Source organism: Mytilus californianus, unplaced genomic scaffold (genome assembly GCF_021869535.1).
Source record: "Mytilus californianus isolate M0D057914Y unplaced genomic scaffold, xbMytCali1.0.p SCAF_9, whole genome shotgun sequence".
Classification (NCBI taxonomy): Eukaryota; Metazoa; Mollusca; class Bivalvia; order Mytilida; family Mytilidae; genus Mytilus; species Mytilus californianus.
Genome location: NW_026262745.1, coordinates 56,699,257 through 56,771,345, shown reverse-complemented (window position 1 = coordinate 56,771,345; position 72,089 = coordinate 56,699,257). Strand labels below are relative to the sequence as shown.

General features: G+C 31.7%; 2 protein-coding genes across 4 annotated transcripts; one reads left to right on the top strand and one right to left on the bottom strand.

Moving 5' to 3' along the window:
• Window positions 1–14,705: 14,705 nt before the first annotated feature.
• Window positions 14,706–36,640, bottom strand: LOC127715409 (cell death abnormality protein 1-like). Of its 2 annotated transcripts, none has more exons than XR_007988401.1 (5): window positions 36,539–36,640; window positions 17,672–17,760; window positions 16,782–16,887; window positions 16,020–16,072; window positions 14,706–14,887 (listed from the first exon to the last, which is right to left on the bottom strand). XR_007988401.1 is itself a non-coding variant. In XM_052221441.1 (5 exons), the coding sequence occupies exons 1-5, from the start codon at window positions 22,959–22,961 to the stop codon at window positions 14,832–14,834; spliced, it is 405 nt and encodes a 134-aa protein (XP_052077401.1). In that variant the 5' UTR covers window positions 22,962–22,976; the 3' UTR covers window positions 14,706–14,831. The 2 variants fall into 2 exon arrangements, 1 of the variants encoding a protein (XP_052077401.1); XM_052221441.1 differs by lacking the exon at window positions 36,539–36,640 and adding an exon at window positions 22,861–22,976.
• Window positions 36,641–41,443: 4,803 nt separating this feature from the next.
• Window positions 41,444–62,690, top strand: LOC127714495 (uncharacterized). Of its 2 annotated transcripts, XM_052220566.1 has the most exons (12): window positions 41,444–41,860; window positions 42,174–42,384; window positions 42,491–43,382; window positions 45,883–45,916; window positions 46,823–46,997; window positions 47,250–47,552; window positions 49,005–49,074; window positions 50,051–50,109; window positions 54,372–54,419; window positions 55,227–55,271; window positions 58,061–58,105; window positions 59,262–62,690. In XM_052220566.1, exons 4-12 carry the CDS (start codon window positions 45,884–45,886, stop codon window positions 61,151–61,153), a joined length of 2,670 nt encoding a protein of 889 aa, XP_052076526.1. In that variant the 5' UTR covers window positions 41,444–41,860; window positions 42,174–42,384; window positions 42,491–43,382; window position 45,883; the 3' UTR covers window positions 61,154–62,690. The 2 variants fall into 2 exon arrangements, with proteins under 2 accessions (XP_052076526.1, XP_052076525.1); XM_052220565.1 differs by having other exon boundaries at window positions 42,491–45,916.
• Window positions 62,691–72,089: the final 9,399 nt, after the last annotated feature.

Sequence of the window (72,089 nt, the reverse complement as noted above, 5' to 3'; positions counted from 1 at the left end):
TTTCAAAATAACAAGCTTTTTAAAAGACTGTAATAAATTGATAGTGTATAAATGAAGGAACTAAAAAAGCAGAAAAAAATGAAGGGTCCGTGTGCTTGTTTTCGAGATATAAGCCATTGAAAATTTAGCGGGAAATGATTCTCTCTAGATTTTTCATACACTTTACATTGGCACCTTTTTTCTGTCAAAAAGTATGAAAAAATAACAAGGATTTAATAAGATTTTCAAAGATGCCATTTTAAACTATATGGAATCAAATTATGAAAAGAAAAGTAGGGGTTAGTGGGCAAAATTTTTGTATGGGACTACATGGATAAAAGCAGAGGATTCCGAATATCTGGCAAAAATTCAAAAACAAGAGGAGCGAACATCCTTAATGTATAAAATAAGTGCATTTCTCGTTTATTTGTAATGGCCGTTATTGCCTGTTTATTCTTTATCATTTTTTTAAGGCATTCGAACTGTGGAGAAAAAAGGCGGTGGTTAATAGCTAACCTTACCTTACAATTATGATCATGATTCAACTTTATTCTAGTAAGGCGATACTGTTTGCCTCTAGCCGACGTTTCGTCTTATTCAAGTGTCACTCTATAAAGATTAACATTTATTTCAGGTCGACCCACTTTGCATCTTGTCATGAATATGCATGGCAAATTTGCCACTGGACGTTAAGAGAGCAATCAATAAATCAGCCCCATTAACGTAAAGTTTTCAGTGGATAATTGCCTCAATCAGATATCCAATTTTTAGACATTTGAGCTTACATTTACATGGATAGGTTTAGGGAACTATAAAAGGTGATCCTACATATGAACAATACGATGAATATTTTTTTTGTAAATTAAAATAAAAACCGGTTTTTTTTCCTGAAATAAGAAATATATAAGGGTAACTTAATTTTCACCCGAATATTACATCCAACTCAATTAAACGGTAACATTATTTCGGATTTTCAATTGTACAAATGCTGAAATAAAAATGTCAAAGCGTAAAAGGGCGACAGACAATGGGTTTAATTTATAATATTGTGTTTGAAGTTTAAGAATGTAATCATAATTAAATTGATTTTTAGATTTCAGCCTGTTTTCCTCATTTGTCTCAGGAAGATGCTAATGATTGATGTATGCTCAACGGGTCCAGCTGCAAATCAAATACATATTCAGGATGAGAACATGTTAATGTAATATGAATATAAACTCGGATTTGTATCAGACCTACATATTGTTTTTGAAATTTATGTGTTCTCATCAAGAACATACATGAAATATTTGCCACTGCACGTAAAGCAAACAATCAAAACGCAAACGAAGACAAGATCTTGAACAATGCTATAATGTAAAATGTCCATTGAATCACTCGATAATTATGCAAACTTGATTTTCTTGTTTTGTTATTTCTTTGCAAACCATTGATTGAACACTTATATATATTTTGTTATGCCCCTTTCCTCGCCGCTAAGCGAAGGGGGCTTTATGTGTGACCCTTGACCGTCCGTCCGTCCCTCCTTCGCTCTTCAGTCCGTCCCATTTTCGTTTCCGCACTCTAATTTAAGTTTTGCTCGTTCAAATTTTATGAAACTCACGCACAATGCGAAGAACCAACACTGGCAGAGTTTGAATTTAGGCAGTGAGTCACTAACCGCTCTAGAGCTATATTCCTGTATAACTTGGGAAATTGCAGTTTGTTTCGTTTTAGGGTCTGCAAGTGCTTGTTTGTGTACGTTTCTTACGTTTTTTACGGTTTGTAAGTCAGTAAAAGTTCAATGACAAGTTAATATTGACATTCAAAGACCTCCTTTTAAAAAGGGCATCGGGTTTGGGGATATCTCAACACCCCTTTTTGTTCAGTGGTCTTTTAGTCTTTGGCATTGCACTTTTACTATTACTTAAACACTTTTTTGACAAGACTCCTTGTTTTTTTGTCACTTTGCTTCTCCATCATAAACTACTGTCTCTGATGAGAAGTTCCAGATTCATGAAATAAAATTATTGCACATGTGTTGCTGACATTCTAGACGATGTTTACCTTTCTTCTTAATTATTTCCTCCAAACAACTTTTGTTTAAAGAACCATTTAAATAAGTATGACAGTTGTTCTTTTATTAAGTGAGAAAAAGACATTCAGCTATTTATTGATCTAGCTGCTTATTTTCCATATCTCTGTAATGGCTGAATAACTTTTATTATTGTAAAGAACAAAGGAAATCAAACGATACATCAAGAAAAATCAACTGAACAAAAGAGCGCATATGACGTTATTAAACAAAATACAGTTATAAAGAGTCAAGTCTGCAAATTTGTTTAGACAATTGCTTGTTATTAGATATCATAAGTTAAAGACAACAACAACGACACTAATTGATATTCCTAATTAGTAATGGTTTTCTAATAAAAAAAAAAATTACAACATTGGCAAATATCACGTGGCCCGAGAACACAGTTATTTCGTTGTGCATTTCTTTTAGACAATAAATGAAAATTAAAAAAATCCCACCTACGCTTTCTCAATAATATTTTTACAGTGTGGTGCACTACCTTTGGGACAAATTATATCAAAATTATAGAAAACTTCATCAGCTCTAACTCAAAATATGGACAATTTTATGTTAAGGGTGTCTTGAAAACTTTTGACAGCTTCGGACTACTAATTTTTAACCTTTTTCAGCTGGTCAAAATCACTACTTTTCTTTAAAATTCATGACCCAAATTTTTTACAGTATAATTCCATCCCCCTATTTGCTTTTTGAGTCATAAAACACGAGGAAATAAGTTTGAAAGCGATATGGGAAAAAAATGCATCCAATACACTATCCCTAGTAGGAACTATATTTAGACAACGAAAATCAAAGGACAATAACTGTGTTCCAGAACCACTTGTTACACAAAAAATGTTAAATTGTACCAAGCTGTCATACAAGTGAACGATATGATTGTATTTCAATAATACCAGTTAACAAATTTATGTATATCTTGAAAGGCATACGATACAAAATATTAAACTAGTTCCACTCTCATTAGAACTGTTAGTTTATGATCAATTGCAAACCTTTCCGTGTATTTTGTATAGTGTCATGGTTTCATGGGTTTGTCTATGAAAATATCTGTTCTACAAATCGTAAATATGTTTAAGGGGAGGAGCCATCTTGTACTACAAATTCCACTTGTTATTCAACGCAAAATAATTATCTAAGATACTTACTGTGGATTCATTATTATTCGTTGGATACCAATTTTCGTGTATTTCGTGGGTACAGGTGAACCACGAAATTAAATGTTCAGCGAATAACAAATTTTCCATAGGCTTGTATGCAGACTTCGTCAAAACCACGAAATTAAATATCAACGAAAATGTAAGTTTTCCTTAATCCACGAAATTTGGTACCCACGAAAATAAATGAATCCACAGTAAGACGATCTCATTTCATAAAGAATCTCTTTTGATTACTTATTGTACCTCGAACTTATTAACCAGGTGTAGGTCTGAAAGTTACTGGGGCATTAATAATTAGACCGTCCCCTTAGAATCCGGGGTTCAAAATTGCATCGGAAAAAATGGCCTGCGAAATACCTTAATTTACAATTTCAAGGATTAAAGTTCATTTAGTTGATTAATTCCGGTTAATATTCAGACAATATTAGAGTGGAAATCAAAATCTCTCCTAAACCGGAAAATTTTCCTGTAAAGGGAATTAAGGATGTTTGTTACACTGTTTCAAAATAACAAGCTTTTTAAAAGACTGTAATAAATTGATAGTGTATAAATGAAGGAACTAAAAAAGCAGAAAAAAATGAAGGGTCCGTGTGCTTGTTTTCGAGATATAAGCCATTGAAAATTTAGCGGGAAATGATTCTCTCTAGATTTTTCATACACTTTACATTGGCACCTTTTTTCTGTCAAAAAGTATGAAAAAATAACAAGGATTTAATAAGATTTTCAAAGATGCCATTTTAAACTATATGGAATCAAATTATGAAAAGAAAAGTAGGGGTTAGTGGGCAAAATTTTTTTATGGGACTACATGGATAAAAGCAGAGGATTCCGAATATCTGGCAAAAATTCAAAAACAAGAGGAGCGAACATCCTTAATGTATAAAATAAGTGCATTTCTCGTTTATTTGTAATGGCCGTTATTGCCTGTTTATTCTTTATCATTTTTTTAAGGCATTCGAACTGTGGAGAAAAAAGGCGGTGGTTAATAGCTAACCTTACCTTACAATTATGATCATGATTCAACTTTATTCTAGTAAGGCGATACTGTTTGCCTCTAGCCGACGTTTCGTCTTATTCAAGTGTCACTCTATAAAGATTAACATTTATTTCAGGTCGACCCACTTTGCATCTTGTCATGAATATGCATGGCAAATTTGCCACTGGACGTTAAGAGAGCAATCAATAAATCAGCCCCATTAACGTAAAGTTTTCAGTGGATAATTGCCTCAATCAGATATCCAATTTTTAGACATTTGAGCTTACATTTACATGGATAGGTTTAGGTAACTATAAAAGGTGATCCTACATATGAACAATACGATGAATATTTTTTTTGTAAATTAAAATAAAAACCGGTTTTTTTTTCCTGAAATAAGAGATATATAAGGGTAACTTAATTTTCACCCGAATATTACATCCAACTCAATTAAACGGTAACATTATTTCGGATTTTCAATTGTACAAATGCTGAAATAAAAATGTCAAAGCGTAAAAGGGCGACAGACAATGGGTTTAATTTATAATATTGTGTTTGAAGTTTAAGAATGTAATCATAATTAAATTGATTTTTAGATTTCAGCCTGTTTTCCTCATTTGTCTCAGGAAGATGCTAATGATTGATGTCTGCTCAACGGGTCCAGCTGCAAATCAAATACATATTCAGGATGAGAACATGTTAATGTAATATGAATATAAACTCGGATTTGTATCAGACCTACATATTGTTTTTGAAATTTATGTGTTCTCATCAAGAACATACATGAAATATTTGCCACTGCACGTAAAGCAAACAATCAAAACGCAAACGAAGACAAGATCTTGAACAATGCTATAATGTAAAATGTCCATTGAATCACTCGATAATTATGCAAACTTGATTTTCTTGTTTTGTTATTTCTTTGCAAACCATTGATTGAACACTTATATATATTTTGTTATGGCCCTTTCCTCGCCGCTAAGCGAAGGGGGCTTTATGTGTGACCCTTGACCGTCCGTCCGTCCCTCCTTCGCTCTTCAGTCCGTCCCATTTTCGTTTCCGCACTCTAATTTAAGTTTTGCTCGTTCAAATTTTATGAAACTCACGCACAATGCGAAGAACCAACACTGGCAGAGTTTGAATTTGGGCAGTGAGTCACTAACCGCTCTAGAGCTATATTCCTGTATAACTTGGGAAATTGCAGTTTGTTTCGTTTTAGGGTCTGCAAGTGCTTGTTTGTGTACGTTTCTTACGTTTTTTACGGTTTGTAAGTCAGTAAAAGTTCAATGACAAGTTAATATTGACATTCAAAGACCTCCTTTTAAAAAGGGCATCGGGTTTGGGGATATCTCAACACCCCTTTTTGTTCAGTGGTCTTTTAGTCTTTGGCATTGCACTTTTACTATTACTTAAACACTTTTTTGACAAGACTCCTTGTTTTTTTGTCACTTTGCTTCTCCATCATAAACTACTGTCTCTGATGAGAAGTTCCAGATTCATGAAATAAAATTATTGCACATGTGTTGCTGACATTCTAGACGATGTTTACCTTTCTTCTTAATTATTTCCTCCAAACAACTTTTGTTTAAAGAACCATTTAAATAAGTATGACAGTTGTTCTTTTATTAAGTGAGAAAAAGACATTCAGCTATTTATTGATCTAGCTGCTTATTTTCCATATCTCTGTAATGGCTGAATAACTTTTATTATTGTAAAGAACAAAGGAAATCAAACGATACACTAAGAAAAATCAACTGAACAAAAGAGCGCATATGACGTTATTAAACAAAATACAGTTATAAAGAGTCAAGTCTGCAAATTTGTTTAGACAATTGCTTGTTATTAGATATCATAAGTTAAAGACAACAACAACGACACTAATTGATATTCCTAATTAGTAATGGTTTTCTAATAAAAAAAAAATTACAACATTGGCAAATATCACGTGGCCCGAGAACACAGTTATTTCGTTGTGCATTTCTTTTAGACAATAAATGCAAATTAAAAAAATCCCACCTACGCTTTCTCAATAATATTTTTACAGTGTGGTGCACTACCTTTGGGACAAATTATATCAAAATTATAGAAAACTTCATCAGCTCTAACTCAAAATATGGACAATTTTATGTTAAGGGTGTCTTGAAAACTTTTGACAGCTTCGGACTACTAATTTTTAACCTTTTTCAGCTGGTCAAAATCACTACTTTTCTTTAAAATTCATGACCCAAATTGTTTACAGTATAATTCCATCCCCCTTTTTGCTTTTTGAGTCATAAAACACGAGGAAATAAGTTTGAAAGCGATATGGAAAAAAAATGCATCCAATACACTATCCCTAGTAGGAACTATATTTAGACAACGAAAATCAAAGGACAATTACTGTGTTCCAGAACCACTTGTTACACAAAAAATGGTTAAATTGTACCAAGCTGTCATACAAGTGAACGATATGATTGTATTTCAATAATACCAGTTAACAAATTTATGTATATCTTGAAAGGCATACGATACAAAATATTAAACTAGTTCCACTCTCATTAGAACTGTTAGTTTATGATCAATTGCAAACCTTTCCGTGTATTTTGTATAGTGTCATGGTTTCATGGGTTTGTCTATGAAAATATCTGTTCTACAAATCGTAAATAGGTTTAAGGGGAGGAGCCATCTTGTACTACAAATTCCACTTGTTATTCAACGCAAAATAATTATCTAAGATACTTAAGACGATCTCATTTCATAAAGAATCTCTTTTGATTACTTATTGTACCTCGAACTTATTAACCAGGTGTAGGTCTGAAAGTTACTGGGGCATTAATAATTAGACCGTCCCCTTAGAATCCGGGGTTCAAAATTGCATCGGGAAAAATGGCCTGCGAAATACCTTAATTTACAATTTCAAGGATTAAAGTTCATTTAGTTGATTAATTCCGGTTAATATTCAGACAATATTAGAGTGGAAATCAAAATCTCTCCTAAACCGGAAAATTTTCCTGTAAAGGGAATTAAGGATGTTTGTTACACTGTTTCAAAATAACAAGCTTTTTAAAAGACTATAATAAATTGATAGTGTATAAATGAAGGAACTAAAAAAGCAGAAAAAAATGAAGGGTCCGTGTGCTTGTTTTCGAGATATAAGCCATTGAAAATTTAGCGGGAAATGATTCTCTCTAGATTTTTCATACACTTTACATTGGCACCTTTTTTCTGTCAAAAAGTATGAAAAAATAACAAGGATTTAATAAGATTTTCAAAGATGCCATTTAAAACTATATGGAATCAAATTATGAAAAGAAAAGTAGGGGTTAGTGGGCAAAATTTTTTTATGGGACTACATGGATAAAAGCAGAGGATTCCGAATATCTGGCAAAAATTCAAAAACAAGAGGAGCGAACATCCTTAATGTATAAAATAAGTGCATTTCTCGTTTATTTGTAATGGCCGTTATTGCCTGTTTATTCTTTATCATTTTTTTAAGGCATTCGAACTGTGGAGAAAAAAGGCGGTGGTTAATAGCTAACCTTACCTTACAATTATGATCATGATTCAACTTTATTCTAGTAAGGCGATACTGTTTGCCTCTAGCCAACGTTTCGTCTCATTCAAGTGTCACTCTATAAAGATTAACATTTATTTCAGGTCGACCCACTTTGCATCTCGTCATGAATATGCATGGCAAATTTGCCACTGGACGTTAAGAGAGCAATCAATAAATCAGCCCCATTAACGTAAAGTTTTCAGTGGATAATTGCGTCAATCAGATATCCAATTTTTAGACATTATAGCTTACATTTACAGGGATAGGTTTAGGGAACTATAAAAGGTGATCGTACATATGAAAAATACAATGAATATTTTTTTTGTAAATTAAGATAAAAACCATCGATTCTGGGTTTTTTTCTGAAATAAGAGATATATAAGGGTAACTTAATTTTCACCCGTTTATTACATACAACTCAATTAAACGGCAACATTATTTCGGATTTTCAATTGTACAAATGCTAAAATAAAAATGTCAAAGAGTAAAAGGGCGACAGACAATGGGTTTAATTTATAATATTGTGTTTGAAGTTTAAGAATGTAATCATAATTAAATTGTGTAAGGACTTTGGCTTTTTATGATTTTATTTTAGATTTTTAGATTTCAGCCTGTTTTCCTCATTTGTCTCAGGAAGATGCTAATGATTGATGTCTGCTCAACGGGTCCAGCTGCAAATCAAATGCATATTCAGGATGAGAACATGATATTGTAATACAGGCGCGGATCCAGAGCTTAAAGCGGGGGGGTTTTTGAGAAGCATTTTTGAACATTATAGAAGTGTTCTTAATTGTTATACAAAACCTTAATATGTTTTTTCAATAATTGGCACACTTTTTGTTCATCCGTCATATGGTTACTCAAAATTGAATTTTTAGATTAGTTTAATTATTTTAATTCCAGATAAAAATACTTCAATAAACATGATAAATGAAAATTGGCAAACATTGAATGTACAAAGTTATCCTAAAAAGTCTATTGTTGATAATTTCATCCTGATGTTATGGGCTCTAGCATACAGATCGATCACTGCACTTTTGACAATTTCCGTGCTGATATGAATATTCATTAAAGCAAGGCCATTGAGTCTCTCGCTTGTCATGGTTGATCGCAAATAGGTCTTTATGAATTTGAAAGAGCTGAAAGTCTTGTAATTCTCTTAATAAGGCTGTTTGGTGGTATTCTGTGTTTCCGTGAAATTTACATTCACCATTTACCTTTACCAAATTCTGAAAATGTCCGAGGTTGTGGGCAGTAGCGCACAAAACGCAAAATTTGCAGTAAATTCCGTCGGTGAAGTTAAATAGACAATCCATGGGTAATAGAGCATCTTTTAAACCCGTACATTTCTCGTTTAGGAAAAGGAAAAAAAAACTATGATAAGTGGTTTACAGTTTTCAATTAGAATGCTATACATATTAGCACTAGGTACAGATGTGGAAATAAAGTTTGCAATATCCTTATATTCAGCAGGTGTCGCAGCAGTTGCAGAATTTAAAAAAAATAATAACCCGAACCCCCCAAACCCCCCTAAATCCGCTAGTATGTAATATGAATATAAACTCGGATTTGTATCAGACCTACGTATTGTTTTTAAAAATTATGTGTTCTCATCATGAAAATACATGAAGTATTTGCCACTGCACATAAAGCAAACAATCAAAACGCAAACGAAGACAAGATCTTGTACAATGCTATAAATGTAAAATTTCCATTGAATCCCTCGCTAATTATGCAAACTTGATTTTCTTGTTTAGTTATTTCTTTTCAAACCATTGATTGAACACTTATATATTTTTTGTTATGCCCTTTCCCTCGCCGCTAAGCGAAGGGGGATTTATGTGTGACCCTTGACCGTCCGTCCGTCTTTCCGTCCGTCCGTCTTTCCGTCCGTCCGTCTTTCCGTCCGTCCCTTCTTCCGTCCTTCAGTCCGTCCTTTTTTCGTTTCCGCACTCTAATTTAAGTTTTTGTCGTTCAAATTTATGAAACTCACACACAATGCTAAGAACCAACTCTCGCAGAGTTTGAATTTGGGCAGTAAGTCACTAACCTTTATATTCCCGTATAACTTGGGAAATTGCAATTTGTTTCGTTTTAGGCTTCTGCAAGTGCTTGTTTGTGTACGTTTCTTACGTTTTTTACGGTTTGTAAGTCAGTAAAAGTTCAATGACAAGTTAATATTGACATTCAAAGACCTCCTTTTAAAAAGGGCATCAGGTTTGGGGATCTCAACATCCCTTTTTGTTCAGTGGTCTTTTAATCTCTAGCATTGAACTTTTACTATTACTTAAACACTTTTTTGACAAGACTCCTTGTTTTTCTTGAGATAAAATAATGTCTCCCTAATGAATTTAGATAAACAATTGGATGTAAGAGTAAAATGAATGGTTTTCTTCCTGTGTGTCAAATCGGAGCGGTTTATTTACATAGAAGAGTGGTTATACGTCAGTGAGACAACAACTTAACAGAAAATATGCTCAAAAGATATCTAGAAGGCAATGTTCCGACTTCAACAATAGACAGATGTATACACATACAAAGCTTTTAATCGTCCTGAGCTGTGAAGAAATTCAACAGAAATAATTAAAGAACTGCCACTTAAAACATTATTCTCCTCATAACGAAAAAGTATAAAGCATGATTGTAATTTTTCTATTCTTTTATACACTTGTTTTCAATACACCAATAAGTATGTACATTTGTAATTATTTATATGAACAAATAAACGGTAATTTTGGAATTATTACCAATAAGACAGCTGGTTAATAATATTTATAAATGATTTTAAAAGTAAAAATACCCAGTCATTGTCTACTACTCTTATTCCTATCTCCAAATAAAAAAAAGATATTCGTTTTTAAATTCGACACTGCTTGTAAAAACACGAGTAAACATGTTGTTCAAGCTAAAATTAGGGCAATATAAATATGTCCTAAGTCAGGAACCTGATGTTCAGTGGTTGTCGGTTGTTGATGTGGTTCATAAGTGTTTCTCGTTTTTATATAGATTAGACCGTTGTTTTTTCAGTTTGAATGGTTTTACACTAGTCATTTGTGGGGCCCTTTATAGCTTGCTGTTCGGTGTGAGCCAAGGCTCTGCGTTGAAGGCCGTACTTTGACCTATAATGGTTTACTTTTACAAATGGTGACCTGGATGGAGAGTTGTCTCATTGGCACTCATACCACATCTTCTTATATCTATATAAATAAATACACACATAAGGGCATCTTCAGATTAGAAATAAGGTCACTAAATGGTCATCTTCAAACCAGCAGTTAAACCCTTGCCAAAGTGTGGCGTCTGTTTTGCTGTGGTCGGAATGGAGCTTATAATGATTTTAGTAAGTGCATGTTGATAAAAGTATTCATTGACATGTTTGTTTATGAACTACTTACATTACAATATTTTCATGAGATACCATAATATTCATTTGACAGACGTGATTATATTTATTTAAACGGGATTACTATTTATTTTAGAACTACATGTAATACATTTAAAATATTTTATTGTTTTGCTATAATACTCATTAACAGTTGGATAAAGCATGTTTGTACAAGGTCTTTTAGAAAACATTTTGACCAATGTCTATTAAGTTTTTATTCAACCTTATTTCAATTAGAAAGTATACACATTTGTCATTCAGTATATCGCGAATATGATACTGAAAGAATAAGTAATGATCAGTGGCGTAGCTTCTAATGAGTCAGAGAGGCGACTGAGTTGCCTCAAGGCAGTTGCTTCACTGACGTTTAGGGCAAGAACAAAATGAGAGAAAGGAAGATAAATTGTACAACGTGTATTCCGTCCAGGACGTATTATAATATATATATAAACATTTTTATTTTCTCTTCCCTTTACATAAGTTTTTCACATCGTAGGCCTAAAGACAAATTGAAAGCATTACTCCAACTTTGTTATATGAAAAGACAAACGAAAGTACAAATTTCTTGCTTCAGGAACAGACATCCCATACTTCGTAAATAAACTGCACGATTCAAATAAGAAGTTCTGCGAAACTAACATGCATATACTCAATTTATTTTATTGAAAACGGAGCCACGTCCGGTCAGAATGGAAACGTTAAATCCGATGCCTCGTGTAAAGAGAATGTCACGCTCCTTGCACGTTAAGGACCCATTCAATAATTCTTTCAGGGGTCCGTAGGTGGCCTGTTGCAAGTCAAAATTTCCAAAATACTCTCATTTTCCAGTGGCAGTCCAAACATCCCCAACCTCAATCCCGGACGGCCTCTATTACAGGACCTACCTATTGTATTTTGTGTTAATATGTTCTCGTCCTGATCATGCATGAAATATTTGCCACTGGACATTTAGCATCCAACAATCAATCAATCAATTAGGCAATATAAGATCTGCATTACAAAAAAAGTAAAATCACAAAAAAACTGAACTCCGAGGAAAATTCAAAAAGGAAAGTCCCCAATCAAATGGCAAAATCAAAAAAACAAACACATCAAACGAATGGATAACAACTGTCATATTCCTGACTTGGTACAAGCATCTTCTTATGTAGAAAATGGTGGAATGAACCTGGTTTTATAGCTAGATAAACCTCTCACTTGTATGACAGTCGCATCAAATTCCATTATATTGACAACGATGCGTGAACAAAACAAACAGACACAATAGGTAAAAATTTCAAAAATAGGGGTACAGCAGTCAACATTGTGTTATCATCTTAATCACTATAAAAACAAACAAATGTAACGAAGAAGCACAAAAAGGCATACATCAAATTTAACATCCTCAATTTGCTTATATTATACGATTTTATTTATCTATGTAAAATCCACCCATAAAGGATGGAAGGTTTTAAGTACTGGCGTAAAATCGCGCGTTTGAAATTCGCACAGGTAGACATAAAATAATTTTGTCGTTCAAAGTATGACAGGATACATAAATACAGAGTCACGTAAAATGGATATAACAAAAAAAGACTTACAAAAAATGTAACAGTAAAAGTAATATTAATAAATAAAATAAAATAATACATTACAAGTATGCATTTACAAGACATGCGCATTATTTAGTTAATATGAAAAAAGACTTAAAATGGTTATAACTAAAAAAATAGATTGCTTCGTTTGACCCAAAACTACTAAAAACTTTTGTTATTGAAAAAAATTAGAAAAAAAGGCTGTTGATTCTCATCACAGTAAAACAAAACCTACTGTATAAATGTATGCTTATGTCATCGAAACTGTTAAATAATACTGGTTCATGGTGTTCTCTCATTATTTATTTTTAATAAACATATACTGTAACAGTTTAATTTAAGCCCTGGGTTTTCGATAGGTCTTGATTAATTGATTGCGGTTTGTTGTACGTCCAGTGGAAAATAGCTCATGCACATTCAGGATGATTTTAACCTTAAATTTCACAATAATCACATATTGTTTACATAAATAAACACTGTAAATTAATTTTAATTTGCATCATGAATAAGTCATTCATCAATATTCTAAAATTGTACCATGTTTCTTTCGTTTATAACAGCATAAGAAGTATTTCGGTCATTTTCTTCCATATTAACTTCTGTTTCAATTTGTAAACCGTTGGACACGTTATTTTTTCTCACAATCAATTTTCTCCTACGTTGTAATTTTTTAAAGTGTAGAAGTTTGAATCTACATCTCCATACTGTCCAAATGATAATAACTATAATCCCTATGACAGCAATGGAAATCATGAATATGATTACACTGTTGAACTCAGTACCTAAAAGGAAAAACACAGAGTAGAGGCAACACGATTGTATGCTTTTGTTTTAGATGTACGTCCTTTCGATTTTTGAAGTAATTTGTGTGAGATGTGCATACAAATAGATAAAGATGAAATAAAAATATGATACACGGATTGAACATGCCCATGATATCAATATCAAAATAAGAAGATGTGGTATAATTGCCAGTGAGACAACTCTCCACAAGAGACCAAATGACACAGAAATTAACAACTATAGGTCATCGTACGGTCTTCAAAAAAGAGTAAAACCCATACCGCGTAGTCACCTATAAAAGGCTCCGAAATGACAAATGTAAAACAATTCAAACGAGAAAACTAACGGCCTGATTTATGTACAAAATAATGAACGAAAAACAAATATGATATATAGCAACAAACGACAACCACTGAATTACAGGCTCCTGACTTGGGACAGGCTCATACAGAATGTGGCGGGGTTAAACATGTTAGCGGACACCCAACCCTCCCCTAACCTGGGACAGTGGTGTAACAGTACATGTGAACAAACTATAAAACTCAGTTGAAAAGGGCTTATAAAAAAGAAGATGTGGTATGATTTCCAATGAGTCAACTCTCCACAAGAGACCAAATGACACAGAATTTAACAACTATAGGTTAACTCATCAAGTTTTATATTAAACATTGTTAAAAGTTATATTGATACGCTATATTTGCACACTTCACGTAGATGGGTCGTAGATAACCTTACGTTTCCTTTCCATACTGTATCCATACTACCAGGAAAACAAAAGATTCTTTATAGGGGTTAAACAGTCTATGTTTGTTTTAATGACTTAATTCGACGTTTTACAGTCCTTTAATCATAGAATGTTTATATTTAATTGTTTTTTTAGTTGACGGATTAAATGCTTTATTGGTAATTTCATTAGGGGTTTGAATCATTGATCGAAGCTAATGTCGCGCTTAATACTAAATATGTGCGTACGTTCAACGACTTGACAACTCTAAACAATTACAAAAACAAGCTTTCAATTTTTGTAATCAAATTTTTAATGCTTTTACAACCCTGACATTAAGAGTAAAGTTTAGCCTTTCGTTAAAAAAATATGAATTATTTACGTCGTCAAGGAGAGCATATACAAATGTATATGACAAATACAGAATTGTATCAAACTTATACATGTATGTAATTCAGTTATTGAATAGTTTGGCTCTGCTTTTGATACTTTTCTTTACTTTTGGTTTTTAACGTCTACATGTAACTATAAAAAGACCTGTCTGTTACTGGTACAAATGCCATGTAGATATTTAGTTTTTTTAATATTAAAACTTTTAAAAGATATTAATTTTGCTATTGTCATGTTACTAAAGTAATATTGTATTAAAACTTGCCGTCGTTTGCCAAATTGTGAACGGTAGTCAAAGTAGTACTACTTCCTGAAATTGGAGAAGGAAATACAGTTTAATTAATAATAAAAAAAAGGAATATTTAGTAAAAATAAAGTAACAATTAAAAAAAAAAACAACAAATAAAATTCATTCAATTGTAGTGTTATTTCAGAATGATGATCAAGGCATTTTAGTTAACAAAAGATTTGTTAGCAAAACAAAGGAGAAGGTCTGGTAAGGGCTAAATTTGGCCTAAAATTTGAGGTACATCTGGTGAAAGATTTTTTAAACTCTTAAGTATCAACTTCAGTCGATTTGGTCATTAAAGACGCACAAATTCAAGTTTAAATATGAAAAATCTATCAAATATGCCATAAAACGTCACTTTTCAGATGGTTTTTGTCTAAAATGTAAGTGGCCGCATTCGTGTTCAGTCTCAAACTTTATATATGTTATGTATTATCATCAAATACAACATATATTTAAATATGAGACTTTATAAAAGTGCGGTCACTTCTATTTTAGACCAAAACCGTCTAAAAATTAGTACAAATGCTAAAATTGTGAGGAATTCAGTTATTTTGCCTGAATTATTGATGCTAGTACCTGATACATGTGCATTGTATTGTAAAAAATCAGCCCATATCTATCTAACAAAAGTAGTCTACTTTCCTATAAATAGCTAAAAGTTTAAATGTTTAACAAATATGTAAAAATGATGTATTTTGGGGTCAAAAAGGGGTCTTACCGAGCCTACTCCTTTAATTTACTACTTCACTATTGACTCTTTATTTTGTGCAAAATAACCATATAATTATAACTTTTAATCCAGATAAAACGACATGACATGTCTTATGGACCATGAATTATACTTGATAATTTTCAACAACGTGTAAATTTAATAAAAAAACGACTTTCAATCGCATATGCAACGACATGTCTGGTTTTCGTATAATAATTATATATTTTTAAAATCAGAAATGCCTTTTTGTAATGGTTCCGTTTTAGTTCCAACAATAATGGTTACCCTTGGCAGTTGTTTAAACATTGCGACTAGGTCATGTTTGAGTATTTCGAAAGAATAAATAAAGTATCTGCATGCAGGAAAATGCAAATACATATAGTATTTGTTGCTTTGGGTAACTTATTACACAATTACAACTAATACATGTATGCTTACCAAACACAAGTTTTCCTTTTTTATTAGGGACGCAACCTGTTTTATGATGACACCTGCAAGAGAAAAAACATGTATATAATTAAGCATTATTAAATCACAGTTATATAAACTTATGTATTCCATCAAATCAATGGTCGCATCACGTTTTGCAGAAGTTAGCGATGCTTTTCATGTTAAAACAATCGCTAATGCAGTTGGTGTGTAGTTTGATTCTTTGATTTTTTGGCGTACTTGGTGAGGCTTGCTCTATACTAAATGCCATGTGTTCTAAAGTCAGTATCATACACTTATATTATTGCAATTTTGTCGTCGCCAATGTCAGTGTTTTTTTTTCATTTTAGCATCTATGATCTTGTCTAGCATTTTGTCGTCCAGGGCGATTCTTCCGTTCCGCACAACTTTCCATACAATTCTATGGATGTCGATTAGTTAAATCTTATAGTTGGTAAAGTGTTCGACATATCTTAGAGTTGGATTAGTTAAGATGATATTTTATTGATAACTGGTGAAAGAGAATATGTTCCCGTTACATTGAGTTGATTGCTTATATAACGACAAATTTTTTCATTTCCAAGTTTACGTTTATCAGTTCCAAGTTTACAAATTGGAGCAAAACACGTCAAAATAGAAATGAGAAATATTAAGTTGAATGGAACAAATGTAAACTTGGTAATTTAAAAAATAGAATGTCCAAATCAAATTGGATATAAAAGATGTTTTTTTCTTTTTGTTTGTTTTGAAGATAGATACAGACAGACTTACCTTTCACTATCGTTACAGGAACATGACCCTCCACATTTTGCACCATATTTGCCCCTAGGACAAGGTTCACATTTTAAGCCATCGGATGTAAATCCTAACTCACACCCTGAAAACATGTTGTTTTATATATGAAAAAAAAAAACCAATTGTTTATTTACGCGTTGTTGCCCTTTTAACAATTTGAAGATAAGAAAAGTCTAATATCTAAAGAGAATAGTCCATATATGCATACAAGCAAAGTTGAGGCGTGATCGTTAGTTTACACGGAATCCCGCCCAAACCGGTTCTAGGGCCGTCTTAAACTTGCAGTTAGGCGAGAGTTTTTGCTCCTTGTTGAAGGCCTCAATGTGACTTTGAGATGAAAAATAACAATAAAAGCGCTGTTCCCTTGGTTTTTTGTATTTTTTGCAGAGCATGTACTGATTTGGTGTCAAGGATCATGGATACCCCATATCCTTTCTTTTATATAACAGATAATTCAATAAGGAATACTACCGGATCAGTGACTGGAAACTGCATAAAGTCATTATTTGCTGAAAAAAATATAAGCCTTACTTAACTATTTTGTCGCTGTAGATGTAGATGTCAATCAACCGCTTTATGAACAGAACAGAAAACATAATAAGTTGCTGAATCCAAAGAAAATGTGTAATCAGAGGGTTTGGGAAATATTTAGTTTAATGTCATTGATGACTTGTAAGTATTAAAAGACATTTTTCAACAACATCTTAGACAATTGAAATTTGAGAACAAACATAAACTGAATAAATCATTACGAGTAAAGCAACTTTGTTGCAGCTATGCTTCAATATCCCGTTCTATGGTGATGTTTACACATTTTGGTGATATGTGATTTCTAACTCGTTCGTGTTAGAGAATAATTAACCTACCTTTGCATGTGTTATTTGTTCCTATGGGTTCAAAGTTGCGGCAACAGAAAATTGTTTTGACGGCAATGCTCACTCCATTAGAAGACGTACTGGAGGAAAAATAACAATTTATTCGACAAAACAATTTAATTAAAACATGCCTTAAATAACTACACACTTACAGTATAGTTATAAGTAATAAAACTACTAATTCATAGTCGTATGCTTTCTATATTAAATTCTGCAAATTTATGCATTCGTAGCACGTTTGTCCTTAGTTAAAATAAAGTGAAAATTATTCCATGTTAAAACAATATACATGTATAATTTTGGTTTGTGCTGTCAAATGGGACATATCTGTTATGAGCTCACTGGTTCCTGGAAGTTTGGTAGTACAAAAACAGGTACTGCTGAGCCGCACAACAGGCAAAAAGTCAGATTTATCTACCTGTTCATAAGGAATGTGGTCGTTCAAATGATCCATGGCTAATTTGTTATATTTATCTCTGTCAAGTATCACTGTTGATGAATTCTTGTCTTCTTTTTTAATTATGATATTCTTGTTATTCCTCAAAGTCGATAGTGCTATTTTTGTCATTGATGGACATGTTTGATTTGATTTTTTTAGTATTTAATTTTCCAATTTCAATCTTAGTAGCAAAAATGTAGTCTTCAATTGCATTATAAGGAAGAGTTGAATTATATCCTGTTTTCTGTTGAAATGGAGGAGGGACAACATTACTTGTTCCGTCGTCAAACTGATATTTGCATCTCATTTTTCGCGCTAGTTCTTAAAAATCAATGAAAAGATTTGCCTTTGCATTTTTTTATGCTTGGACTAGGAACGAATTTTAACCCCTTAGCAAGAACTGATATTTCGTTTTCGTTTAATTTTTGTTTGGTATACATATCAATATATTATAAGTTATTTATGCTTTTAGCAGTTTCTTTCAGTTTTCTTTTGTAAGATTTCCTACGTTTGTTGTTTCTGTTTTTCCTTTGTTTGTTTTTCAAAAGTTTACGGTTCTTATCCTGATTTCACAGGCGTCTTCTTTTATTATTAGGCATACGATTCTATTCTGTCTAACTGTGTATAATATAGCACAGATACACACAAGCCTTTCCCTTTTCAATCCCTTTTATTATGTATTTATCTATATGTACCATATCTGTATATTCAGTATATGTATTAGAATTGATAGTTAAAGGAAGGTTTATTCCTAAAATCACCGTTGTATTTTTTCTAATATTTCTTCTTATATATTGCTTTGGAAAACTTCTACAACTAGCTATTTATTTTGATAGATTATAGTGATTGTTTTCCTTTTAAAACACCTCTGTATACAATTTTTAGTCTTGGAATATGTTTACTGTAGCTCTATATCTTAGAAGATTAATGATTGTTTGAGGTGTTTTTCCTTTTAAAACATCTTTGTATGTATACAATTTATAGCTATGATGACAATCGAAGTGAGTTTTATCTATAGGGATTAGTAAAGACCGCTGTGCACGTGTTTTCCATTTATTGTGTATAGTTTTGATAGGTTGAAGTTAATTGATAGTACTTTGCTATTTGACTGGCTAAAAGCATTGAATGTTCCTATTGCGTAGTAGTAAGTGTACATATGCATCATATCAGTTGTGACGTTGTGCAATTAGTCGGCTACAAAGCGATTATTTTTCGTAGCAGGTGACAATTTTTTTTTATTATGTGATCGAACGTGTGTTATTTTTTCGTTTTGATTATTTGACTAAAAACATGTAAATATAGTTTTGCTCCTAAACTTCTGAGAATGTAATTTTTTGTAATATGTTTCATTTGTTTTTAGCAGACGATGCTTTTAGGTTACAAGGAAGTAATTATTTACATAGGCGACAATGGTAGCCTTTTTTGGTCCTGCGTTTTCACTATCAAAGATCCATAGAAAAAAATGTCGAATTCTGAATTATCAACACCTTTGGGTGTAATTGAAACTGCAAAACACATATGGTGCCGCAGCTTTTTTGATAGAAAAATTGCATTTTTTAAGGGTACTCAACGGTTCCGGAATTTTCGAAATAGTATAAACGAAGAACACCCCTTGCTAAATTTGGTACAGAAAATGTTGCTCGTCACAGAGAGTTTTCTCTAAATTTCTCGCTATTTCTACACCAATGGCCAACACTCATTTCTCACTATTTCAATTTTGATTTCTAATTACAAGGGCAGCAGAAAATAAATTTACTTCTACCTATTATCTTGGATGTAAAATCTAGGTGGCGCCAGTCATCTTTATTTACTTCCTTTTAACCTATACTGACATATATTGAAATAAAATCGGACAATCTTTACATTAAACGATTACTATATACTCCTGCTGCTAAAGTTCAAATTTTTGGATTAAAGGTACAATTTTTCACCTTTAAAAATGACTTTCTTTACAGGTGCCCCCCCCCCCCCCCCCCCCTTTGCAGAAAACGTTTTACAGACTTGGGGCCATTGGCCAGCTTATTTTGACTGTTTGGCTATGTTTAAAACAAGGTGTTTGATTAATGAAGTTCGATTTAGGCCTATTAAAGACTTTAGGCTGATGATTTGATAACTGTGTCCAACTTATATGTCTTTATCACGAATATATGAACACCGTTGCATAAGAGTCAAAGTATTTTATGAAATAGACTATAAAAGTGCTGAAACTAAGAATTTATCATTGCTGTTATGTGTTTTATATGAATCGTGTGCAGAATATTCAATTCGACGATACTAAGGAGAAACATGTATTGCCTTTGATTTTTTACCTAATTTTAATATTTTAGGGGCATTTTGGCACATTTTGGCCATTAAAAATACAAACATTTCGCTAACGTCAGCAAAAATAAGCCCCCCTTTTTTTAAATATGCATAAATGCATGCAGTGTTATCGAGGATGAGGAGAAATGATTAAAGACAGAGTCATTGACAGAAGTCTCGTTCTTACAGTAGGTTAATGAACCCTACCCCTTAGGCAGAAGAATAAAAAAACAGTAAAAATTTGATATAGACTATAGTTTCTTGGCGATCAGCAATTTTCTTCTGATACAGTTTATCACTTAGTACCTTATTAATTTTTCCGATCCAATTTCTAAAATATCTCGAAAAATACAGTGATGCGCCAGAAATCGTTATTTCGCTTTAGGTTACAAGGAAGTAATTATTTACATAGGCGACAATGGTAGCCTTTTTTGGTCCTGCGTTTTCACTATCAAAGATCCATAGAAAAAAATGTCGAATTCTGAATTATCAACACCTTTGGGTGTAATTGAAACTGCAAAACACATATGGTGCCGCAGCTTTTTTGATAGAAAAATTGCATTTTTTAAGGGTACTCAACGGTTCCGGAATTTTCGAAATGGTATAAACGAAGAACACCCCTTGCTAAATTTGGCACAGAAAATGTTGCTCGTCACAGAGAGTTTTCTCTAAATTTCTCGCTATTTCTACACCAATGGCCAACACTCATTTCTCACTATTTCAATTTTGATTTCTAATTACAAGGGCAGCAGAAAATAAATTTACTTCTACCTATTATCTTGGATGTAAAATCTAGGTGGCGCCAGTCATCTTTATTTACTTCCTTTTAACCTCTATTCTAACTAGCAGGAAATCTAGCCTTAACTTATTACAAAGATGTGTTCGCCCTTTGAATAGGTTTAAGATTATCAGACGATATCATTAAGTATGTGTAGATAATCACCGAACAGTGTTTGTTGACCTAAAATCATGGTATGATTTTATCTCGCTTGATTAGAGTGAGACCTATAATAAGATTGTGTATCATTTATAATATCTATTCCCATAAATTCATTTTACAAATATTAAATATGATTTATTTATTTAATAACAATCAGTAATATAAACAAACTTTACCTCGAATCTGCAAATAAAAAATAAATGTGTTTGCCAAGTAAGAATAATCCATTATTTATGTAGAGTCCTGTATAGATTTTAATTATGCCTCCGCTTTGAAAAAGTGGGGGTATACTGTTTTACCTCTGTCTGTCCTTCCGTCAGTCCATCCGCCCGTCCCATGAATATTTTCGTCGCATTTTTCTCAGGAACTACTTTACAAGGATTTCTGAAATTTGGTTTCAGGGTTTATATAAGTATGTTACACAATGTGATGCGTTTTCAGATTCATCACTCAACAACTTCCTGTTTACCGAACACTTGTATTATTTTACACATGATAGCCAAGTTGAAAATTTTCGTCACATTTTTCTCAGGAACTACTTGACAAGGATTTCTGAAATTTGGTTTCAGGGTTTATATAAGTCAGCTATACCGTGTGATGCGTTTTTTCAGATTCATCACTCAACAACTTCCTGTTTACCGAAATATTTCGGCGGGGGTATCATCAGTAAGCAGTAGCTCACAGTTTTACTTGTTTGAATTGTTTAACTGATGTTTGATCTGAGTTCATTATAAAAATTATTTATTGTAGCATTTCAGTTCACATATTTAAATTTTATCTTTGTCTTTAATAAGACGAGTGTCTGTATTGATGGTTGAACCGACGTCCTCTGTGTCCTCCTCTGTAGTTTTGATATCCTCTGTTTCTGTCCAGTTCTTTTCTTAGATCATCCAGTTCTCTTCTTAGTTCAGAGATTTAAGATTTATCCTTAGTTCCAGCTTTATGTTCTTGTCTTCTTAATCAAATTATTGCGCGTGTCTAAACCAATCCAAGGAGTAATCAAGCATTTCTATAATGTCTTTGTTTTTTTTTGAAAGACACTTTACAGTTTTCTGATTATAATAAGTTGTAATGAGGGTTTAATTTTGACACTCGTAGTTTGTTCCCTAGTGTATTAATGTCATACAATTATTTTAGTATTTTTTCTATTGTTTTGGATTAATTGTTCTATTATTTTTATTCCGCATGGTGTTTCGGATATCAATTTAGGTCACACTCGGACCAAGGACTCGCGTCTCGTTTATTTATTTATTTTTTCATTTAAAAGAAACTTTCAGTAAGAGTCCAACAATAGTCCCTAGTCCTTAGGCTTTTATTGGATACGAAAATTACCCAAACACTTTTTTTCACAAAATTAAAGCTATGCGTAGGAACTATTTTATATGTTCGTTAGATCGGGCCTGAATTAGTGGTTATATACTTAAAGCAGTTAGTGTAATAATTTCAATGTGTCATGCACATCGTACTACAATTAGAATAACATAGACAATATGACCTTACCTTTTGTTTCGGATGCATTGTCCGTCTGATGACAACTGACAATTGCAGATTCTGAAAAAAGAAACTAAAATCAAGCAAATGACGACTTTAGAATTTTCCATTACACATGTTAGAGATACCGAATATCCTGTTGTAATTGAATAAGGACGGAAGTGATTGAAGGCAAAATGTGAATGTTTTATTAAATCAATACGAAATAGTTAAAAATCCACTTTTGAATTAGATCATTAAAATCATTTATTCGTTTCCATATAAAGGCAAAAATATAGTGATGAACAATATACATGTCAACTAACAAGCCAAAATAAATGTGCATATAGTTTAAACAATATTCGGTGTATGGGTGGTGGCAAGTTTGGTGCACACAAATACATGGTAGACGTTTGCGTTGTTGGGTAAACTCAATTTGCGAAAAATAAAGTCATTGGAAATACATTTACGTATTTGGAATAATTTGTCCATTTGACCGTGCTTTATGTAATTAATGTAATTTTCCTTATTACTTCTAATGATATTGTCTGAAGTTATCGTATCTACACATGCATAAGTATTGTTAGTTTGATACATTTGGCACAAGGATTTGTCGGCTGGGAGTAAAAAAAAAATATGTTCGAGAAGCCATGTCTTCCTGCTGCCTTGTGAACTAACTGGTTAAAATACGTTTCGATATACAAAGCAAGGTTCATATTCATATAGCCTTAAAATAGTCTTCTCCTCAACATGCATTTAATTTGCCGCTTTATGTTTTACAGTCATCCATCATCATAATTATCAGCTTGATACTTTAAAACACATTTTATTTCGCACAGGCTTTCAACAAGAAACGCTCTTGCTTTCAACAGAGCTTTCTATTTGACCAAACGGCATTTGGGTCTGTATATGTATTTGAAAGTAGGTTGGAATAAAGGATGTGACAGGAGTAAACCTCAATGAGACAGTAAGTGGACAAACGTTATTAAAATACATGAAGAAGGCAGCATGCAGCATGCAGTCTACAACAAATAAATTAAATTGAAACTTTATTTAAAAACAGGATTTTTTAAAAAAGATTTCTTAATCATATGTTTTCGAATATTTAATAATTAGATGTTTAAACATGTGTATGCATTGAGATTAATTGTTCAAGGAGATTTTCGTATAAATAAAGGAACATGTTCGTCTAATTGATTCCCTTCTTCAGTGTATCATTAATTTGTATTTGTATTCATCGGATTATGCTTATAGACCTTCATTGCTACAAACAACGTAATGAAGAATTTGATCTCTTTTTTGTGCATGTTCAGTATTTATCTAGCTTAAATTTACTTAATCATTGGATGTCTCTACATGTATGCACTACATTATATTTATTATTTTTTTTTGTCATTTGTCTGTCATTTGTTTTGTTCTTAGTATTGATCTGATGAGTCAAGCCATTCCAAATAATTGATTCAACAGTTTGCTCTTATGTTGAATTGTTGCCCGCTATTTCAGCTTAGGGAAGTGTTGATCGCTCATAAACCTGGTGAACCTTGTCAAAATCTAAATGTGCGTGTTCCAAGACAGAAACCTCTTATCTATGGTTATCGATGGTTGAAGTCTGCCATACTTGTTTTGGTCCATTGTTGTATAAATCAGGTCGTCGTTGTTTCGCATTTAAATTGTTTCGTTTTTGGTCATTACGGTATTTGTATTTATTTACATCTTTGTCGTTTTGTCTATCTGGATAATTGTCTAATTGGTAATTATACCACATTTCCTTGTTTTATATACCATCTATTCATTGCCAGTCAATTAAGTTTGAATACTTACCAATACTGAATCAATTTATTTTTAAGAAATGACGCGGTACCAATAGTAACATGATACAGCTTAATTTGGATTTTTTGTGCCACTGTTACACTTTGTGTTTATTTAACTAGCCCATATCAAACACCGCTAAATTACAGGCTTACGACTTGAGACATTAACATACCTTTTAAATTTGCCAGCCGTCTCCTCCGCAGCTGGGCATGTGCAAGGTCTGCATGGGATAGACAATGTAGTTTTAAAGTAGAAGGTGTCTTCAAGTAACATAAGCGCTTGAATAAAGAACAGGTTGAGATGAGGCCCTAATTTGGCCTAACTTATTTTGGAATTTGAAAGTTGCATGTCCTAAATATCCCCCTCCCCAAAAAAATAATATTTGGAAAAATATACAAATTGTGTATTTTTTTGTTACAAAATGTGAATTTTGCTTTCTGAGTACTTTAAAATCTATATACATTCATGATATTTCAAAGATATAGCACCTTAAATTTTTGTCGTACCTAAAGGTACTAAATGTACCTAGTTTTGTAATACTTTATTTTTGTGTTCCGAAAAGGCCCTTAACGCACCTCCCCCATGATAATATTGTCACCGAAATGCTAGCGGATGCTTAAAATTTTAGAAAAGACCAATGATAATAGTCTACCATTGATCCTAAACTTACACGGAAGAGCTGAGTGCCTTAAATAATAATATGGCAGTTTCTGCATGTTCTAGTTGCAACTTTATTTTGATTTCTGCTACATGTAATATGGTAGGGTTCAGCGTTTGCAATATCGTCCAAAGCAATTATTCAAATCCTTTGGAAACATAATCAACCGATAAAGATGACTGCAACTAAAAGCTACCATTTCATGAACGATTAGGGAAGACTTATTTGAATTGTATTTTGTCTGATACCCAGTATTAAAGTTCACTGAAAGGACATGTATGGTTTTACAGAAGGCGTGTACCGAAAACTACAAACTCAAATATAATCAGGTATGTGTTAATTGATTTATTTTAAATGCATGTGTTATGTTGATCGACATCATAATCATAATGAATTGAGCTATTGTTTATGAGGTTTCACAAATAATAAAATTTCACATAATTAATAATAATGTAGTTGTACTTGTTGAATAAATTTCGCTTATACATTACTTAAATTTATATAGTCTTGTCTAGGAGTCATATATTCCCGCTCTGGTGTTTTTATAAACTATTAGTACATTAAGTAACTATATTGTCATAAAACATAACCTGGTTTTCTCTTAATTGAAATTGCTTCGATTTCTCTAAACGTACAGTAAGAGCATTACGATGATCTTTGTTTTATGTGGGGAAAATCCTCATTGATAAAAAATTGTTATGAACTTAACCGTCAATAAGCCAAAAAAATAGATGAGAAATTAAATACAAAACAACTACTTATCAAATAGAGGGCTTCATAACAAAATGTACATATCGTTTGCCAAAATATATACATGTACATACGGTCTGTGATTTTGTAAGATGTTTTTCTGCTTTGTATCGATCTGGTGAGTCAAGCCTTTTTCAACGGATTTTTATATGTCATATTTGTTTTTCGTAAATTGTTTTGTTATAAATAAGACCGTTATTTTTCTTAATTGAATTGTTTCATATTTTTCATATCGGGGGCCTTTTATAGCCGACTATTCGGTATGGGTTTTTCTCATTGTTGAAGGCTGTACAGTTGCCTATAACTGCTTACATCCACTTCATTTGAACTTTAATCGTCTTATTGGCAATCAAACCAGATCTCCTTATTTTTACATCACTGATTTTATATCAAAATCACAAATGTGATAAACCGTTCAATGTAAGGTCTACTAGACTACAGCTCTTTATCAATGCATCATGTGAATTCTTTTGTTCTCTTAAAAACATATGTTAATCATATATTGTCATTTATTCACAAAAGCGTAACGAGATGAACAGTGTTATTTTCCATGAGCAATACTCGTGGAATCTGATTGGTTAATTACCTAGGTGTTTACAACCATCCCCAGCTAAACTATTTATACCTGGGTATCAATTAAAAAATCATATATCAAAATTGATAAAAAATAACTGTTAAAGTTCCCCAAAATTAAATTTTGTCAAGAACCAAGAAATGAAAAAATAAAAAAGTTTTTACAAAATACAAAAAAAAATTCTCATGAAATTTACATGATTTACCCACCAAAATATACTAAATTTCAAACATAATCGTTTGCCTCTTAAAATTTCGCCCCCCCCCCCCCCCCCCCCCCCAAAAAAAATAAAAAAAAATGAATTATTTAATGAAAAAATTAAAATCATCAGTCCATTTATACAAACAAAAAACGATGTGATCGTTGTTTTTATTAGACGATTGATAATAATATTAACTGACGATTTAAATATATCCCAAAATTTGAAGGAGTTATAGCGTTTTTTCAAGAAATAGAAATTTCAATCATATCAAGTTTTTCACCTGTCCGACATGGGAAAGAATATAATTGATAAAACTAAAAAATCATAGTGTTTATTTTACATTTGTTATCTGAGCTAATCAGCATCATGATAATAAACCCAAATGCATATCGAAAAATACACAGGACACTATCTTAAAAACTGTAATGCAATTGTATAATATCAAATAATGCACGATTGAAATATAAATAATAAGCATTGTTAATTATATATGAAGACTGACTGTGTGTTTTAAAATTATATAGTTTTTCTCTTTGAAAACCATGTCGCGAATTTGGGATGCCGATTCACTGTTTCAAGGTAAATCGGATTATCTACAACATTGATTCTTCTTGTTTGATTTCTAACATCTTTCAACGTTAGTTTGTTATAGCTCATTGATCTACCGAAACCAATATAGGTAGATTCTTTGGAAATAGAAGACTCATTCTGTTTACCTGTAACAGTGTTATCGTTTGGTGACGAGATTCCTCGGTGTTCAAACATTATTTCAATTGACCGATGTTGTACAAAAGACGTTGGACGTATGTGTTCATCTGAATATTCACTTCCTACTGGACTGTGTTGGTCATTGGTGCGTTTTTTCAATTTATTTCGTTGTCTACGTAGAGTTTTTTGTTGCAGGGGTTGTGATTTAGAGCATACATGTGTGGAACAACTAATGTTTGGTGTGCTACTACCTTTTGTGTGCAGGTTGCTACTAAGACTATTTGTTATTTCTAAGTACGAGTGATGAAATGATCTTCTTGAAGTTAAAGTGTTCATTGCTAATTCGTCTATTTCGTTATACACACTTTCGATTCTCTCTTCATCTTGGGGTTGCCCATGTCTAATCTCATTTGTGTTTCTGTCATTGTCTTTAAACGGATTGATTGAGGTATTCCAACACTTATGCAACAAACCAAATAAAATAAAAAAAACTGAGAAGTATGATGATGACAGTTAGCGTCTGTTCCCGCGATGTTGTTGCTGAAAATTGATAAAAATATACATGTTATAATTCCTAAGGGAACCATACTTACAGTTATTGTTTTATTTGTTCAAATATAAAATGATATTCCATGCAGTCAGATTTTGTTTTTATTCTAAACTAGTTAAATATTCAGAGTTCCTATTGCTGCAAATTCTTAATATCAAAATTTAGTACTTCACATTAAAAGCGAACCATATTTATATTTTAGTCTAAAATGAAACGATACTTCATGACTTTTTTTGGCATATTCCTTTGTGATGAATTACCCTTAATTAGAATAAAGTTACTAGAAAATTTATAAGTATTCAAAAAGATTAAAATTGATATGAACTAAATTGGCCGAATAACCCCATTGCATTTAAATTAAGGCATTTGTTTTTTTTTTTTTGCATTTTATTAAAAAAGGCTAGTGTAAGATGTGTATGATAGTATGACAGGGTCTTTGTGTACATCTACGATGAATCAAATGCTTGTCGGCATACTATCAAATATGATACAATAAAGCTGATACCTCGAGACATGTTTTCCTACATGTTATATATACAGGAAACTGAGCGTGCAATGTGTTCAGCTGAATGTAACTGCGAGTATTCTCAGATCTGTACTTTGTGTCTTTTTTGTTGTTAGAGATTTATAAATACCCTGCCACGTCCGGTCTGTGTTTTTGTTAGATGTTTTTCTGCTTTGTATCAATCTGATGAGGTACGCCATTTTCAACGGATTTTTATAATTTGTTCTTATTTTGTGCTGAAATACCAGTGTCCAGGTTAGAGGGAGGGATGAGCGCTCACAAAAATGTTTAATCCCGCCACATTCTTTATGTGCCTGTCCAATGTCAGGAACCTGTTGTTCAGTGTTTCTCGTTGATTCATGTCTGTCATATTTGTTATTCGTAAATTGTCTTGTAATAAATTAGGCCGTTAGTTTCCACAAATGAATTATTTCATATTTTTCATGTCGGGGCCTTTTATAGCCGACTATACGGTATTGGTTTTACTCATTGTTGAAGGCCGTACGATTGCCTATAATTGCTTAAATCAACATATATATTTAGGTAGATAGTTGTCTTATTGGCAATCTAACCACATCTCCTTGTTTTTATATAGGAGCCTGTTGTTCAGTAGTTGTCGTTTGTTGGTGTGGTTCATAGGTGTTTCTCGTTTCTCGTTTTTTATATAGATTAGACTGTTGGTTTCCTGTTTGCATTTATTTACACTAGTCATTTTGGGGCCCTTTATAGCTTGCTGTTCGGTGTAAGCCAAGGCTCCGTGTTGAAGGCCGTACTTTGACCTATAATTGTTAACTTTTTATACATTGTGACTTGGATGGAGAGTTGTCTCATTGGCACCCATACCACATCTTCTTATTTATATAAGAATAGTATGTTCTATTTAATATTGTTCTGTATACTTGTAAAGATTTTTAGCTATTTCCCTCTCATATATAATCATTTTTCGTAAAGTAGCTATGCATCTGTTACAATTAATTTTTTTGTCCATTTAGTTTTTTAACATTTTCATTAGATCATACAATCAACGACCGTACATAAGTATCTTTACATGCGTCAAGCTCTGAAGCAAGGCTTTCGAGTTGACAAAAAAAAAAACATCATTAACAAAAACTATCAAAACAAAAGATCTATCATTACACCAATGTTGCCAACAGCATTAAATAAATACGATATGGTTTTCTACTGACGATCTTCCTAACTAAGGACAGACAAATGAACATGTTGTAACCAGATAACACTTTTTATAGGTGTCTGTTATCTCAACACTTTTTGAATGTACATCAATTGATGAATAGAAGGTACACAAAATGAAATACACTAAGATTCAATATAAAACAACATTCAATTCTAAAAAAATGGTATCATAAAAAACTAAAACAGAAGTTTACACAAAACATTGAGGCACACATTATGATACCCTAGCACAAAAAAAAAATGTCAAATCTACTGACAGCACGCTCAAAGTACTTGTTGAAATAGAAATTATATTTTTCGTCGTTTTACTATCGATAGCTAAACGTGAAAACAATGCAGAAGATACCAAAGAGCTATTAGGCATATAAGTCGAAGGAAATTTACAACACCATGGCAAAAAATGACAACGACAAAAGACAAACAACAGTATACAAAGCACAACATAAAAATTACAGATTTAGCACGAAAAAACGAATCGTAATCCGAGGGTGACCACAGGACCGACCAATAGTTGACAAGTTGATGTTAAGTGCATGTACCTTAATTGTTTTATTACAGTTGTGCCGGAATCTAATATACAATATGGTGTTACCATATTCTCCATTTTATATTCAATTGCAAAATATAGACTTTTAAATTAGTACTTTGCTTATCGATGATTTTTACTGTACTTTATAGATTTATTTCGCCTTTTCACTATGGGGGCGATTTAGTATAAAAGTGTCAAAACAAGTATAAAAGTATGAAAAAAAATACCGACTACAAGGTAAATTAAAAAAGTGGGAAGTCTTTACAAACTGAAAAATTAAACGCTCGACTATACCCACCAACAGCACGAATGAAAAACAGCTATCATATTTCTGACATAAAGAATGTAGAAACTATTATTTCTTACATTCACGTCATTTGAACCCTGGTGGATAGTGCCTGATTTACAATCATACCACATCTCCTTATTCTAAATATTATTTAAACAAAACTTATTTGTTAATAAATTTTACTGTTTACCATTATTATAACTCGTTGATAATCATTCGGTGTGTAGACATTTTCAAATTAAACTGTTCAGTTGTGTTGTCTTTTGGTGGTGTAAAATAAACTGATATTCCATTTTGAAAAAATACGATTTACAAATTTATACATCATTTATTTATTATTCAAGAATGTATTATACAAAATTTAAATTGATATCAAATCGACCTATCTGTTACTGGTACACACGTCGTTTATCTGTTTATTATGTTGATATTAAAACTTGTAAAAGATATTCATTTTGCTATAGCCATAATACTAAATAAATATTGTGTAAAAACTTGCCTTCTTTTGCCAAATTGTGAATGGTAGTCATAGTAGTGCTACTTCCTGAAATTGGAGAAAAACAATACAGTTAGAATAATAAAGATAAAGGAATGTTAAGTACAAATAAAGTAACAATTAAAAAAAAACAACAAAAAATAAAATCCATTTAATTGCTGTACTGTTATTTCAGTAAATGATCAACGCATTTTAGTGAACTAAAGTTTTTTCAACAAAACAAATTTAATTTACAACTTCATTATTGACGCTTTATTTTGTGCACAAAAACCATATAATCATAATTTTGAATCCAGATAAAATTACATGACATGTCTACTGGACCATGAATTATACTGAACAATTTTCAGCAACGTGTAAATTTAAATTGAAAGCCACTTTAAATCGCAAATGGAACGATATGTCCGGTTTTTGTATTATAACTTTATTTTGTTAAACCAAAAAATGCCTTTTTGTAATGGTTGCGTTTTAGTCCCAACAATAATGGTTACCCTTGGCAGTTGTTTAAACATTGCGACAAGGTCATACTTGAGTCTTTCGAAAGAATAAATAAAGTATTTATATGCAGGAAAATGCAAATACATGTAGTGTTTGCTGCTTTGGGTAGCCTATTACACAATTCCGACTAATATGCTTACCAAACACAAGTTTTCTTTTTTTTATCAGGGACGCAACCGTTTTTATGATGACACCTGCAAGAGAAAAAAAACATATAACAATGTAGATAATTAAACATTATTAAACTTATGTATTCCATCAAATCAAAGATCGCATCAAGTTTTGCAAAAGTTAGCGATGTTTTTGATGCTATAACAATCGCTAATGTAGTTGGCGTGTAGTTTTATTCTTTGGCGAACTTGGTGAGGCTTGCTCTGCACCAAATGGCATGTGTGCTTAAGTCAGCATCATACGTTTATATTATTGCAATTTTGTCGTCGCACATGCTTAAGTCAGCATCATACGCTTATAGTATTGCAATTTTGTCGTCGGCAATGTCAATAGGTTTTCTTTGTTTTCTTTTTTCTTTTTATTTAAGCATCTATTACTTTGTCTAGCATTTTGTCGTCTAGGGCGACTCTTCCGTTCTGCACAACTTGCCATACATTAGACCACTTTCGATTTATGTCTTTCACTGGAAAAGTTCGTCAATTATGCGGGCCTTGATGACGTCATTTACCAGATAGTGGAGACTGCATGTAAACCTATACTATTTAAGTTCACCAAGCGTCTTTGTGATCGTCAGTATGCAGAATAAACTAGAATTCCCTAATGACAGAAGTGCTGATTATCAATTATAAGAACTTAATTTGCCGAATAATTCGTGCAATATAGCATCATCTTTTTTCAATCGCTCGCTCCACATGGGAAGGAATTGGCAATGCCCCTAAAAACACGAATGATGTTCACTAAAACCAAAGTTTTTGACGGAAATGCAACGAACTCGAAACTGGTGTATTCTATGGATGATGTCCAAATTATACACTTTAGATTTGATTCTGTTATTTAAAGAATATTGGAAACTGCTGCCAGACAACCTTTTAGATACAATATAAGACAATATAAAACACTTTAAATCAATAGCTTACCATAAAAATCTTAATGATATATACAAAAGATTTAAAAAAGTATTTAAGATTGTGGAGTTATAGTTGTATATACTTTTGAACATTAAACCTGCCATTTACAGTAGAAAGCAACACCACTGACACCCATAGATGGTTGTTTGTGTCATGGTAAAATATTCGACATATGTTAAGAGTTCGATCATGTCGATTAGTTAAATCTTATGGATGGTAAAGTATTCGACATATGTTAGAGTTCGATCATGTCGATTAGTTAAATCTTATTGATAGTAAAGTATTCGACATATGTTAGAGTGATCATGCCGATTAGTTTCATCTTATAGATAGTAAAGTATTCGACATAGGTTAGAGTGATCATGACGATTAGTTAAATCTTATTGATAGTAAAGTATTCGACATATGTTGGGGTTTGATCATGCCGATTTGTTAAATCTTATTGATAGTAAAGTATTCGACATATGTTAGAGTTCGATTAGTTAAGATGATATCTTATTGATCATCGGTGAACTAGAATATGTTCCTGTTTCATTGAGTTGATTGCTTATTTAACGACAAACTTCTCATTTCCAAGTTTACATTTATCAGTTCTAAGTTTACAAAACAAACTGTCAAAATTAAAAATGAAAAATGTTAAGTTGAATGGAAGAAATGTAAACTTGGAATTGTTTTGTTTTTGTTTTTTTTTTTTTTTTGTTTGTTTCAAAAGATACAGGCAAACTTACCTTTCACTATCGTGCCAGAAACATGTCCCTCCACATTTTTCACCATATTTGCCGCTAGGACAAGGTTCACATTTTAAGCCATCGGATGTAAATCCTACCTCACACCCTGAAAACATGTATTTTATATATGAAAAAAAAAACAATTGTTTTATTTACTCCTTGTTGCCCTTTTTACAATTTAAAAATAAGAAAAGTCTAATATCTAAAGAGAATAGTCCATATATGTAGAAAAGCAAAGTTGTGGCGTGATCGTTAGTTTGCACAGAAGTCCGGCCTAACCGGTTCTAGGGCCATTTTAAACTTGCAGTGGGGCGAGAGTGTTTGCTCCGTGTTGAAGGGCTCACTGTGAATTTGAGATAAAGAACAACAATAAAAGCGCTGTTCCTTTGCTTTTTTTTTTCTTTTTTTTTGCTGTGCATGTACTGATTTGGCGTCACGGATCATGAATACCCCATTTCAATTCTTTTCTTTTCTAGATAAATCAATAAGGAATACTACCTCATCAGTGACTGGAAACTAAATAAATTCATTATTTGCTGAAACAAATATTGGCCTTTCTGAAGTCTTTTGTCGCTGTTTTAACTTCCATTTTGATGTAAAACAACAGCTTTATTACATAACAGAAAACATAACAAGTTGAACCTAAAGAAAAACCGAAGGTTTGGGAAATATTTCAGTTTAATATCATTGATGACTTGTAAATACTGTAAGACATTTTCCAACAATATCTTAGACAATTGAATTTTGCGAACAAAAATAAATTGATTAAATCAAGTTAAGCAACTTTGTTGCAATTATAATTCAATATTCTCTTCCATGATGATGTTTACTAAGTTTGGTGATATGTGATATCTAACTGTTGTTCGTGGTAGATAATAATTAACATACCTTTGCATGTGTTATTTGTCCCTATGGGTTCAAAGTTGCGACAACAGAAGATTGTTTTGACAGAAATGCTCTCTCCACTAGAAGACGTACTAAAGAAAAAAATAAAGATTTATTCAGCAAAACCATATTATTAAGTAAACATGCCTTATACAGCTAAACACGTACAGTCTAGTTATAAGTAATAACACAACTTATTCATAGCCCCATGCTTTCTATATTAAATTCTGCAATTTTAAGCATTCATAGCTAGTTTGTCTCTAGTTAAATAAAGTGATAATTATTTCATGTTAAAACTATACATAATCTTGGTTTGTGCTGACAAATTTGAATAGCTTTATATTGCATATATGAACTCACTGGTTCCTGGAATTTGAAGAATCAAAAACAGGTAATGATGATCTGCACAGCAGGCAAAATATAATAAAATGTATATATTTGTTATCATACAAAAGGAACTTTCAACAAGGGTTCTACTTTTAGGCTCACCGCGATATTGCCTTTTTGTGCTGATGTAGCGCAAAGCAATCAACAATCAATCAATCTACTTTTAGGAACGTTCATTCCTTTATCTTTCATTTGATGCCGTAATTAATACAACATATTTTTCTGATTTGCACAGTTTCATGTTTGCGTATAAATTAATTTGTCGGAAATATGTACTACTCCATTGTATGTTCTTTCTAGCAGGGCAAGAATTAGTGTATCTATTTCTGTTACAGAATCAGACTTTCTATATTGACTTTGCTTAAATCCATGAAACCACTTCTAGTATTTCTCTGTAATCCAGAGTTGCACTGGTAAATAAACTCATCATAAATAAAAACATACTTATGCGTTATACAAAGTAAACTGCATATGATTACTAATCGTAACCAAAATGAGAGTTTGCCCATTATAAACAGTTTTAGATTAATAATTTTATTACCTACACGTCTTTTATTTTACAGATTACTTATTAAATAAATATATAGTAGTCAAAACATAAAAAACAATTGAGAGTTTTATCCCACATTTGTTTCTGCAAGTCGGAAAATATGTGTGTTTTTGATAAAAAAAAATATGAAAACATAATAGTGAAATTACATAAATAAATGAAACAAAGTACATCAATGAATCACCCAGTTAAATAACTTGCAAAACTGGTAGAAAATTGCATTTAAGAGCGATGTTTAAATTCTATTATATATGTATATATTAGTTTCCTTTTTCATAAAATGATACAATAAGATACCAACTAAAAATTGTAAACTAAAAACGATAATTTCATCAACAGCTATCTTTTTGATATACACCATTTATAATAAATATGTATCATTGATTTCAATTCAAAATATTGTAAAAATTGAAACTTCAGTCCTATTTGTATGCATGTTAAATGACCAAATAAGGCTGACATGTCCTATTGTAGTTTTTTTGGGGGGAATGTAATTTGACAAAAGCATAGTTTTTCATCAAAGAATATTTATTAAACATTATTTTTAACAACCTATTTGAACAATTTTGATTCCAATAGGTATAATTTCTTAAATTTGAATTTTACATGCTTTTCAGCATTTTGCTACTCCATTGCTTTGCATGTTTAAGTTTGCAATTTTAAGCATTAATAGCTGTTTTGTCTTCATTTGATATAAAGTCAGGGTCATATCATGTCAAAACTATACCCATTCCTGGCTTGTGCTGCAAAAATTGAACACACCTGTAATTGCATATAAGAACTCAAAGATGAAAGTCACTCTAAAAAGTTCCCCTGGAAACCGGCAAGTATTATGTGTTCCCAAATGGAACATTTTACAAAATGATAAAATAGTAATGTACTAGTAGGTATACAAATACTTACATATCTCCTTGACAACGTTTTCGAGCGACTTTCATCTACGAGCAAAAACGAGCGCATGGGTTCCCGGAAGTTAATAGTATCAAAACGAGTGCTGCTGATCTGAGCAATTGGCAAAATATTGCAATTTCGTTTATTTATTTTTTTTTTTCATTTAAAAGATTCTTTCACTAAGAGTTCTACAATGGTCCCTAGTCCTTAGGCTTTTATTTGATACGACCATTATACTACTGTTGCCTCTATTTATTCTAACACTTTTTTCACAAAACTAAAGCTATGCGTAGGAACTATTTTGTATGCTCTTTAGATCGGGCCTAAATGAGTGGTTATATACCTAAAGCAGTTAGTGTAATAATGTCAATGTGTCATGCACATCGTACTACAATTAGAATAAAATAGACATTATGACCTTACCTTTTGTTTCGGATGCATTGTCCGTCTGATGACAACTGACAATTGCAGATTCTGATAAAAGAAACTAAAATTAAGCAAATGACGACTTTAGAATTAGACATGTTTGAGATACCGAATATCCTGTTGTAAGTGAATAAGGACGGAAGTGATTGAAGGCAAAATAGTGAATGTTTAACAAATCAATATGAAATAGTTAAAAATCCGCATTTGAATTAGGTCATTAAAACCATTTATTCGTTTCCATATAAAGACAAAATTATAGTGATGAACAATATTCGGTGTATGGGTGGTGGCTGCACACAAATACATGGTAGACGTTCCCGTTGTTGGGTAAACTCAATTTGCGAAAGTAAAACCATTGGAAATACATGTACATATTTGAAACAATTTGTCCATTTGACCGTGCTTTATGCAATTAATGTAATGTTCCTTATTACTTCTAATGATATTGTCTGAAGTTATCGTATCTACACATGCATAAGTATTGTTAGTTTGATACATTTGGCACAAGGATTTGTCGGCTGGGAGTAAAACAAATATGTTCAAGAAGACATGTCTTCCTCCTGCCTGTTGCCTTGTGAACTAACTCCTTAAAATACGTTTCGGTATACAAAGCAGGGTTCATATTCCTATAGCCTTAAAATTGTCTCCTCCTGAATATACATTCAAGTTGCCGCTTCATGTTTTATAGTCATCCATCATCATAATTATTAATTTGATACTTTAAAACACATTTTATTTCGCACAGACTTTCAGCAAGAAACGCATTTGCTTTCAATTGAGCTTTGTATTGAAACAAACGGCAGTTATGGGCTTCATACATGTCATATGTAAAAACTGTATTTGAAAATAAGATAGAATAAGGGGTGTGTCAGTAAACTGCATTGAGAATACACGAGACATAAGTTATTAAGATACATCAACAATGCAGCATGCAGTCTACACCAAATAAATTTAAACTATAACATTTAATTAAAAACAGGATTTTTTAAAAGATTTCTTAATCAAATGTTTTCATATATTTTGTAATTAGATATTTAAACATTTGTATGCACTGTGGCCTATATTTTAAGTTGATTTTCGTATAAATAAAGGAGCATGTTCGTCTCATTGATTCCCTTCTTTACTATAGGATTATTTTTTTATTTGTATTCATCAAATTGTGCTCATAGACCTTCATTGCTACACACAACGTAATAAAGAATTTGATCTCTTTTTTTGTGCATGTTCAGTATTTATCTAGCTTGAATTTGCTTTTTTTTTAATCATTTGATATTTCTCAATGAGTGTACTACATTATATTTATTTTTGTTTGACAATTGTTTTGTTTTGTTTTGTTTTGTTTTGTGCTTAGTATTGGTATTGATCTGATGATCCTTTTGTTTTCTACATAATTAATATTACCAATAAATAACAAGTTTGGGGTCTAATCAGATACCGATCCCAATAGTATATGTCACATGTTATTTCCGGTTGTAGTTATGTATGTATGTTATGTATCTTCCGCCTTTAATAGGAGCACCACCATGGGTAATGGTGTTAAGGTGGACATTTAACACACTGTATCGATACATATTTAATGTGAGCATTTGCCTTCCCAGTTTACCAGCCTGACCAGAAAGTTAACCTTCCCCCAAAACGATACGTAGAATGCAATAAAGCATACAAACATACAATCACCTGATTCACTCATCATCAAAATATAAAAATGAAAATATAAAAAAAAACAAGCAGAGAAACTGTGGACCTTATAATCAGCATGACTTTATCAGATGACAATAGGAATACTTAAAATTACTAAAATTTGGCGTGGGTACTTTAATGCAGTCAAGGACCCGCAATGTCGCGGCTATGTTCTAATATTTTGAAGAAGGCGAATTGGCTAAATATTTGTTAATTGTTATGTGATCAAAAAAAAATTTATTTTTGTTGATTTTTTCAGTGAACAAACATTTCAGGTCCCCAATGGTAGACTTACGACTTAACTGGATACGTTTTTTTTAAATCTACACTAACGATTACTAATTTTCAGCGTCCAAGCCTCCATTGACCAATGTAAATAGTTTGAGTAAATAATATTGGCTATTATCAATAATGGCACTTTAATCAATCTAATGACATTTTGGTCATGGACAAATACACAACATGCTAACGAATATTGAGATCCCACTCGTGGAAGTCAACTTGCAACCTTCATAGTGGAGCGGAACTTACCTGCCGAACAATATGCCAGCCGTCTCCTCTTCAGCCAGGCATGTGCAAGGTCTGCAGGGGAAAGCCAATGTAGTTTAAAAGTAGAAGGTGTCTTTAAGTAACAAAAGCGCAGAAATAAAGAGCAGGTTGGGATGAAGCCAGAATTTTTTTCTTACTTTTTTTTTTAATTTTGAAGTAGCATGTCCTAAATATCCCCCCCCCCAAAAAAAAAAAAAAAAAAAAAACATTTGGAAAAATATACAAATTTTGTACTTTTGGGGATTTTTCCTTTCTAAGGACAATCTCTGTAAATATTTATGATATTTCAAAGATATTACACCTTAAATTTTGTCGCAATAAAAGGATAATTTAAACTATATATACCTAGTCTTCGTTTCCGATTTTTCAGAAAACTAAAATCTACGCATTAAAAAACCAACGAACATGTAACTTTAGCTCAAACAACGAAAATTGATACCCACGAATTCAAGTACTTTCACAGTATGTTGGATTCGACACAAGCGTGAATTCAATAGCATTGTTATAATTTTTTCTTCAAAATACCTTACATAGTGCAATCGTGAATTTAAAATAAAACAAATTTTGGCGCTCGTAACAAAAACATTTCTTTTCATTTTGTCACAGCGGCGTCTTTTATATTTTATGATACTAAATTGGATTTACCACATCAGTAACGCTCAGTGCAAAATATTTGAAAGCAAAGGATGAAAAGGAACCAAAAACAATTGAAGAGCTATATGACGAAAAAAGGGCTATGAAAATAACTAGCCAATTACAGTTAAAGTCAACTTTGCCCGAGGGAGTTGATCTATAGATTAGACCATATTCAAAGTTACATGTGGACAAATACAAATGTCACTGTCTTATAGAGCGCAATTGACCAACAAAAGCAATATACTTACCAGTCACCAGTATTCAGTTTTTATTAGGGACACAGCCTTTTATATGAATGAGCACACCTACCAAATAGAATTATAATAATCGAATAATAACACACACACCCTTTTTCCCCATTATACCTATATTTTAATAAATTAGATATCGCTTTGTCTTACATTATTGAATGCATTATACATTGATTTTGCTAATTTCGGTAGATTACTTACATGAGTAACACGACGGGTGTATATATGTATATTGTCGTTAATTAATAAGATAACAACAGCAAGACGTACCATTCATTTGTTTGACAGTAACAAGTCTTTCCGCATTTGGGGCCATATTTGCCGCTAAAACAAGGTTCACATTTTGAGCTGCCGATTGTAAATCCGTTCTCACACTCTGAAAAATATGTCGTTGTTATTCGGGGAAAGAGAATTTGTTTAACTCCATATTGTCTTTCTACCAATTTTGGTGATAATATGTTTAGAAACACTGTTAAAACAACATGCAATTCAACTATATCATCGAATGTAACGTTTACTGAGAGCTGCACCGTGTCATCATTCTACTGAAAAAATACAGGTATATTTGTACTGTTTTATCGCTACTTGATCTTCAATTCAGAAAAAAGATGATTATCTACTGAGCCCAAAGACTATCGTTGGACAGCTAAATCACATTTCAATTTAATGGATATTTTTAAGTATTTTGACTCATTTTCCAAGTATATATTGGGCAGTTGAATATTCAAAAATTAAATTTAACAAATTAAGAAAAATAATTTTTAAATGAAATTTTGCAACTTCGTTGAAATATAACTGTTCATCTCTGAACATGATATGAACTTGCAATGTTGTTTGAGATAAAGACTAATAATCTGAAAGAAACGTACTTTTGCATCATTTTCTAAGTCCCAGCTGCAGGTTCAAAGTTCCGACAACAGACAATTTTGTTGGCAGTAATAATTAATTGTAAAAAAAAAAAAAAAAAAACATACATCAAGAAGAGACTGAAGTTGCTTACCTCCACGCCATAAACATTTTAGTTCGGAAGTTACCAAAGAAAGGAAAACGTTCCTAATCTTATGTTTCAAAAACAATGTCCGTCTGACAAAATATGGCAATTACAAAAAGTAAAAATAGATACTAAACAAATGGCAATTTCCGAATTTTCCATTATATATCTATACTTAGAACATTTTGAAAAACATTGCAAATTATAAGGACGGAAGTGATTTAAAGTGACAAGTATTTTTCAAATAAATACATAATTAAAACAAACCACTATTAAACAAGGTCATTACATTAATTTGTTACCAAATGAAGGCAAATTCATATAAATAAACAATTTACAGAGCTTGGTACATATTTAACAAGTAAAGTTATATGTGCTCATAAAACTTTGCTCGTTTTTGATGTACTTAGTTGTACATTTTGTGGAGGTATTCGTAAAGACATATGCTAGAGAAAGCGCTCGCCCTGTACAAACCTGTTTTGTAATTCTAATAATAAAACTAATAAAAAATAAAGCTCGTTTCAGTAACAAATTGCAATATAGACAATTTTCGTTGTTCTTCGTACAATGACAAATTGACAGCTATTAGTTATTCAATGCCAACATGTCATTATTGTAAAAGTTATTATTTTTTTTTTATTCAGCATGTAAGCAGGGTGTTCCGACCACCTTCTTTTGAAAGCCGATCATCTTTATATTTTAGGAGGTGGTCGGCTTTTTTTTCAAATTCCGGATTTTTTTTGGTTCCGTACCGTAAAAATTTAAATACTAATCGCGCCTCGCTGATTTGTTTTCATTGACAACAATGGCAGATTGTCAAATTTCAATGTTTTCTTTTATTAATCGGGGGAAGAGAAAGGTAGATGCCGATGGTGAAAAGGAAAATTCTAGGCCAAATAAATCAACTAAAACGGATAGTTGTATTGAAATTGTTGTAATTGAAAAAAAGCATCAAAACAACGGAAAAGGCACGCAAGCAAAGATAAATATGAGCAGGACTTTTAATGACTAATCGTTACAGAGGAAGGATATTTCTGTTTGTGTGCTAAAAAAAAACAGCAGTAAAGCGAGGAACAGGACAGAAACTTGGATCGATAGGCCATGCATTCGAAGGAGGAGGGAGTCCTGCAAAAGCCATCTGCTATCCGAGATGCACAAAACTAATTTTGTCATATGAAAGGCTAGCAGTGATAGCAGAAGAACAAGGACAAGGTAAGACCATATCTTACAAATCTCTTGAATATGTATTTTACATACTGTTTCCTTCTCAATATATAAGATTTTTTCAAAAAGTATAAAAATATAAACTTCTGTTCAGGTCTCATTCAAACAGCCTTCAAAATATTTGGTCCAATAGTTGCTCCAGCTGTGTCCTCTCAAGCTTTTATTAGTTATGGAGGTTCATCACTACAGGTTTGTTTGTTTTTTGTTCATGAAATAATTAATTCTTATTTTGTTGTTTATCAAAAAAAGTTACAAAAAAAATAAGTACATGAATTTAACTATTTTTTATTCTATTTTGTAGATACTTTCAGACCACTTTAGCAAGTGTCTTCCTGACAGCAAAGACCTGACTACAGAATGATTACAGTCTAAATCTGTAATTGCTAGAGACATGAAAGCAACAAAATCTCAAGTAGAAATCATGACTACCATGGCCATAAAGTTTAAAGATGCATTTCCAAATATTAGCTTACTGGCTTCTGTTGGTGCTGTTATACCTGTATCTAGTGCTGGTAAGTCTCCTTTATAGTAAACATTTGTTTGAGTAATTATTTGTATACTAATTTATATTCAGCTCATATGTGTTCTTGATAAATTATTTTTATCTTTTATTTGTAGGATGTGAGAGAGGATTTAGTACCATGGCTAGAATTAAAACATTACTCAGGAACAGACAAAGCAACAATGTTTTACAAGTATTAATTATGGTGTCCATGCATGGGCCTAAGGAAGTGTAATTTGAAGCACTTAAAATCTGGAGAAATTTAAGAAAGAGACATATTTTGATAAATAATATCAAAATGTGTAGACAAAGAAACAAAGAACTTAAGTATATTGTTGTTAAATCAATGCTGATGCATAAAATAGTGAATGAAAGAAGAGTAAAAAAGGGATAAATTATTGAAAAAAATCAAATCAAACTCAAAGAAGAATATTTGACAGTTTATGTGACTGAATCTATTTATTTTTGTTCAATTCCATTAAATGTGAATACAATACTAATCCTTCTTTTTGTGACCCCCACCCACAGTAAAAAAACGGTTGGAAACGTTTAAAAAAACAAAACATCCGGTTGCAAGTGGTTTTTTTCAAAACGCCCACCTTACCTAAGTGAACAAAGAAATTTTAGAACCTACACAATTCAAGTTCAGATGATCATTTAATAGTCATGGAGGTTCACTATTACTTGAAGTAGTTGTGAACGTCCGTAAATATCATAGGATATCCTGCAATTTAATTGTTGAAGTCCTGGAATATTGAAATATATATATATATAATTATGAACCTCCATCAATATTACGGATATCCAGAAAAATATAAGGACCTCTGTAAATACAATAATGTGTACTAGAGTCGCATCCTATACTTTAAAACACCAACTTTTCGTCGAAAACATTAGTATGCACACATATGCATGACCTTTAAAAGTAGTGTATTCAACCTGTTTATAATACATTTCATATAAACGCCAGGACAGGTAGAAAATTCAAAAGCGGACGTAGATAAAAAGGTATGGCGTTATCATGTCTATGTGTTATTTTTAAAGTTTATTGTAACTGATGTATTCATACATCCATATATCAAACAAATAATTCTATGGTTTGCAATCGTTTAAAAGTAGACTCAGTATATTGCTTTACAGATAAAATCAACATTAACTTGCTGTTTATAATCAAATTTGAAGTATGTCCTTTTCTTATTGTCTTACACTAGGTGCAAATAGGTGAGGCGACATCCTCTTCTGTATGTAATCTTTAATCTGAAATGATGGTTTTAGAAATTATTGACATTTTAACCAGAAAAACAATGTTCTCATTTGTTGATTGCACACTACAATACCAATTATCAGTTTTACCTGACTTCTTTAAATGAAAAATGTCGTTATTATTTACATTCTTCGTGTCCACAACAACATAATATGTTGTGTCGTCCCTATAAATCTACAAGAAGGTTCATTGTGCAACATGAATTGTTTCCATGCGCATTTTAGGTTACAAACTTTAGTTCTTTTAGAAGCTATTTTATTCAGCATGCGTGTAATTTCTTTTTTATTGACACACGGTGGAAACCAAAGCATTAATAATATTTTTAGAATATTTGGTTTAATCGGAAATAAGGTATGGAATACATATATGAAAAGAACGATATATTTGATATGCATCAATTACACAGAATTCCAACAACACAAGAAACAAAAAGATATCTAGATGATATCCTCAAATTCAAAAAGAGTCATGTTATCAGAGACTAAGACCTGAGCCTCATATTCTAGATCATTTAATACCATTTACAAGTGAACAAGACGCAACATTCAACATGACCATAGCCACAACCTGCTATCCTTAATTTTCTATTCAGTCAAAAAATGAAAAAAAGGGGAAGCGATTTTTCCCCTGCAAGCCCAACAGTAAATGCCTCTTAAGGGTGTATTCTTCTGACGTTACAGTTTCGTTGAAATCTCGTTCTGGAATAATTTCCAAAACATGTGATACAAGCGGAAACTATCAATGAATCCAAAAATTGTTATAATCAAACTTAACTCAATGAAAAAAAATGTGTATTTACAATGAGTAGTTTTTGAGTAATCAATTTTTCAAATTTTATTACCAATCAAATCAGTCTTTCTAGCCAAAATTTTGAGAAAATGGGTGAGGGGAACAAGAAATGATTTTACCCGAAACATGTACATCCAATATCACTTTCTTTCTTTTCAAATTTCTTTGATATGTATTTCTTCAATCATTTATAACAAAGAAGTTGAAATAATATGCATTTTGTTCTTAAAACAGAGAAAAATCACAAATTGACAAAACTGACTTTTTTTACCAATTTTTTTTACAGTCATATAAACCCAAAAATCAGGTTTAGAAAAAAAGTTTAATTCTAGAAATTTTTGGCTCCTCAGAGGTGTACATCCTTAAAACATCCCTTTCTTTGTATGAAGATGCTGTAATTTTTTCAAGCGCAGTATTTTCTTACACCCTCGAATTTTGTGTAAGTCATTTAAATGTTAGACTCTGAAATAACGTCTGGCATATTGCAGATGAAACTTAATGAACAAAGATTCATATTTCATTCAGAGGTAATGATTATAGTAACTCTTAAATCATTTGCCTTTCTCTGAAATCATTTTAATTCTAATTCTTATTACACTTCTCACATAAGAAAACCTCATCAAGGATATAAAGCTTAATGATTTGGTAAGCCAGCATAAAAGTTAAATTTAAGTTACTGTCAGTAACTGTCTCTTAAAATTGAGACTATTTAAGTAAGCCAGAATCTTTTGAAATACTTGCGACACGTCACACAATAAAACCAAATGATTTATATGTCGTTGGTTGTTGTCTGTCTATGTGTATTTTCGTAAGTATGTATTGCTTGGAGGGGTCGGATATATGTGGGGAATTGTGTGTTGTACCGAACCAAAATTTTGGGTGATTTCTGATATGCATTATATGTATTACACAGTTAATAATCCGGAAACAACAACACCAAAGGAAAACATAAACATGTCGACTGAAAAAAATGTGAAGAAAAAAGAAGATGCTGGCAAAAAATACATAAATGTTCATGCATCTAAAATATTACATAATTATAATTTCAACTTGTATAGAAACTGCTTTTATAACTATGTCGTCAATTTTTTTTTTATGATTATGAAGGAAAAATATCTAGTTCATGAATAGAAAGAAACAGAACGATATGTTAATTAATTACTATTTCAAACAGTTAATTCATTGGAAATCTTAAGAAAACGAAACATGAAAAGTAATCAACAATCTTGCAAGGTAATTTCATGAACTTCTGTCAAAATCACCTGAAATTGCAAATCAAATTCTTTAAATTTTTGAATTAACAAAAAAAGTGTCTATCCACGAATTAAAAGGGAACATGGTAGACACATATCACAACAAAGCACTATAATGCATTATTTGTTTGAAATCAAAGCGTGAATAATTGCTTTCTCAACCCATTATTTATTTTAAGAATATTTGTATCTCTTCTTGCAGCATGTCTTCAGGATTTTTGCAGACAGTTCTCTTGGTATGTTCATATGTTTTCGAGTTATATCATTATGTTTTACTTTTTAATTAAAATAATTAATATATACGTCAGAGGCTATAATCTTAAACACTTGGGTTTGTAGTTTGCATATGAAATAACATGTATTTTTGCCCAGAGTCTGCAATAATGAGACAAAACCAATGAGTATCATTATTTACGATTGTGAAGGAAACAAATGTGGTAACTGAGTTACACGCCTTTGTATCAAAAAAATACCATGCATTTATAAACGTAATTTGGGGAACTTGAAGTGTTAATTTCTCAATACTCAAAAGTATTGTCTAAGGACGACAAATAACAAAACACGAAGAATTATAAGTGTATAGGAATTATATCATATACTCACTTCATTAAGTACAAATGCACACAGTCACTGTGTCAGATACACAACAGATACTTCATAAAACAATCAATAGGCAAACCTTTGGTTATCTAATCATTTAGTCATGACGATACTATAAAAAACGTAAAAAAGAATGCAAGTCTATAGATGTTGGTAACGAATATGATGATATTGATATATATATAAGATAACAAAAAACAAAAACCAAAAACTATTGAATTAGACAACTTGTTGAGGGAACTATTAGTGAACTGTTGCAAGGAATAATATCTACCCCTTTACAACATTCTATCATTTGCCAGTTGCAACCCAAATGTTCCTGCAGAGCATATTGATTAATTAAACCGCTAATTTGTTCTCATCTTAATATGCATGCAAATTTTGTAATCGAATGTTTATCAAGGCAACAGTTATTCAATTGTAAATGGAATACACAAACAAATACAAAGTATTATGTTTTTTTGTTATCAAATATATTATCTAATCTAATTAGTAGGTAAAAGTTTGACGTATGATAAAGATTATTTGTTTATTGACTGCAGATGACTGTATTGCTGGAGTTACATTCATATAAGTTATATTGCCCAAGTGATATACAACGTAATATAAGAGAAAATACTTACTGCAATGGAAGTGATAGTTATCTTTGTTTGTTCGATGACAATACAAAGCAAAATAGAGAGTTCTGTAGAAATAAGCCCGAGTTTGAAATACCTGGTAAGTAAAGGGAAAGCATTTTATTTGTAAAATTGAACAGAGGAAAAAAATGAGATAGTTAAAATATCAGGAGGTTTTCTTGCATGATTATGCCATAATGATTGTCTGTTTAAAATGCGTTTATTCAATTGAGAGATTTAACGTTTTATTAATTTAACGAACATAATATCGCTTTTTAAACAAACATATACTTAATATTTCTTTAATTTTGTTGTCATCTGTAGCTATGTCCAGCTAATTTTATCTCATCAGGATACAAGTTTATAATTGTCGGTACTTTACAAGGAGTTCAATGTGGCAGCAATTGGTACCAACCGTTTAGATTTTGGACCAATGCTAGTTCCGAATGTGTGTTCAAAACGTCGAAATGCAATGGTATTGGACAACTTATATATGAAAAGGGTACCAGTATTGAAGACACTGCATGCAGGTGTGATTATACCAACGGCTATGATTTCGTCAATAAACCAAGAAATCCATGTATTTGTTCGCCACAGAAAGAGGATTGTACATGTTACTTAAAGAACTGTTCTGTTGGAGAGATTCTTACTCCAGGTAAGAAAGATTGTTCATACAACTGTCAAATATTTATGTTAAGCCTACTTGGAATTATGTTTATATTATTCCCTTATCGATTTATTTTGTTTGCCTGGAAAATCTTTTTTTTTTTTGGGGTGAGGGGGATGTGCTTCAAAACTTATATTGTTATTTTTAACTTCAACTCCGTCCCAGTTTGGCATTATGCACCTTATCTATATATTACAAAAATAAGGAGATGTAGTATGATTGACAATGAAACAACTACCAACCAATATTCAAATGAGGTGGATTTTAGCAATTATAGGCAACTGTATGACTTTCAACAGAGAGAAAAAAAAACGTACCATATTGTCGGTCTTAAAAAGGCCCCGAATGAAAAATTTCAAATGAGAAAACTAACGGCTTAATTTAAAATTAAACAATTTTCGAACACGAAATATGACAGACATGAACCTACGACAACCACTAAACTATAGGTTCCTGACATGGGACAGGCACATACATGATTAAAAAGGTTAGACATATTTAAAGGCGCCAATCCTTGCCTTAACCTTGGACATTTGTGCAGCAGCACAACACGTAAAAGAACAAATTATTCAAAAAAATAAACGAAAAACAAATATGAGAAACAGCAAAAAATGACAACCACTCATTCACAGATTCTTCATTCTATAACAAGATATTTTGCTGTGATATCAGATAAATCATGAAGACGAGATAAAACTTTTCATTTTTATTAGTTATTTGATATCAAATAGATTTCAAAATATATTAAAGATTTCTATACATTGTACCTTTAAGATATATTTCCATAAACGTTAGGTTGCTTTTCTTTTTATTTCTTTTACTTACCAATAAACATTAGTTTTTATATAATTAGTAAAATAATGATTTTTTTGTTATCCTGACTTAATATCAGTTTTATTGACATTTTAGTGTTGCTTATGATATGCTGTTATCACCTGTAGAAGTGTAGTTTTCTAGTATAACGTTTGTTAAGATGTTGTTGATTCTTGATTAAAGTTTCATACAATTTCCATATTAATAGTTTAACAACTTCACATTATTTTTGTAAAATCTATGTGTTGCTTGTTTTGATATGTTAAAATGATGTTTGCCTTTGAAAAAAAATGATATGAATCATATGTACATTATGAATGTTATTATTACCTGAAGCTTTGATTTTGAATTTAAACACATTAAAGTAGATGATAGTCCAACATGTCCAAGTAGTATACATATCTGCAATTTAAAAAAAAACAGTGTTACTTCAAGAGAAGGTATAATGACTAACATGTTAGTACTTCTGTACATAATACTTTGTCTTTGTATTGACAAATTTTTGTTATTTTGTAACCTGCATTTTATAATGGTATGTGTAAAAGGACATTAATAACATGCGTTTAAGAACATCACAAATAACTTTACAAATGACTTACCTTATATTTTGCACATTTTATTTCATAGATTATGATTGTGTTGCGCCTACAACCCAATGGAACTCATCGTTTAAATGCCGATTGAAAGACAACGTAGAGTACGTTCAGATTTGCCTTGAAATCTTTGAATACTGTATTCTTTTACGGTGTTTTAAGAAGAATTTGACAAGATTTGCAATGCAGTTTTAATTGATAAGTAGTTACGTATAAAAAGACAAATGAAGATACGTATACGAAGAGGGCTATCAAAATCAATTACAAAACAATGCCTTAAACAAAAACGACGAAATGACAATCAATTAAATTAAAATACACATACATATACAATAGGAAGTAAACGGAAAACTGGCAGTGATCCAAGTTGCTCCACGTTGATGTTGATAATCGTTATTTCAATATCGATGTTGATGATTATTATTACCCTTATGATAATGATAATACTTCTAGAAAATTGATAGCATTTATACATTTTAAACATTAAGGTAGATATATCTTTTACATAACAAGTAATATTTTTGTTTCCAGGTGTAATACCACCATTGATTTTCCCGTATAAGTCTTTGTTAAATTTTCACTTTTAAAAAAATTGTGCAGAGTTTATCTTTGTTTCAAAAAAAGAAATACTTGACATGAGTAAAGTTTTATCCTGTCCAGTACTATAGACAAAATTTCACATAACATTTCATTGCATGTAAGAAAAAAACCATCACTGGAAGTTTACCAATCAAATTTTCACCTCTTTTTTTTCCTGTGAACAAGCTTTAGTAACCATGTAATTTCAAATTATAACCTATAGAAACAGCAACTAAAAAACTAATGGTACTTTGAAACACCCAAGATATATGTTTATGACTCAGAAATTTTTTACTGCTGCAATGAAATGTAGGATTAATTTCCTATTACTGTCAAATTCAAGGGAATATTTTTTCGACCCTTTTTCGTATGCAACCAAATGTGACGTATTATGAATTGGTGGTAGTACACCTCCATACTCTTTAAGTTTAAGATACATTGCATTTTGACTGCTGTTCTTACTTTTCAGTTGATTATTCATAATATGCATCATTATTGTAGACTAATTGAAGATCAAATTCAAACAGTTACCATTGATGAGTCTGGTGCTACTACTACAGGTAGATAAATTGTTGTGTAATTAATGTAACATGAAAATTATTGACAACATTGGCAGTCATTTGAACAAACCGATTAAAAGTGTACCATGGTTAAACTCTATTGTACCTTGTATAGTCTTGAATACAATTACAAAACGTCAAACCTAGAAACTTCTAAAAGCTGTTTCGCTCACCTGTTTTTAGAATTAACACAATACGAAAATATTGATTCTGTTAATTTGAAATCGTGAGGATCTAAATCTTGTCTTTATCTTTAAAATGTCATTCTATCTATTATAGTTTACAAAATATTGGACACAACACAAACATTTTATTCTCGACTTCATCGTCACATGAAGTACACAACGATATTTATTTATAAAATGATGCTTTAAATTTACAATTTTTCCGAGGTACAGAGCTTGAATTTCCTAACAGTATTTTCTTGAAAGAGGATTATAGCTTATAATAAAGCTATTGAATCGAAAGTTCCAAGTGATGAAGTTATAAAATCATTACTTCGAAAATTTTACGAACGCCATCACAATCTCGTTGACAGATATATGATATCTGTTTCACAGAGGACGACTGATATGATCCAAATGTCGTAACCATGAACCCGATCTATATTTTCCGAACGTTGCCTACCGTATTAAACTTATCACCGGATTTGTTTTTACATGAGGAGTCGGATATCGTCCTTAGTTTATAATTTCTTATCCCTTTCATGAAGTGTCCCCTCATTTATAACTCATTCAAACCAATTATATCTTTGCATCAGCATTAAGCAACCAATCAAAAGGTACTGTTGGTTAGTAATTGTTGTGGGAAATCAGTTGGTTCAGCATGGCGATGTTGACAATCGATAAGGATTTTGTTCAATCGATAGCAATGTAATTTCCGGACTTTTTAGCATATCAACGATCCGTTTCCTGTGTGAGTATTACATGCGCAGTCAAACAAATTGTAACGAAAAATATCAGTTGATGACAATAACAATGTCAAACATCCTATAGTCAAAGACATAATCAATTTCTTTCTATAGAAATATGGTAAAAGCATTGATTATACAAATTGATCGTATGTTATTTAAAATAAATAACTTTTAATGAAATACTTTCTTTAAATCCTGGTACTTGTTACTCGAGAGCGTACATGAAATAATTCTGATTTTAGACAAATGATATTTTTGATACATTAGAACGTGGTGCAAATTGGCTTTTATTAATGTTTCATCCATTTGTTGCGTCAAGAACGTCATATTTCCTTCCAAATTGCATGTCAAACATCGTTTATTTTTATAAATTTTCCCAGTTTATCCTCCATTGAAATATATACAAATCACGGATCATGTACGGATCAACTATGTAAGAATTCCGCATTCTTGCAATTACAAGTACAGACGCAAGAATGACACAGCTTACAGGTTGCATTTCTGTAAATATCGACAATGCAATTTCCCATAGGAAATCCCTTTAAGGCTAAAACTGTGCCACTTTTACTATGAAGATTCATGAAATATTATATCATAGAATGGAAAGTTGATCTGCACTACTATTTTATTCAAAGGTCAAAACTTAGAGCTGTGCGGCATATTTTCAACATTTATATGCCCCGAACTTCTGAGAGTTTAAACTTATACTTAAGTTCTGCACTACCCCTACCTTCACTTTAGGTGACCCTCAGAATTCATAATTCCCTGCAACCATGTGTTAATATACCGATTACATACCCAAGTTATGTCTCTATGAGATGAAACATAGAGATCAAATCTGGGAACCAGTACATAAACAAACAAATATCTATGAATATTATATATCCCCCCAAAAGAGGCGTGGTTTATGAAACACCTTTGTTTACAAAGTGCAACCTATACTAACATTTATTCAAATAGAAAAATCTTTAAAAACACTTTTTCTGTAAACAATAATTATCTATCAGAATGTTAGCCCTAAAGAAATTACTGCATAACTTTTCTTTTACAGTACATTTTATATCCCCTACCCCCGTTTCAATTTTAAAAGAATTTGTAAACAAGACATTAGCTATTGCCAGCTAAACCTATGCGCATGTTTTCTGACATGTAATGTCTAGAACCTGTTCGAAACTGTTCTGATAACAAATTGAACGCATTTCAGAATACTATAAATGTAAAGTTTAGTAGCTAGTAGTTCCAACATTTAAGATCATATAAAGTATCCAATCCTGCAATTGTCTCCTGTCCACATCTTCCTGTATGTCTAGTTATCAATATTAGTTTACAGATTTTGCCTCGAATGGTCATTTTAGAAATCTTGTCACAAAAATATCATCTCTCACCATAAATCTAACATAATTGAGCTTATATATGAACTAGAAATGTTTAAACAAAGCCATATTTGCAAAAGTTTTATGTGTGAAATTACCAGTCTGATGTATGAATTCACTAAAAGTTTTATAGAACTGACTGCTTATATCTATTTTTCATAACTTCCAAGAACAGTTATTGTTTTCTATACAAAAGACCTTTAAAATGATAAAATCAAAGCATTTAAATGTTTAATTATCTGTTTTATGACACAGGGGGTAGGCATTTTTCTCTGTTTTTTGCCACTAGGGCCTCAAATTTGCTAAAACATTCTGCTGTTTCTGTGAATATGGTATACTTTAGTATTAAGTACATATTTAGGATAGAACACACTATTGTTAGTTTTATTGAGGTATTTTTGTATTTCTAGCACGTATTTTTTTTATGCCGCGGTCACAAGAAAGCTCATTCAGGTGTTACGGCTAACTTTTGGGTAATCAACAGGACAAAAACAACAATATTTATCAAGGATCTATGAGTTTCAATGACTGCGAAGAGTAAAGATAAGCACTTCTAAACAATTTAAATTACAAATATACATATATTATGAATTAACTTTGCATCCAGGGCTTAAGTAAACTATGTATATTGCAATCTGTGAATTTATCCTGAGTCATCAAATTTAAGGCCCAGGATTTTCTCAATCTTCTTGAAATATTTATAAAACTATATATTTGAGTTAATTTCAATAAAATCTCTAAGATAAACCAGATTTGGTGAAATTCTACATGTTCTCTTTTTTCACCAAATATAGGTTGCATTTCTGTAAATATAAACAATGCAATTTCCCATAGGAAATCCCTTTAAGGCTAAAACTGTGCCACTTTTACTATGAAGTTTCATGAAAAATTATATTCTAGAATGGAAAGTTGATATGCACTACTATTTTATTCAAAGGTCAAAACATAGAGCTGTGCAGCATATTTTCAACATTTATATAACCCGAACTTCTAAGAGTTTAAACTTATACTTAAGTTCTGTTACTACCCCTACCTTCACTTTAGGTGACCCTCAGAATCAAAATTCCCTGCAATCATGTGTAAATATACTGGTAGAATTCCCAAGTTATGTCTCTATGAGATGAAAGATAGAGATCATATCTTGGAACCAGTACGTAAACAAACAAAATATCTATGAATATTATATATTTCCCCAAAAGAGTCGTGGTTTGTGAAACAGCTGTATTTACAAAGTGCAACCTACAGAAGAATAATGATCACAAAAGTGAAAAAATAAGCATTTTACACGAATAAACAGACATTGGTTGGTTCCGCTTAGTTAAATGTATATATTTCAATGCAAACGCAGTGTTTTATTTTTTGATTAATTCTAAATTGCTTAAAATTAAATACTTTATATATCTTTTTTTAATGAGAAGCATTCAATTTTTTATACAGCTATGTATTTGAAATTATAATGTGAGTAATACCATTGAAATTTAGAAATTTTAGTGTCCTTTTTGGTGATAAATGTTGTAATTATAAAACAAAATATGTTCCATCTGAATCTGGATTCTGATTGATTCCTGTTTTAATTGCTTAATACAATATGAAAAAAAAAACAAAAGATCAAATATTCTGCAATGATATGGAATATACACATTAGACTTGTACAATGTGACTAAATGCATAATTTCATTTAAAAAAGGGCAAGGTCAACCGATAGTAATAGATATTCGGCTGGTAATTTCAACCGATTATCCAACACTAGTAATTGTTTCAAGATTGTGTGTATATCGACTGTCAGTAATGGCTATGCACAGTGATAAAAAATCAAAGGTAACATTTATTCAGTTCAATGTATACTTTGGAATTTGGAACATGAGTCTTCTAAGCTGAAATGTATGCACTAATATTATCATATTTATTTTCTTTTTGTCTTAATGATGTCTGTAATATTTTTACATTTATTATACATAATTTTGTCTATCTTTTAGGTCGAATCTACGTTTTATTTGTCATTGTATTTGGTGTGGCGTTTATAGGTAAGTATAACACTTGTATTTTGCCCCGCAAATATACATTCACATCAAAAATATTTTATTACAAAAAAGTAAGCTTGAAATTAGCATGCACTGGAATTATTATTTCAACTAGCAAATGAATTTTACGAAAGTTAAAAGTATGTGTATCATGAGTTATGGTGCTTATACGGGTGATGTGTGACGGAAGTGAAACGATATTGTGTATAGAAAAATCGTGAAAAGCACATGTAAAAACTAAGTGCAGTTAATTGACAGTTCTTTTATTGTAGTGCCTTATCTCAAATGATCAGTGAGATCTTCAACACGACACAAAAGCTCAAAACTAACTTCAGTAGGCGTTGAAAATAGAATTTCAAATAATACATGTATATGCTGAAATAAACCTTCAAAATTCGAATAAATGAAGACTCGATAAAGCTCCATTGTTGAAAGACAAAGTGAACAACATTACACAACAGTCATAGTGTGCCAATACAGATAAAAATCATAAACATTGTATAAGTTAAGATTAAGGATCAAATTAACACAATTATAGCAAATGTACCATCAAAACTAAGCCATTGAAAATGATGATAATGCATAAAACCATACACGACATACACGACATACTACGTGTGAATCTTTTTTCAAACTCAGTCCATATTTCTCTGTGCTATCCTAGAAATTAAAAAGATGCGTCACTGTTTGAAGTGATTAACTAAGTTGTCATGCATGAAATGTGTAAATACGAAAAACTGGATTGTTTATCTCTAAAATTTATATTTCATTTGTATTTCACTATTAATACGAATTTGTTTATATTCACAGGTATGCTGATCTTTGTGTTGGTTGTCTATTGCCCTCTATATCAGCGTAAGTACTTATACGAAATCTAAAGATTAATTGCATGCACAAACAATGTTATAAAATGCTTATTATGAGTCAAACATTTTACATTTTTCAATACATATTCAGTGCAATGTAATTGTTGTCGTGAATTGCTGTCAGTTATTTTTTGGGGGTTTTGATTGTAAATTGTTTTGTCAGAAATCAGATGGTTGTATTTTATATTTCAATTGTCACACATTTTTTTCATATCAGAGCCTAAATCAGACAATACGGTACAGGTGTTTCTCATTGTTAAGGAATTCCAATGACCTATTATTGTTTAAAACCACATTATTGAACTCTAGTGGATAGGTGTATCATTGGTAATCTTTCTAAATCTACTTATTGTATATAAAATTTCATGGTTCCTTGCCATTTTTCAATCAAAGTGGAACAATTGTTTGTACATACTGTGTCTTGTAAAATATAAGTCCACGCTTAAAGAATGTTTCCGTGTGTACCACACGAAAGGAGACTTGTGCACGACAGTTATTCCATGTTTTGAATTTAATAATAAATGTCGTATGCTGGCCAACAGGTATTAATGTTTCTTATTGGTCGCTTTTCAAAGAGTGTGTTTGTTTATCATCTACTTTGAATGTTTAAAAAAACAGTATTATAGTATTGGTCTTCTTTTTCTTTGTTTCCAAATTAACTTTTAATATATCTTTAAGACCTTCGAATACGGAGATCAGTTTCTTAAACCTTAATGCACGTAGTCATTTTTATATTTTGTTAGAGGGATTTTCGTTTCATCTCGATAAAATTAGTTTAATTTTATTTTGTAAGAAATGTACAAAAAGTATAAAAATGAAAACAAACATACATTGAAATAAGCAAAACATGTTAAATATGCATCGCAAACTTTAGCGTGCACTAGCCAATCAAATATTTTGATAAAAGAGGGACGAAAGATACCAGAGGGACTGTCAAATTCATAGATCGAAAACAAACTGACAACGCCATGGCCAAAAAGAAAAAGACAAACAGACAAATAATAGTACAGATGACACAACATAGAAAACTAAAGACTAAGCAACACGAACCCCACCAAAAACTGGGGGTGATCTCAGGTGCTCCGGAAGTTAAGCAGATCCTGCTCCACATGTGGCACCCTTCGTGTTGCTTATGTTATTACAAACCTGGTAAGTAGTCTAATTCGGTAGGTCACATTCGTGAAAAGGAAAGAGTATTGTAGCTACGACATAAGGAACATATCCGATATCATCTGTGAAACGGTTATTCCATAACGGTCAACCAACTCGTAATGGCGTCCGTACTTGATAAATGAAGTTCCAGTTTCTTCTTGTAATCCGAGAGAGAACGTTTTGTTATTAAGTCGTTTGTTAAGATCAAATGTGTTAATTTTGATCGACTTTCCTTGTATTGGTATAAGCAATACATTGTAGTTGGAAGAATGTTATACAATACTATTAAGGACCCCAATTATACGTCTTGAAACGGAAACATGGAGAAATTTCATTATGACAGATAATCGAGCATGCCCTTGTACGTCCATCTTTCAATGTGAAAAGATTTTACTGTTAAACATGAAATAGTCCCTACATTGCAAGTTCATTCACTTTACCTGATCGAATGCAGAAATAAAAGGCTGATTATATTTCATAAAATAGACACGGAAATCCTTGTCGTATAGAAAATAGGTTTACTGAATTCCAAAATACTTACTACCTAGCTATAGGCCCATGCTGATTTCATATTGATAATTGGAAATTAAAATATATAAACATGAGACTCAGTGCCTTATGATACGTTATTATAAATGAGAAGATGTAGTATGAGTGCCAATGAGACAACTCTCCATCCAAGTCACAATGTATAAAAAGTTAACAATTAAAGGTCAAAGTACAGCTTTCAACAAAGAGCCTTGGCTCATGCCGAATATGTTTTGTTATGTTTATATGTTAAGATATAATTTGCTGATTAAACTTTCAATGTATGCGTATTAGCTGTATTCAGATTTCTTTCATTTTATTTCTCGTTTTCAATCGAAACAGAGGCAACAAATGTAAAAAGGATAATCAAAATCATAGTCCCAAGTCAGGAGACTGTAATTCAGTGGTTGTGTTACATATTTGTTTTTCGTTGATTATTTTGTACATTAATTAGGCCGTTAGTTTTTTCGTTTGAATTGTCTTAAATTTGTCATTTTGGGGCCTTTTATAGCTGGCTTTGCAGTATGGGATTTGCTCATTGTTGAAGGCCGTATGGTGACCTATAGTTGTTAATTTCTGTATCAATTGGTCTCTTGCGAAAACATACTGACAAAACTGAAAAAAAAAGTCTGAACAGTACAGAATTTACCGCAGTGGATAAGTCTACAATTGATTGAATGACTGCAATTGAACTAATAAGTTATCGTTCGTCCTTATTCAGAAGCTGTTCATATCTAAAAGACCGTTGCAGATGATGAAGATGACTTGTGACATTTAAAACATATTTGTTTTTCTCAGTAAAAAAAATATCTTGTATGGCCAATTTTGTCAATCACTAAAAATCAAACAAGTCATTATTAGATTTATACTGTATAGTTAAGAATTGATTCCTAGTTGAACGAAGACGGTGTTAGTTATTATCAAATGTTTCAGAAGAATACACATATCAAACTTTGAATATACCACGAAACTTTTTTACATTGGCTTTTGTTAGTTTCTGTCTTCGTACCAATTAAACTTTTTTTTTAAAGTTTAGTTTTATTTTTTTTTAGAAATTGAACGTATACTTTAATCTTGAAATGGATTGATATTTTTCAGGCACTGCTGAAGAAGATTCATGGTTCAACACCGAAATTATTAACAGTTAGTATGTTAACATATATTACTGATTGGATCCAAATTTTGTTTTTTTTTTCTTTTTGATTCAAATGGGCTTAAAATTGAAAAATAAATTGGATGAATAGTTACAGTAAAGATCATTATAACATAAAAACACGCACATAAACATAAAAAACGTAAATTCCAATTCTATATATATTTGATTATCATAGATTATAAATAAATAGATACCAGAATTAAAACTTTCATCGCCAGATGCATGGTTCGTCTACAAAAGACACATGCATTGCACTTGAATTCACGCAATAAGATTAATAAATTTTGTATTCGCAGGTTAGATGTGCATGTCTCATTATTTAATCAACATTATCAATCCCTTCTTGATTTGAAAAAAAATCGCAGTATAATAAAGTTACCTATCCTGAAATAAATTAAATACTAGAAGATATTATTCTTTTGATTACAAATATGTTTGTTTTTTGGGGGACATGTGAATAAAAAATATGTTTCGTGCTATGGTATAAGTAATACAAAATGTATTGTGTATTAAATAACGTCCCAGAATGGGGACGTTAAATCTGATGCGCCTTGTTTTATTGTGAAATTGTTCTAGTCCGGCAAATGCATGACACATTTACCACTGACCTGATATCAATCAGTCAATCATTGATGAAAAAAATGTCATGCCAATAACCTTTACAACGTTTTTCGTTGTAATATATGACTCTGTTTATCAAATTAAAGATAACCGTACAGGTTCATTGTTAGTGTGTATTGCATAGTGCTTGTGTGGGCCAAATACTTGACTCTCAACAAATTATTGCCTTTTTCGCAGAACATGTAACAATTTCCTATAACTTATTTTTGTATTATGTGTTATTCTAATGATACAGTATTTCCATATTAGGCATGACGATAATGTTAAGTTGAATAGATTACCTTAGCAGTATTAGCAAAACCTTTCTGAATTGCAGGTCCTCATTGCTCTTCAAATTCGTACATGTACTTGATATTGCCTTTTTAACTTTTTTGATTCGAGTTTCACCTGTGAGTTTTCTGAAGATAACGAAACGCGCGTCTGGCATACAAACTCCTAAACCTGGTATCGTTGATGTGTTTATTGATAGATCTACAATTCTAGCAAATACATGTAGTATATGTGACCATTGTTTATTTCCAGATATACTTAATAAGGAAAAACTCAATTGGAAAGAGAAAACGGAAAAGTTTGTCAATACAAAAGCTACAAAAGTAATTTTGGAGAGAATCCAGAACAACAATTGTATATTGATAAGTGGGCCTCCAGGCGTTGGTAAAACGGCAAATGCATATTGTGTGGCCTTTATTTTAGAGAAAACTCATAAATATATGGTAATGGCAGTAGCTGCTAGTGATCTACATAAGTATGTCTTGTCAAGTATAAATCAAGTTTTTATAATTGATGACGTTTTTGGAAGGTATTGCTGTGACACAGATTTCAGCCTTATTTGTTCTTCTGTAAGAGCAGTTTTAGATTACCATGCTAACACAAAAATAATAATGACATGTAGATCACAGATATATCATTTGGTGCAGAATCAACTAGCTTTGGAGAATATATCGTTTGAACATTGTGATTTTCTCTTAGATCAACTTCAGTTATCAGTTGATGAAAGAAAGGAGATAGGCGAATCTTACATTGATAGTGGAATCATAAGTGAACTTAAAGATAATGTGTTCATGTTATACAGCTTTTTCCCATCTCTTTGCATAATTTTTGCAGCTAGTAAAGAAAATGAAAACTTTTTCACGTATCCTTTCAGCTATATAGGTTACGAAGTCAACAGCATTAAACTGAAATCAAATGAGACCTACTTAGTATTAGCTCTGCTCGTGGTTTTAGATAATTTTGTCGAAGAAAATGTACTAGACAATCATAACGTTAAGACTGGCGTCATGCTTAGAGATATATTTACCGAGTCAGGAATTTTGCAAACTCCTTCCAAAGGCTTAATGTTATCTACTCTGAGATCATTAGATGGTACATTCGTTAAAAAGTGTGATCAAGGATTTACATTTATGCATAAATACATGTTTAATATGATGGTTGGTTGTATTGGTCACCATTTTATAAGAAGTATACTAAAATATGGATCTATTGAATTTGTGCAGAAAAGAATCCAATTAGCTTGTTTATTAGAAAATGTTGACAGTTTCATGATAAATGTTACTCCAGATTTGTACAATGAATATTTTACTCGATTTATAAGCGACATTAGTCGTGGATATATATCTACCGTCTTTGCAAATAAGCAAATGTGTTCAGCTAAGTTTCGAATGGAAATGATGCCACACTTTGAAAAACATTTAAAGGCGAAAGATATTGTTGATGCAAAAGACAAATCGACTGTTATTCATAAAGTGTCATCATCGGGTTACACTGACTTATTAGCATATTTTGTGAAAAATGACATGCCAAGCATTGATAAACAAGACTTAGACGGGAAAACAGCTCTTCATTTGGCTGTATTGCATAGACATCAGCACATTGCTGAAATTCTTTTACAACAAAAAGCGGACGTGCATCTCCGAGACAGTGACAGTCGTAGTGCGATTCATATAGCTTGTAACAATGGTGACCTACACATGACAGATATGTTAATAAAACACAAAGCACACAAAAATAAGAAAGATAAACATGGATTCACCCCACTACATCTGGCATCCATAAGAGGTCATACTGAAGTGGTAGAACTTCTTGCACAGGAGAAGGCCAAAATGAATGAAGTTGATGACATTGGAAGAACACCATTGTATGTGGCTTGCGAAATGAATAATTTGGACACAGTTAAATTCCTCGTACAACACATTACACTGAAAGATATTCATATTGAAGAAAACAAAAACGGTTTTACACCACTTCATATTGCATGTCAACACGAAAATACAGATTTAGTAGATACATTGTTGAAATACGGTGCAAACGTAAATAGGCCTTCAAAAAATAATGACACACCAATGAAAATAGCAAAACGGCATGGAAATAAAATTATAATCAAACTTTTGCGGAAATTTGAAGAGATAAACACGTGACAAAAGTGATAGAAGTGTATTTATTTGATTATTAAGTAATGGAATAAGATCTCAAAGCAATAACTTGCAATTTTGAATTCACTTGCTTTGTCTTAAAGTTAGGTAAAACATACGTCTTTATACACTATATATTTATATATCTGGGAACAAATTCTGTGAACAATATTTAGACAGAATATACAAAAGGAACAAACAAAAATAAGAATATTTACTTAATATATTTGTAAAAGAAATAATTAATTCTCTTCCAAACTCGTCCAAATAATTTGATAAAACAAATATACAAAAATAACGAATTCCAAGGAAATCTCAAAAAGGGAAGTCTTAAAAAATGTCAAAATCAAACGTTATCAACAAATGGAACAAGTGAAAAACAACTGTCACTTTCTTGACTTAGTACAGGCATTTTCCGGAGAAAATTCTTCGATAAACTTGGTTTCATAGCTACCTATTCCTCCCACTTTTTATAGTTCCGTTTAATTGACAAAATTGGGTGAGTAACCCAAACATACATAATATGTTAATGTGACAATAATTTTGAACCAGCAGAAAATAGAGCTGGTAAAGTAATTTAATTGGCTTTTCATGAATGAAGTATTGAATATAATTCCGTGTTGGTGCGTGTACTGTATCGTTAATTATTATGTGTTTTCCTTTTACGAGATATGCAGCATATGGTCTAGATGGCAACGAGGAAGGTATATACGCACGTGAAACAGGATTAACCCCAACAACATTCTGTGACTGTATCAAACATATGTATTATGTGTTTTTATTGTTGTTTGTTTTTGGTCACTTCATTTACTTCATTAATTTGTTTTTCAGAGGAGTCTAGTGTTGGTTGTTGGTGTTATATTTTGGGTATTGTCTGTAATTTTGTTTATGTATTTTACACAAAAATTTAACTCTATGAGCAAATATACCGTTTTCATGGTATGGTACTAATTTTGAATTTGGAATTGACATTAGGAAACCCGAAGTCAGATCGTTTGTAGGGAATTTATTATAGGTATTTGAGTTATTTATTTAGCAGTTGATGTATTGCCAATTTTAATTTAAAAAAATGCCACTGACTTAAGCAGGAAATACAACAAAAACTAGTTGTTAATTATGGTGTTTATTTCTCACGAGGTCTATGAAGGTGCAAATTGATGTGAACTATTTTGCATCAATAGAATATTATTCAAAAGAAGTGCGGTTTGCGTCTTCGGGAATTAAATATTGCTGATCATCAAAATTATATTATAACCAGTAGACAAACCCAAGATCCAGATCGCGTTTTCCGAAATGAAATATTCCTTATCATCTAAATTTAATAACATACGAATCGCAACTAGTAGACAACCCATCTGTATACTGTTTAATTGAATTAATCAAAATCACCATATGATATGGTTCCAGTTATTTTTATTGCAGAAAAACAAACAATACATTTAAGAGTGTAATGAAAAATGAAATAAAAGACCAGTCATGTGGTCCTATACAAATGAAAAATAAATTTTACTGTTTGTTTTTGGTTTCTGTTTTTATCTTATTTTTGTTTATTGGAAAAGGGGGGGGGGTGATAGTCGTCACTGTTTGATTTATTGTGTTGATGTACAGTAAGGAATATATATCATCATGATTGAAATTTATGTTTTTTGGTGAAGTTAAATCCAAAAAAAGTCGCCAAAAGCTAATAAAAGCTTTGAATTTGATTTGTGACATAACACCTGGTTTATTGTGACACGAGGTTTAAATTGTACAATCACTAAAAAGCCGTGTGCTGCTTACTATTTCCTCGACGTTCCTACCTTTTTTATGTATCCGATGTTCCGACGTGAAATGCTTGTTCTATTATTACTTTGTCCCTTTGTATCCGCCGGAAATATCAAAATATAAACTATTTACCTTTTTAGAATTTACCCGATGCATAAATTCATCAAAGATACCACACTTAAAACTGTGTACGCCAGAGTCAGTTTAGTCTTCATATGACTCATCAATGGCGGTCAAATTAAAAAAAAATAGGAAGGCAAAATTTAATACAAATTTTCGAAATATTAACCTAAACACATGCATTGTGCCTTTTTATTGATAGGTATTTAATAGTGTTAAGATTTTTCACAATCGAGAGCAATAACATATTTTTCATATTTGTCAGTGTACAGTTCAAGCTTTATCTATAAAGAAGTCACTCCTAACTATCATACTACCTGTCGATACATTTATTTTTGGCATTGCACAAGTCATGTCTTCTTTGACTGTTCATGACGTTAAAATACTAAATCCCTGGGATGTGTTTTAGTTGATTTCAGTCTCTGATGCATGATTTTTTATTATTAATTGTGTTGGCTTTTAACTAGCTGTCAGTAACTGCGAGTACTCTCAAATCGTACTTTCTTTTTAATTTGACCTGTTGATACTATTTGTAATGCTTTTTTGTTATTTAATTTTAACATGAATCTTGTCTATATACATGATAAACCAGCTTTGATTGTTTGGTATTACTACAAATTTTCACTTCTTCGTACTATGAACATCACAATTATTTCATTTCTCCTTAAATACTGTTCTTCCACCTGTACAGGAAGTTTTATCTAGCACTTATTGTATAGTTTTATTGTTGATATTCACCCCATATGTACCAAGTGTTAGATTAGTTTTATTGATATTAAAGAAATTTCTTGGTATTCCTAAACGGAAGATTTTATACACACAGAAGAAGAAGTATACTTAACAACAAAATTATTTTCATTTACCTGTGTATAATATGACGCAGGTTTTTTCAAAAGTGATTATTTTCTAAATATTGTTTAACATTTCACAGTGGTATCATACTTTAACTTTGTTTAAACCTGTTTATTGACTTTTGACCTTAATTATTTATCCCTTATAATTTTTATTAACTATGTATTTGCATCCAGGTATCACAGATCAAATTTATTCGTTCATTGTGTGTTAATTTACGTTTTTTGATGGAGTTAAGCCTTCCAATTGATATTTTATAGTGTGTCTTTCAATGTTGTTATGTTATCCTATTGTTTCAGAAAACGGAGAAGGTTTGGTACCATTAAAACGTTTAATCCCGCTCCAAATGTTTGCACCTGTCCTTAGTCAGGAATCTGATGTACAGTAGTTGTCGTCTGTTTATGTAGTTCATACGTGTTTCTCGTTTCTCGTTTTTATATAGATTAGACCGTTGGTTTTCCCGTTTGAATGGTTTTACACTAGTAATAGTTTATAGCTTGCTGTTCGGTGTGAGCCAATACTCCGTGTTGAAGGCCGTACCTTGACCTATAATGGTTTACTTTTATAAATCGTTACTTGGATGGAGAGTTGTCTCATTAGCACTCAAACCACATCTTCCTATATCTATTTCACTTTTTATGTGGAACATTTTCATTCTTTTAAAACCGCGTTTGGGTTGCTTTCTTTTCATTATTTGATTAAAAATGATGGGTCTACAATATGCTTCCGTCCCTTTCACGAATAAACCATAGCTGAAAACTTAAGATTTCCAGCTACTAAGCAAGTCAACTTCTTAAAACCAAATAGAGGAATACGATTGGGTGCTCTCTGTGAAATATGAAATGTCTTGTGTGAACAAATCTACATACATGTATCTCGTAGGGCAAGGAAAACACATGTACGTTATCTAATTATTATATTGCTTTACTAGTCATAAAAGGACACATATAGAAACACATTCATATTATACACATGTCTGTTATTGGGTGTTACACTCTATCGAACCCTCTTTTGCAGTCGTATATCACATAATTTATGCAGTCATTTCTTAAAGGCGTACAAGTGGATTTGTTGCTACCTGCTTTAATTTATGATAACTCTCATTAAGTACTGTGAGATCGTCAATTGATAAAAAAAAGTAGTCTGCTGTACAGTTGAAATATTATTTTACGTACAAACAAATTCATTTCTTATACTAGTCAATGTGACTTCAACAACTAATTATGGATTAGTAGGTACATCCTTGAGGTCATAAACAATTAGCCATAACAAACTTAACACAAAATTCAGTATAATGACTTCAATGAATTCATAGAGTGTAAACACATAACGTATTAAAAATGTTAATATTTTGTCTCGACACTCTATATTCCGTTGATCCTTATGATAATTTAATTTGCGGTTCGATATTTTCATTATCAATTGGTAAATATTGTTTTATTTTCTTGATTTATAGGGTTTGACATATTTTAACAGTCTGTTGTTTCAATTGTTTCCAATGATAGGTATTCGTGCGTTTCGATGTTTTTAGAAATAATGGCTTCATAAGAATGTGAATATCCAGAAACGCTGTTACTGTTCTCGCTTATTGAATCTATTCCATGATCACGATTAGTTTTGTTTGTTACATTTTCTGTCTCTGATTCATTCTATTCACTAAATCAATCACATGTGTCATGATATTGGATAGAAACACTAATAATTTCGTTTTCCTGACTGATATTTTTTCCGACTGCCATATTTTTTCCTTGTACTTCGTCAGATATGTCGTCATACAAATAGGGCTCTTCCTGTACATCATATTTATGTGTAGTAACAGTTTTTTTCACTATGTCCGCAGATAAGTTGGACGTTGCATTAGTACTTGCGATATTACCTTGTTTCAGCTTTTGATAATATTTATAAGATAAAATAATTATGATCAGGATACCGATTGGGATGATCAAGACTATGAATATCTTGTTATCCTTGAGAGGCTTTACTACAATAAAAACAAAGCCATATTTTGTAATGTTTTCGCAATTTAACGATTATAAATTTGCATTCAATATCTATATTGAGTTTTTCAATTGTGTACTATTTGTCATTGTGGGTCCTTGTACAGCTTACTATGCCGTATGGGTTTTGCTCCTTGTTGAATGCCTTACGGTCACATATAGTTGTTAACTTCTACGTTAATTAGTCTCTGATGGAGATTTGACTCATTGGGAATAATACCACATTTCTTATTTGTATATATGACATAATTGTCATACCATACCATACCATACCATACCGGATAAACTATTGAATTGCAAAAAAAATATTTTAGTGTTTTGTTCACTGACAGTTTTGATATAATCCAATTCAAAATGTAAAGCCCAGTGATTCAGTTATAGTAACGATGGACATAACAGCAACATACAGTGGTGGGTTTTTCTGTTGATGATGGTTGTCGAATTGACTATCTTTTTTTCGTAAAATTAAATGAACCACATACACCAAAAATAGATCACCAAAATGGTAAGCCTAGTATCTGTGTTGATTCGTCAGAGTAATCATGCTCTTGTAATAGAATTAATTCTATTGCGTATTCCATGTCCGTCTGTAAAGTATAAATTCCTTTTTAATACAAACTATAGCACTCGTGTGTTTTTTAGCTGTGTGACTAGATTTATTGTTGTATGACACAATTACAGTATATAAATATTTCAATGCGACAATATACTGGGATTAATCTAACACTAAGGACTATATTTTGACTTTTCTATATGTATATAGTTTTTTATCAGGAAAGCTAGGCTTTTGCTAGAGCGCAAATGGAGCATTATAATATATATTATATGACAAAAGTTATGAGTAATTATAAATATTTATGTCATCACTAACCATCGCTAGTAACGCATTCAACTCTATGATCGCATCTGCATACAAAACAAAAACGATATAATTTCAAACAACACCTCACCACATGTTTTGTGGGTAAACTGGATCATTTTTAATACAGAATATTCAGTAATATATTTGAAGAAGGCAATGTATTTATAGAATATTCATGCTTCTAACACTTTACCAAACACCACGTTGTGAAATAAATATATAAAAGATTTATCATTAATGCCTATAGATACATACTTGCCATAATATATTATACATTTAACGTAAGCATATAACGCCAGCGCTTGTGCCATTCAAACCGTGAGTATTTTAAGATGAGGAGAAGATACATGTATGTAAAAGTCAATTGTGGCCCCTTATAATCAATCTGTCATATATCATTTATGAGCTTTTATTTCGTGTATTTCGTGGTTAAGTGTAGATTTATTAGATAGCCTTCTTTTAGCATCCTGTCGTTCATATATTTGGACATTACACATGTTAAAATCCGGAAAAACCCAACCAACGATTACTTAAAGATATAGACAATAACTGTTTAGTGTCTTTAAATATCAGCTGTATTTGAACGAGGCTAAGAAACAATTGTAATGCGAGCTTCAGCGAGCTATTACTCCTGTTTCGAGCCGAGTACAAATACAGCTGATATTTAAAGACACTAAACAGTTATTGTCTTTATCCTGCAACTATTGTGTAGATTTTTTTCCATCCCAATCGTTGAATTTGATTTTGAAAGAAATCGACAAGACTTAAATGCGGACCTCAATGAGGACCTCAAATTTAACTGTGACGTAAACAGTCATTTGACATAACCGTTCGCTCACAACAGAAGCAGGATACCAGGAGACTATCTACGTCTAGTATACGTATATCGCTTTGTGTTATCTGTACACCTGTATTAGTATAGTAGAAAGGTCCATTGTAGGATAAAGGGAATTATTGAATGAACTCCACACGGAGCGTGAACGGATACTTCGACAGGTTAAGCAGTCAGACCATTTTATTTGAAATAAACCCACAAAAAAGTGTATTTCTTGTGTTGGGTAATACAACCAATTGGTGATGATGACCGTAAATACTCGTGTGATCTTTCAGTCCAATTTATATCGCTATTGTCTTAAATTTTTCTTGCATTTTTTGTGAAAGCTATCAAGCTACACGATTCAGAATGGTTTTTCTCAGTTGATAAAATTGAGAACACGATGAAATTGACATTGACTAGGAAAAAATTCATAAAGAGACTTTCAATTCGTCGAAGTGTCTATGATTATAAGAACATGTACGCGCGTAACACATTTATTGACATATGTAAACGCCAAACGTGTTGAGTAAATGTTTACTCCATGGCAATAATTTGACTGACCATATTTTGGTAGAAAGTATATTACGGTTTAATTGCGTGTGTGTTTTAAGATTTTGGATTAATTCTTTAGAACTTACACACACTGATTGACACAAACGGTTGAGACTCATCACCGAATTTGTTCGTGCCATGAGCAACACGGGGGATGTCACATGTAGGGCAAGGTCTGCCACCTTTCTGCAAGGTCACCTTCGGGATTCTTGGGGTTAGTAATTATCAAAATGAGGAGATGTGGTAATGAGACAGCTATCCAAAAAGTTCCAATGAAGTGAATGTAAGCAATTACAGGCAACCGTATGGCCTTTAACAATGAGAAAAACCCATACCGTATGGTCGGCTATAAATGGCCCCGACATGGAAAATATAAAACAATTCAATTGAGAAAACAAACGGCTTAATTTATAACAAAACAATTAACGAAAAACAAATATGACCGACATGAACCAACGACAATCACTGAACTATAGGCTCCTGACTTGGGACAGGCACATAAAGAATATAGCGGGGTTAAACATGTTGTTCCTTTTTGCCTCGACTTTTGTTTTGGTTGCAGTACGTGTTATTGTTTGTCTATTTGTCGTTTTAAATTTTATGCCATGGTATTGTCAGTTTCTCTCTACAAGTAAATGTTGAATGTTCATTTCGATATCGTTCACCCCTATTTACTTTGTGTTTATTTTGTGTAAGAGAAGTTTACAGAGTTAGACGTGTATCAATACAATGTGAAAATTAAGCATTTATGTCAATTTTACGGCACGGTATAATTTAAGATCACAAAGGAACAATAATGAGCTTATTTATAAAATATGCATGTAAATGAATAAACAGGTTTCAAAGTAAATATATGTTTAACCCTTATTCATTCAGCAAGTTGCGTTATAATGGGATCCATAACGTTGGTTACAGATAACCTTGGACTTGGGTTTGGTGTTTTTCAATTTTAATCGAAATAAGCTTCATCCCTAAAATCTTTGTATAAAGAATATATAAAGAGATCTGATTTCATTAGCACGAGAAATGTCCAATTTTATCAATATCCATAATTTAATATTCGCCTTTTTTTGGTTTTGGTATTGGTTGAATCTTATCTGTATTACTTTTGACGAAATTGAAACCGATTTTAAATAAACAAGCAATGTCCAATATTTCTGCACAAAAAAAAACATGTGCAGAGTCTTAATGGCAAAAACATAAAAATTAATTGTCCAAAAATGCTACTGTCCTTGTCCTTTTTCTCAACTGATACTTACAACTGAAACGTACTTTAAAAACCTCAATTATGCATGTACACTGAGCAGTGAAAATAAATCTTTGAACTATTTTAACATTGATTGTCCTGTTTGGAACAAATGTCTCCGAATACTCGATATATGAATTATAATCCGTCACTAATCAACCTTCCGTTTTCTGATAGGTTTAGTCCCTCATTTCCATAAATAATGACAACTATCTTCCATCTTGATAGATTTTTTAAGTTTCCATTACCGTCTGACAGGATTTATAATAATAAGGTTTATAATATGTTAATGGCGTATTGGTCAACAATAAGATTTCGTGCTCGGATTCTGTATTGTTGTAAGCTTTACGATCTACATTTCTAGCTTAAATGAAATTTGTACGTTTAAAATAGAAAAATATTAGTGTTCAAAAATATTATAGTTATCGCCAATCGCAATTTGAAGCTAAATCATTTTTTTCGTTAACCCCCCTCCCCCCAAACAAAAAAATAAAAAAATGTATATTTAATAGTTGTTATAAGGATTTGCTTACACCTGCGGATCTTTTCAGATCACACCCGGTTTTTGTGGGGATCGTGTTGCTCAGTCTTTAGTTTTCTATGTTGTGTTGTTTTGTGAACAGTTGTTTGTCTTTTGTTGTTCTTTATGGCCCTGCCACAGCGGAGGGGGCATTAAGTGTTACCCTTGTCCGTCTGTACGTCCGTCCGTACGTACCAGAATTAGTTTGCCTCAAACAAATGTTATGAAACTTATGAAACACATTCATATTATACACTTGTCTGTTTTTGGGTGTTGCATTCTATTTGACCCTCTTTTGCAGTCTTGTATCACATATTCAGTCATTTCATAAAGGAGTACAAGTGGATTTGTTGCTAACTGTTTTAATTATTGATAACTCTCATTAAGTACTGTGAGATCGTCAATTGTTAAAAATAGTAGTCTGCTGTACAATTGAAATATTATTCTACATACAAACAAATTTATTTCTTATCCTAGTCTATGTGACTTAAAATTCATTATAATGACTTCAATGAATTAATAGAGTGTAAACACATAACGTATTGAAAATGTTAATATTTTGTCTCGACACTCTATATTCCGTTGATCCTTATGATATTTAAATTTGCAGTTCGATATTTTCGTTTTCAGTTGATAAATATTTTTTTATTATCTTGATTTATATGGTTTGACATATACAGTCCGTTGTTTCAATTGTTTCCAAGGATAGGTATTCGTGTGTTTCGATGTTTTTAGAATTAATGGCTTCATAAGAATGTGAATATCCAGAAACGCTGTTACTGTTCTCGCTTATTGAATCTATTCCATGATCACGATTAGTTTTGTTTGTTACATTTTCTCTCTCTGATTCATTCTCTTCACTAAAATAATCACATGTGTCATGATATTGGATAGGAACATTGATAATTTCGTTTTCCTGATTGACATTTTCTCCGACTGCCATATTTCTTCCTTGTACTCCTTCAGATATGTCGTCATACAAATGGGGCTCTTCCTGTACATCATATTTATTTGAAGTAACAGTTTTTTTTACGATGTCCGCAGATAAATTGGACGTTGCATTAGTACTTGCGATATTACCTTGTTTCTTCTTTTGATAATATTTATAAGTTAAAATAATTATGATCAGGATACCGATTGGGATGATCAAGACTATGAATATCTTTTTATCCTTGAGAGGCTTTACTACAATAAAAACAAAGTTATATTTTGTAATGGTTTCGCAATTGAACGATTATAAATTTGCATTCAATATCTATATTGAGTTTTTAAGTTGTGTACTATTTGTCATTTTTGGTCCTTTTACAGCTATGCCGTATGGGTTTCGCTCTTTGATGAATGCCTTACGATCCCCTATAGTTGTTAACTTCTACGTCATTTGGCATTTAGTTTCTGGTGGAGAGTTGTCTCATTGGGAATAATACCATATCTTCTTATTTGTATATATAACACCATACCATACCGGATAAACTATTGAATTGCAAAAAAAATATTTTAGTGTTTTGTTCAGTAACAGTTTTGATATAATCCAATTCAAAACGTAAAGCTCACACCTATTTTCTAGTGATTCAATTATAGTAACGATGGACATAATAGCAACAGACAGTGGTTGGTTTTTCTGTTTATGTTGGTTGTCGAGATGACTAATTATCCTTTTTGCGTAAAATTAAATGAACCACATACACCAAGAATAGATCAACAAAATTGTAAGCCTAGTATCTGTGATGATTCGTCAGAGTAATCTTGCTCTTGTAACAGAAATTATTCTATTGCGTACTAATGTTCGTCTGTAGTGTATAAATTCCTTTTTAATACAAACTACAGCACTCATATGTTTGTGAGCTGTGTGACTAGATTTATTGCTGTATGACACAATTATAGTATATAAATATTTCAATGCGACAATATACTGGGACTAACCTTATACTAAGGACTATATATTGACTTTTCTATATGTATATGGTTTGTTATCAGGAAAGCTAGGCTTTTGCTGGAGCGCAAATGGAGCATTGAAAATACAATTATTTTTTAATATGACAAAAGTTATGAGTAATTATAAATATTCATGTCATCACTTACCATCGCTAGTAACGCATCCAACTCTATGATCGCATCTGCATACAAAACAAAAACGATAAAATTTCAATCAAAACCTCACCACATGTTTTCTAAGTAAACTGGATCATTTTAATACAGAATTCAGTGATATATT

What these genes read in the sequence shown, in the direction of transcription:
- LOC127715409 (XM_052221441.1), bottom strand. Translation starts at nt 22,961, where the DNA reads ATGGAAAATTCTAAAGTCGTCATTTGCTTGATTTTAGTTTCTTTTTTC. An exon ending in AACAAATAACACATGCAAAG is followed by an intron (nt 16,888 to 17,671) that starts GTAGGTTAATTA and finishes ACATGTTTTCAG; the next exon opens with GGTGTGAGTTAGGATTTACA. An exon ending in AAAAGGAAAACTTGTGTTTG is followed by an intron (nt 14,888 to 16,019) that starts GTAAGCATACAT and finishes CTCCAATTTCAG; the next exon opens with GAAGTAGTACTACTTTGACT.
- LOC127714495 (XM_052220566.1), top strand. Translation starts at nt 45,884, where the DNA reads ATGTCTTCAGGATTTTTGCAGACAGTTCTCTTG. An exon ending in GTCTGGTGCTACTACTACAG is followed by an intron (nt 50,110 to 54,371) that starts GTAGATAAATTG and finishes TCTATCTTTTAG; the next exon opens with GTCGAATCTACGTTTTATTT. An exon ending in CAACACCGAAATTATTAACA is followed by an intron (nt 58,106 to 59,261) that starts GTTAGTATGTTA and finishes GTTTATTTCCAG; the next exon opens with ATATACTTAATAAGGAAAAA.